General features: G+C 39.3%; 2 protein-coding genes and 3 long non-coding RNA genes across 5 annotated transcripts; 3 read left to right on the top strand and 2 right to left on the bottom strand.

Moving 5' to 3' along the window:
- Positions 1-6,893: 6,893 nt before the first annotated feature.
- On the bottom strand, positions 6,894-8,366 carry LOC141362816 (uncharacterized). The gene is made up of 2 exons (XR_012368399.1): positions 7,980-8,366; positions 6,894-6,995 (listed from the first exon to the last, which is right to left on the bottom strand). It is a non-coding gene; the product is annotated as an uncharacterized lncRNA (long non-coding RNA).
- A 4,383-nt stretch (positions 8,367-12,749) lies between these two features.
- LOC141362768 (uncharacterized) lies at positions 12,750-15,692 on the top strand. The gene is made up of 3 exons (XR_012368346.1): positions 12,750-12,850; positions 14,826-14,854; positions 14,967-15,692. It is a non-coding gene; the product is annotated as an uncharacterized lncRNA (long non-coding RNA).
- A 7,644-nt stretch (positions 15,693-23,336) lies between these two features.
- On the top strand, positions 23,337-27,128 carry LOC129426139 (junctional adhesion molecule-like). Its single transcript, XM_073864952.1, has 3 exons — positions 23,337-23,552; positions 26,288-26,632; positions 26,728-27,128. Exons 1-3 carry the CDS (start codon positions 23,495-23,497, stop codon positions 27,126-27,128), a joined length of 804 nt encoding a protein of 267 aa, XP_073721053.1. The 5' UTR covers positions 23,337-23,494.
- A 641-nt stretch (positions 27,129-27,769) lies between these two features.
- LOC129436720 (uncharacterized) lies at positions 27,770-59,994 on the top strand. Its single transcript, XM_073865137.1, has 12 exons — positions 27,770-27,872; positions 46,304-46,390; positions 46,608-46,700; positions 47,353-47,424; positions 54,045-54,158; positions 54,714-54,848; positions 55,460-55,543; positions 55,780-55,878; positions 56,029-56,112; positions 57,079-57,174; positions 58,412-58,510; positions 59,833-59,994. Exons 2-12 carry the CDS (start codon positions 46,324-46,326, stop codon positions 59,901-59,903), a joined length of 1,014 nt encoding a protein of 337 aa, XP_073721238.1. The 5' UTR covers positions 27,770-27,872; positions 46,304-46,323; the 3' UTR covers positions 59,904-59,994.
- Positions 35,598-36,854, bottom strand: LOC141362821 (uncharacterized). The gene is made up of 3 exons (XR_012368407.1): positions 36,819-36,854; positions 36,603-36,741; positions 35,598-36,525 (listed from the first exon to the last, which is right to left on the bottom strand). It is a non-coding gene; the product is annotated as an uncharacterized lncRNA (long non-coding RNA).
- Positions 59,995-72,089: the final 12,095 nt, after the last annotated feature.

The raw sequence follows: 72,089 nt of genomic DNA, 5'->3' as shown, positions 1-72,089 counted from the left end.
TTTCTTGAAAATAATTTTTTGCAGTGTATAATTACAAATACCACCCATCTTTGCACGCCTTTAAATATGTATAGCAATAGAAACTCCAATTCCATAAAAGCACTTAACCCAATTAATAGCAGGTAGAAAAGAGTGAGAGTTGACACAACAAACACTTCTAGAACATGTTATTTGTTAGTTTAGTTTAGTTTAGTTTAGTTTAGTTTAGTTTAGTTTAGTTTAGTTTAGTTTAGTTTAGTTTAGTTTAGTTTAGTTTAGTTTAGTAATCCACACTTATGAATCCTAAAACAAGCTTCATGCAATTGGCAAGATTTGCCATTGAATTGCCGACTTATTACAAAATACAAGTGCTGCTTACAGTAATATTGCAAACTGATTATTACTTGCAGTAGTACTTACAGGAAAGTATTTGTTTGTAACGGCCCTACGGGGAGGAAAACGTGGGCGAGCCGGGAGCTAGCATTGAAGGCGAAGTATGTTTGATGCCAGTCTGTATGTCTAATTAGTGTTGTGAGTTTTCTCAATCGAGTGACCGGCCCCACTGGACGAGCGCAGGGTGGGCGCGCCGAGCGAGGCGTATTTGGCACGGTGAAGAGGTCCCACGACCACTACTACGACCCTTTCCTTTTTGGTGCTGGAGATAGCATCCAACGAATCCCCCTCCAAGAGACTTGGGCCGAGTTGGGCATCTCTTTGTGTCACGTAAATGTGTGAAGATTGCTGTGGGTGAGTCCTGAACTTTACTTTGTGAGTGTGTGCACTAAAACTTGCAGTGTGTGCTGTGTTGGTAAAAATAGGTGCCGCCCTCAGTCCAGAGTATCCGTGGGAGGTTACCAGCGCGTTGTGGTCAGACCAGCGAAAGGAGAGGTAACCATCAAAGTGGGACCCCCGGTGTGTCAGCGGCCGCCCATACCGATCCCGAGCGAGGGCAGTGGGGGATTACTCCTGGGAGACTGTGTGAGTAGAAGTGCTCCACACTTATTGTGTGGCCTCGTGGTCATTATTTAGTGCAGTTGCCTGCACATCCACCATTTTTATACGGAGCCTCGTCAAGAGTTCGCCCCTGTTCAGTACCCCCAGTACCAGAGAGGAGGGGGGAACTAGGGAAGCGTTCAGGCCCGTACGCATCATACTCGGCGTCCCCTGTGTGCAGCAGGCGCCCTGAAAATCCACTGCCCCCCGGGAAACGTGTTGGGTGAGACGACCATTAAACCTCTTACCTCTGTCTGAAATAACTTACCGGTGTGGTGTAACTTACCTCTGTCCCCAGCACATTTTGAAAAGGAACGTAAAGTCCCAGTGTATACAAACCTCTTACCTCTGTCTGAAATATCCTACATGTGTGTTGTAACTTAACTCCGTCCCTAGCACGCCCTGGAGAGGAACTTAAGCTCAGTTTATGAGAATACCTTACCTGTGTGGTGTAACTTACCTCTGTCCCCAGCACGCTTTGAAGAGGAATGTGAAGTCCCAGTGTATACAAACCTCTTACCTCTGTCTGAAATACCTTACCTGTGTGGTGTAACTTACCTCTGTCCCCAGCACACTTTGAAGAGGAACGTGAAGTCCCAGTGTATACAAACCTCTTACCTCTGTCTGAAATATCTTACCTGTGTGGTGTAACTTACCTCTGTCCCTAGCACGCCCTGGAGAGGAACTTAAGCTCAGTTTATGAAAAAGCCTCTTACCTGTGTGGTGTAACCCGCCTCTGTCCCCAGCACGCTTTGAAGAGGAACGTGGAGTCCCAGTGTATACAAACCTCTTACCTCTGTCTGAAATACCTTGCCTGTGTGGTGTAACTTACCTCTGTCCCCAGCCCGCTTTGAAGAGGAACGTGAAGTCCCAGTGTACACAAACCTCTTACCTCTGTCTGAAATACCTTACCTGTGTGGTGTAACTTACCTCTGTCCCCAGCACGCCCTGAAGAGGAACGTAAAAGCCCCAGATCATGCAACCCTTTACCTCTGTCTGGACTACCTTACCTGTGGACGTAACCCACCTTTGCTCTCAGTACGGCCCGAAGAGGAGTGCCAAGTTCCAGCTGGTAAAGTACCTACCTTTGTGTGAAGTTCTCACCCGCATTGTATATCCCACTTCTGCTTTTAGTTCCGGCCGGGAGGAGGCCCGAGGAGTTCGTCAGTGACCTTGAAGGCGAGAGAAGGAGTACATATCTTAGACCATTGACAATAACAGGTACTGAAGAAATTATCAACCAAGCACTAAATTGTCTTTCCTGTTCTGCCTCCAGGAGAAGCGGAGGGCGCCACGGATAGTAGAGACCCTTCAGGAAAGGAGTCCTAGCCCCCGCTCTACTCGGAGCTGTCCTGGAGATCAGAAGAAGAGACTGCTTTTAACTGCCATTCCCCTTTTCCCTTACCCGCCTGAGGCGTCCATGGGGTTCCAGCCTCCATTATTTCCTTCTCAAGAGCCCGATGCGGCGGTTCCGTCTGCGCTAGCCTTCGTCCAACGTTGCAAACGCACCTGGAGAAGGGCTAGAAATATTCTCTCGTCCTTGCAGACTTCCAGCCGTCACTCAGTCTTCACAGTTCTACAAACTGTCACCTCATGAACTAGATCGTCTTCGCTGTGGAGAGATTGGATTACTTCGAGTCTCAGTTTATAGTTCATCTGCTGCACACAGCTGAATTGTTTCTCTATCACTGTGCTGTTACCACCATCACCATAGCTCTGTCACTGATCATCTCCAGCGAACTGAACAGTTTGTTGCGCTTATAGCGCTGACATTTTTTTACCATCACTAACTTTGTCTCTCCTCTATATCACAGCTCTGGACTGTTGCAGTTGATGAGCTATCCCTTTTGGGTTGTGCCGTGGTCCGGTTCGCCGTCTAATTCCACAGAGAATTAATTCCCCCTGTCTTCACTCTGTGCCGTCATTGCCAGAGAATATCTTCGTGCTCTGTTTCCCTGCCCTGGATGCCATTAAGTGACTTTGGTGACTGAGAGACTTGTTGTGATATTTAATAAATACACCTCTGCTCTGGAATCTGTTGTCTGTGTTCTTAACAGTTCTTCAGCTTGTAACAATAACAGACCCCTTTTCGGTTCTATATAGAACCTTGCCTTAAAAAGTGCTATATAGAACTTCTATGGTGCTATAAAGAACCTTTAATTTATCAGCAGTCAGGAGGGTTATTTCTGTTATATATACACTTTTTATTTGCAGCACTTGTTTAACAGTTTTTAAACAGAACAGCAAGACATCAGATAAGTACTTTTATTTTTGAGAAGTCATACAATAAAAAATATGTGTATAACAATCACATTATCACAAGTTAAAAATATACATCAAAATAAATATAGAGTATGAATAAATCACTACTTAAATGAGATATGGATGTTAAATAACTGCTTTAATATTGAATACACTAACAATAAAATTTAGCAAAGACAATAAACGGACATCAATTAAATGAAATCATTAAAATCATGACATATGCCACATCAAAACATGCTAATGACAAAAAATACTGAATATTAACACATTGTTTATGGGGTAAATATATAACATTAATTTCTAATTTATTTTTATAGCACCTTTCACAATTTAGCATTTTTGCAGTGCAGTATTACAGACACTACATTACAGTACAATACATTACAAAACAGAGAGACAGCATAGAATAAGAATGAAAGGATGTTAGTTGTACATGACTAACTATAAAAATAAAAGTCAATATGATTGGGTCAATGTCTATAGGAGCTTGTTGCTGGATCATTGTGATACTCCATCTAATGTTCTTTGTTGAACATTATGGCAATGATGCTGAACATTTAGTCAGATAAGAGTAAGATAAGAGATGGTCTGTTATTGTCATGTTGATCTTGAAACACAGGCTGTGATTATCACAGATTCCCATCACTTTGCAGTGGTCATCATTTGGTGGACTGGACAAGGTTGAGCATCAGACTGAACAAGATTTGGGTCTGTTGGTCATTGGTGAAAGAATAAGACATGGAGACAAAACAAGTTAATATTAGACTAGATTTCTGGACGAGTTACCTGTTTTGTCAGTGAATGCTAGGTGATAGATTTATTCATAAATTGCCATGACGTCTCTCTCAAGCCAATGGCTGACCTGTGGCTATCCATCTTTTTAGAGCTTCAAGGTCTTTACACACCGGGACGTTTTTCGTGCGCGTTTATCGTCGACGTTTAACGTCACGTTTTTCTGCTTTCACACCCAAACGAATTTTACTGGCGCTGAGCCGAGTGAGGTGCAATTTCACTCCCTGGACATTAGATGGCGCCTAGTAACAAAACAGATATATGCCGGTACACGGGGCGGCGCTGCGAGACGTTATGCGTCTGTTCTAACACTCACTTGTCACACAGAAGAAGAGAGACAGTTACACCTGCGTGTAGTCAATAACCATTCATATACGATTTTTGGTTAACTAGCAAACAAACAAACATGGCTCTTGAATATATTTAAGCAATATCGCTCGAGTAGGAGTGTGATATAGCTCTATATCATCACGGCTGTGATTAGGCCAGAGGCCAGCCGTGATGATATAGAGCTATATCACACGACTCCGAGAGCGATATTGCTTTTATACAACAGTTCGACGGCACACGTTTGAAAAACGAAAACTAGAAAACAACAACGGAGTTATTTTAAAAGCCTCTTTGTTTGAGAACTACTTCTTCCGCCACGGATTTGAGGGCGGCCAGAATGACAGGTAAAACTTTCGGCTGTTTTGAAGCTCATACCAACTCAATGGACGGAAAAGCCGTTTCTTTATATTACCGTTTCTTGGTCACAAAGTGTAGTTTTAAGATTAGTTCAGTCGAGAATGTATCTGTATTATATTTAAATCTGCAGTCGATTAGTAAAGATAGCGCCTGTTTGAACGTTTGCTTAGTGAGATTCGTTACAAATGAGAACCAAAGCATGAGCGGACATCAGTGTTCACTCGCCCCGCTGACCACCGCCCTCTCTGGGCTACATTTCTGAAAGGGATACCCTGGCTCTCCTGTTGGCCTTGTTTGTTTATGATCGTCAAAATGAGATCAAATCAGCAGTATTTGGTGTCATGATCAAACTTGTACTTGTTTTTTTATTCATATTTAGTGTCTTTTGTGTTGTTATTGTTTTGGCGCGAGGTAAAAGTTAATAAGACTATACTTGTGAAACGTTACTATTGCTTTCTCATTTATTCTTAACGCGATACGAGCACTCGATTATTATTATTAAACTTTGTTCTTGTCAGTACTATACAAAACGGTTTTTTATAAGTGTCAGAGAGATGTTTTTGCATGCTGCTTATAAATATACCAGTGGCGATATCTCATAACATGTTTTAATAGTCACGTCACGATAAAGTAAATGATCAATGTCCACATTTAAAAGCTGCGGGGCTTACCTGCAGTTCCACGGTGTTTTCGCGTTCTGATAAGAGATATAGCTCCAGAAAAAGTGTGTTTATATTCCTCTTTCCAAGTGTTAATCGTCCACACGATATGACAAGACATGTCTCCCATTAACTTTAACGTAACATCCAAAAGCGCTGATCTTTGAAGGAATAATAACTTCTGATTGGGGATTCACAGACTGATTTATGAGCTAGTAAACTAATGAGACACACACACGGAGAGTGATTCACACAGCGCGTCTGTGTTTTTCCATTCAGAGATGAGCCTGCTTAGGACCTCCATTCACTAGGTGGCGGAATAATACGAAAGGTGAAGCGGTTACAGTGCCGTTATCAGTACAATATCGTATAGCTCTTAGCCAATCAGATTCGAGAACCAGAAAGAACTGTTGTATAAATATATATAATCTTTGTACAAACAATATCTCTGTGAACTTGAATACATTTTTAAATGAAATCTATTTGATTCGATTCTTTTATCATTAGTTAATACATCAGCATCTCCACATAAAAGTAACTATTTTTGATAGAACTCGTTATATCAAAATTAAAACTCTTTCACAAAATATAAGGTAATGGGTGATCCGATGTGTGTACTTTTAACAAATCTTTTACAAGCACTTTCTCTGTTAACAATTTTATCAAATTTCCTGCCAAATGTATTGTATTTTGTGATTTGGCTAAAGATTTAAGTTCTCATTTTTACCAATATACTCGTTTTATAGAGGTTGGGTGGGTAGAACAAGGAACCACCATTTTGGTTGTGCCCAAAAATTTTAATACTCCTGCAAATTGGTAAGTGTTGCCTATAAATATAATGATGCAATAATTAGGTATGTAAGTTAGTTATTACAAAAAGAGGTCAACAATACTGATGTACAAATATATGCATAGTGCCAAAATGTCATTTACTTATTTATTTACAATTAGTTTTTTTAATCAAACATTACATTTTGTGAATGAACTGCAGTTTGCAATAACAATCAGAGACATGACAGTAAAATCAAATAAAACAGGATTCAGAAATGTTGGTCCACTCCAGAAAAGTCACAATGACTGTAGTGCAACTGAACGATAGTGCAAATCAACATTTAGAAATTAGACATTTTCAAATGTATTTCTTAAATGTATAAACACTTAAAATACATAAGTAAAATGGTATATAATAAACATTAATTTGTGTGAACAAGAACTGGCAGAGCTGTAGAGCAAATAAGTCACAATGATAGAAGTCTAAGTGAACTGTAGTGCAAATAAACATATCTATGAAATCTACATGTTTAACTGTATTTCTTGAATGTATAAACATTAAAAAAAATAACTAAATATAATGGTATATAATAAACATCTATAGGTGTGACCCAAAACTGGCAGAGCGCTACTTCTGTGCTCTTCTTTCTCTCTTCTGTGCTTCGCTTTCAATTTTTTCCCTTTAGCATCTTTTGATAAGAGGTACATCTCCAGAGGTTCGTCTCGGACTGTTTTCTTTTGTTTAGATTGGACCTTGTCACGGCTGGTGCTGGATGATCCTGAAGACGTGCTTGCTGGGGCCTCCTCACTTTTGCTCACATCATTTTAGCAGAAATATTGCTGTGAACACTGTAAAGATAAATTTAGTTTTCATCAGAAACAATCTTTCACACTGAGGGCCATGCTACGATATCCATGAGGTCAATATTTGATTACAAATGTAATTTAGATTCATGGTATTTTATCTGGCTGAACAAATGCAGCAGATGTTACCTATACACAGAACACAAATTAACCTCCTAAAACCCCACCTTTGGTTTGGCTTGCATTTTAGATTTCTCCAACCTATTTGGGGTTAGGAAAAAGCAATGAATATAATAACCAAATATTTTTCTTTGAACATGAAGCAGTGTAATTGTCCACTTTTGTGTACAACAGGTTCCAGTTACACACAATGAAATACTATGGTGCAAACAACAAAACATGTGATATCACGGTGTACAGGGAACATGCCATGGTATGAAGTGTTCAATGTCAGTGCATTACATATCGTAATGTAATGCACCAATAATAATTTTTTCTTACTTGCACAGTTATAATGTAGATTTGCACTACTGGTCTGTTCAATACACTACTGGACTGTCTATTTCATACTCCCTGTTCATTTGCACTGCTGGACTACTTGAATTGCATCGTTTGCACCCCTGTGTACTGAATATTAGAATAACTATTCACAATAACTTAAGCCATTGCCCTCTTAACTGACTAGTTACAATCCAAATTCATTCATGCACTACTTAAAAAATAATTTCACTACTGTTCTGTTTAGTTTATTGTGTACACATACACATCAATTTGTACATTACTGTAGATTATGTTCATAGTATTATGTTCATAGTACCACCCATAGTAAGTTGTTACATCGTATTACATAATCCTGCACCTAGATGCAATTATTATTGATATCCTGCACTTTTTATACTGCTTTTGCACTTCTGGTTAGACCTAAACTGCATTCCGTTGCCTTGTACTTGTGTAATGACAATAACATTTAATCTAATAATATAGCCCACACAGCTATGTATTGTAATGTTCTAATATATATCACGTTACCTTCGAAATTCAGTCGATGATGTGAGGAACTCCGACACCTTCATTAACCTCCACAGCCTCGATGCATCTTCTTTGTGTGTTTACCTGTTCCACGTGCTCCGCAAGACCATTTTGTGCTTGAGCGCCACCAAGTCGTGTTTTACTGGAACTTCAGCAGCGCCAGGCACGTGAACAAAAGCGCCAATCTCATTGGTCGGCCAACTTTTAACGCGCCGCGTCAAACCAAAAAAACGCGTCCGAGGCGTTTTTCTGAAAATGACGCTTTTGCGCGTTGCGCTTTTCGCGTGGGTGTGCGCACTCACATTGGCGCTCGTTCTTGAGTCACGAGACGTTAAACGTCGACGATAAACGCGCACGAAAAACGTCCCGGTGTGTAAAGACCTTTACTCTTGCACCTATAAGAAAGACAAAATATTAAGCAAGTATGCTTATGTAAATGTGCCCCAATAACACACACGGGGCCCTATCTTGCACCCAGTGCAATTGACTTTGTCAGTGACGCATGTATCATTTCGTATTTTGCACTGGCGCACAGTCACAGAAACTAGGGACACAAGTCGGCAGCGCAAGTTTCGAGATAATGAGCAACAAAGTGTTTATTTTCAAAATTTGTGATTTTCGTTTTATTGCAGAATCTGTTAGTTGAGATCACGAAGAAGCCTTTCCATGTTTGAGATAGCAGTTTTTGTATATTTAAAAGCGTAAATTTTGCGGTTGAAATAGGCTTGTTTTTCCGGAGATTCTAGCGTGCAGCGAGGGGCGTCATTGTCTGTGTGTATTTACATACTGTATAAGCAGCTTGGTTTTCGCTCCCACCCGCAAAGGGAACAGCGTGACTACTAAATAAAGATAGTTTGCCCAAAAATTAAAATAATGTAAGTAATGACTTACCCTTATGTCGTTCTAAATTCAAAAGACCTCCGTTCATCTTCGGAACACAGTTTAGGATGTTTTAACGTGATTTAGTCCGAGAGCTTTATGTCTCCTCCATTTAAAATCTATGTACGGTTTCCATGTCCAGAAAGGTAATAAAAACATCATCAAAGTAGTCCATGTGACATCAGTGGGTCAGTAAGTATGTGTTAAAGCATCGAGAATACAGTTTGGTCCAAAATAGCAAGAATTACAACTTTATTCATTGTCTTCTCTTTCGGCTCGAGCGTGAAGTCACGTGACTGACTGTAGTTCCGTGTCACTGACTTTATGCGGCGCCGCAGTCGGATGACGTCAAAGTACTGCGAGAGCTCTTTAAGAAATCTTATGGAGTAGTTTAATTCGACTCGCTCTCGCGGTACTTTGACGTCAGTTCTTGCATCACAACATGAAGACTAACACATACACAAAAAATCACACAGACATTGTTGAATACGTTATATAATTGGCTACATGTTTTGTCTATCAATATTTTCAATGAAGTCATTGGCTGCTGGAGGAACGAGCGAGCGATTGGTTTCATTAAAGTGTAATATCATATACAGTGCTACATTTTGCTGTTGAAAACGGGTTGTTTTTCCTGAGGTTCTCGTGTGCAGCGGGGGGGGGGGGGGGTGTTGGCGTCATTGTCTGTGTTTATTTACATGCATCGGCTTTTGATACTTTAGTTATGGACCCGCCCTCGAAGGGAACAGCGTGGCTACTTAAAGCGTAACTAAACCCCTGGTCAGAGCCTGACTCCACCCACTGGCAATATTTGAAAAATCCAAGAAAAGTGGGCAGATCCCAACAGAGATAGAGGGGACGAACTAAGCTCGTACCAAGTATGTGGTGAGATCGTAACAAGGGCGTGGTAAGCTTGAATCTGCTTACCTCACGAGTCATTTTTTGGACCCAACATCCAATAGGAAAATTCAACTGCAGTAGCCACCGTTCAACCTGAAGAGGGCAGCACTCAGACGTTTTTACACCATATATTGTAGTATTGAAACACTTTATATCCAAATGTCAAAAAACTTACTAAAATCAATGAACAGCACTAATAAACCATCATTCTTACAGATCTGTAACTAAAAAAAGTTGGATTAGGGTTTAGTTACTCTTTAAGCAGCACTCTGACAGGCTCAATCTGATATCATTGATTTCACGGTGCAAACTTCGGAAATGATAACATCCACAAAGACACCGACAAAGAGAGGTAACAACTTATTTCATTGGAGGGAACAAGATCTGCAAGAACAGTTTTCTGTTTCTTATGGGGTGAGTTTCCATAAACATTAAAGTTTGTTGTTTTTTGTTCATTGTAAGAACACGTACACGTAGACCTCCCCATTTAGTGCAATTGTTATTAGCTAGCTCAGGTTTCGATTGCCTAAACCCCCATTGTTATTAGATAGCTCAGCGCTGTGGTTTCGATTGCCAAAACCCGAAGTTATTGTTAGGTCAGGACTTGGTTTTGATTGCCCTCATTACTATAATGAGCTTTTAGATGGCAATATGAGCATCTGCTATTAATTTGAATAATGCCTGAATTGACTGATGTTAATGACTTAGCTCACGTATGAAGTATGTGTAGCCGTTAAATGCGCAAAAACTTAAGATATTTTTACGTTTTTTTTTAATCAGACCTAAACCAGGTCTAACCACAAACTTTTACAGTGAATTAAAAGTAAAAGGTATTGGTCAAAATTTACATGGGGGATCTTTACAGAGGGTATGGCTTATCTCAATGAGATGTAAATGAGCCCTATTGTCCCTCCCAGCAGCTCGAGAGGGGTGAAAAGGCACAAACTTTAAAATCAGTTTTCTCAGCATTAAGAATTTTGGAGTGCCTACCTTCAAATGGCCACAACTTCTCCAAATCTTATCAGATTTCCATGTGTTACACATCGTTGGAAAGCTTAGAATCTGCACTTTCAGGATCTGTAATTAACTCAAAATGTCCCAGATCCGACTTGTGTCCCTACTTTCCGTGACTGGTCACAAATTTCAAATACTTATATCACTGACAACAGTGGTCTGGCCAGGATATTGTCATTTAAAAAGTGGAGTTGCAGCCCTCAACTGATGTTTATGTTGTCATTTTGTGTATTGGCCACCAGTTGGGTGATTGCAGTACCAGTTTTAGCCACAAGTTTTGTTATTGCAATACCAGTTTTGGCCACATTCCTACATAGTGTTCCTTTAAAAACAGGATGTGTGTCTCATACCAAGCAGTCACATAGGCACTGCTTAAAATACCTAGCATAAGCAAGATTACCTCCAAAAACTCTTAAATATTAATAAAAAAACAATAAACACATGTTGTACCACATTCTTTTGATAATTAAGTAGTTTCTAAACCAGTGTTGCCTAATGGACAATATATATGTATTTACATAATGGGGTGGTTTCCCGGACAGAGATTAGCTTAAAACAGGACTAGGCCTTATCTTAATTATGATATATAACTAGTTTTAACAAACATGCCTTACTAAAAACATTACTTGTGTGCATTTTGAGGCAGAACAAAGGGCACTGATGTATTTTAAGATATGTCAGTGCAAGTTGTTTTCAGTTTGGACACCTCTTACATTTATTTTAGTCTAGGACCAGTCTAATCCCTGTCCGGGAAACCGCCCCAATGATCTAGGAAAAATAATCCAACCTTTATAAATAGTGTATTCATGCTAAAGTTTTAGACACTTGTGTTAAACAATAACGCAATTTATATTTAAACCTATATTCATCAATTACTTTCATACAACATACTCATATTGAAGACACTGTATATAGAGATCTATTGTGGGCCTGTGTCTTGTATCAATCTCATTCACTCCTTCTCTCTTGTCAGCTGTATAATTGTTATTTTATATAAATATTTGACTCTTTTAATTCAAAGATCCTTTCGGACGGGCCTGTGCGATGTTGTTTCTGCAGATACTCTGGGCACTTGTGAGATTCTTAGATCCGTCTGTTTATGCCTTTGATCTGGATACAGTATTGATTTATCTTCTTTTAACATCTTCTCTGTGTGATTCTGTGTTTGTCTACTTTAATCTTTATCAGTTTGTCTTCATGTGCAGTGATTGACTTAAGTACATTATAATATGAATCAACACAGAGCAGTGTTATTATACAGAGATCTTATGTCTTTAGAAAAGGCACGGCTTTCAGGAAGAAATCCATCAATAATTCACACTATTATGCAGTAAAATGGAAAAAATAATAGTACATTTAATGTACTGTACTTTAGACGGGTTGAAATCAATCATACATCACACAGATTACATATAAAAAATATAAGAAACTACAAATTACAAAGAGTCAGAAATTATTTTTACATGTAATGTTGTACATTTATATATTAGTTGTGTACATAAAAATATATATTCGTTTATATAAATGTAAATTATATTACTGAAAAAGCACTACATGTTAATTTGTGCAGTAATTTTCTCTTTTTGTTTGTTTGAGCTTCATTCACAGCATTTAAACTTTGACTTTCATTACAGATTTTGATCGTTATATCTCTGTGTATGTGTTTGGATCAGTTGGTGTTGTTTTAATCAGCGCTGCTGCTCTGATAACTGAACTGATACTGAAAACAGGCGAGTAAACACAACACTAATATCAGATTTTTGGTCATAATAAGATTCAGTTTATTACTACGTCATGAATATAGAAATATTTTTATGTTTTATCTCAAATTTATTCTGAGCTAAATTTTTATCTAAGGCAGCTGTACAACAGTAAACATATAAATGATGATTTCTCATCTGATGCTATTAGGATTCAATTTATTTGATGTTTGTATTCATGATAAGAAATACAATTGTATTTTCTCTGTTTCTTTTTAGTTAATGGTGAACGTGCACTGATGGATCTGAGATTCATTGTATTTCCATCTGAATGTTTATTCATCTTGTCTGTGATGATTTTAGGACCAGTTGGATCCAGTGAGTACAAACTGAAAACCATCAGTTGACATTACATAAACTGAAAAAACAGCTAAAGTCGTATTTTTGTGATTTACTGTTTTCCAAATAAAATCAATCTGCAAATGTAATGAACATCATGACAAAGATTGAAATCAATGAGTGAAATCAAGGTTTGATGCTCCTAATCTCATTTTTAAATTTGAGACTTTAGCCTGAATTTCACAGACAGAGTTACATATGGGTTTTTGTTTTTCATGTTTAATTTCAGGTTCACACAGGAAGATTTTATAAAGATTCCTTATTAATATAACTGGATATGAATGTTGACACAAATCTACGAGCTACTTAACGAACATTCGTTGTTCATTTATGTGCGTTTCCCAAAGATGCACGTGAAACGATCGCTCGCAGCTGGGTTTTAACTGCTACTTACGAGTCGCTATCAGTTTGTCAAGTGCTGAAATGTCACCTATGGAATGACTCGAATTTGTAGCAGAAGCTTGTTTAGGCTAATGATCTTTAGCCGATGTGCACTAATATTTTTTATAATATTTTTTATTATTGTTCAATGACTTTTTAAATGTTTTAAAATTGTTCATAATGAAATATTCTTTTCCGTATTTAGTTAGGACTTGTCCCACTGCAAAATGCTTTCTGCATTTTATATTATAGTTTAGATTAATATTATTATTTGTTGTTTATTATCTATGTTTATTGATTATTATGGAGTATTGCATTGTACCGTAAATATTTATTTGGTTTCTTTAATCAGATGCCAACCCTTCAAAAAAAATGTTTTTTTACTGTAGCCAGATGAATTATAGCAGAAATTGGTAGGAACAATTATCAATTTGCTAGTACCAACTTTTACCAAAATTGTACCAAATACATGTTCCTTCTTTGTTCATTTATGTTTAGTCATATAAATTTAATGTTTTATTTGAATTTTAAATATATTATATTAAAGTAATTTAAACAAATAAGCAAAGAAAACCCCAATAAATAAATATAGCCTACATTTAAAACATTACATTATCATCATTGCAGGAGTGCAATTTGCTGGTTGTCCTGCAGGTGACCTTGTAACTTTGTTGTCTTACGATGCACTTATGAATTAACGATTACTCCAGACCACTCGTAGATCTACGATGATTTTTAAGTGCAACTTAGGCTACGAAGCTTTTGGGAAACGGCCCGTAATTCTAAGAGGATTCGTACGATCGTTTTTACGATCTACTTAGCCTTACGATGCTTTTGGGAAATCCGGCCCTGGACAGAACAACTCAGTTAACCTAATAAATTCTGTAAACCTCCTTTAAGTGGATAAACGTTTGCACGCTGCCTTTCATTTAATCTTCTTCAGTGCACTTAGAGGATTTTGCTGGAAAAGCTTTAAGTGGATTCTTCAAAGCTGTATTTCTGAATGGCCTGAGGCCGGGTTTAAGCGGATTTAATTTGCCAAGAGTATCTCATACATGAACTGCGTTTGTATGTTGTTGATTTGTTAAAAAGCTTGTGTTTGATTGACAGTGAGTTAACAGATGCTGTTAGACTCTGTTTAAGAGATCTTCTTTCATCTCATTTTACAAAAATCAGTTATGAACTTTCTTAAGTTGTCAACATCTATAAACAGAATCTGTGATGTCAGCAGTAAAATATGTAGTAATTTTTACTCTGAATCCTCCCAATATCCAATAGTAATTATATTAATACTAATTAAAGGACAATGATTATGAGTATTATGTCAGTGTGGGTTATAGTGTAGTCATACTTTAAGGCATATATGGTGTTAATGTTTATCACAGAGTGTTACACACACACACACACAGGCACGCACGAACACACACACACACACACACACACACACACACACACACACACACACACACACACACACACACGCACACACACACACAGTACCTGTTAGAGACACCTGAAATATTACTGAGTCTCTCTCCAGATCTTACTAAATATCTTTTTTCTGATCTTACAGAGATTAAAACACGTCTGCAGTCGTGTCAGGTTAGTATCATTTATAAAGCTTCATTGATCTGAAACTTTTAACTTCATATTAAGTGATTCTACAAATGATATACATATAAAAATATAATGACATGTTTTCCTCTTCAAACAGAAAACAATGAGATCTAAACTAAATTCATGCAGGAGATCACAGCAGAACCAAGATTCACCGGAGGGAATCTTATAAATTGTGTTGGTTTTACAGTTGATCTCCAATGTAAGGAAATGATTTATATTATGTTAAATAAAACACATAGATTTAGTAACATTGTTTAAAACTTTCTGAACTCATGAGAATACACTGACAGTCAAGCTACTGGATCAAAACTGAACCATGACATGAACTCAAGCATCTGAAGATCAGAGAACTGTTAGGAGTGAAGTTATAGAAGAAACTTCAGACTCGTTTGATCCAATCATCTCACATAATGAACAATTAGAGAAGATCAACACGTTACAAATGCTCCTGTTTAGCTCAGTGGTAGAGCATTGTGTTAGCAGCGCAAAAGGCAACCCAGTCACAGAGTTGAGTATAAATAGCACGAAGTGTGAAAATCGTGCAATATATACGCCAAATTCCACTTTGGCATGCTATGCCAGTCCTTCCAATTCACTTAAACGGCGCATCTTTTTTGTCATCTTATTTATTCGTTTCTCCAATTTGTTGCTTTTTTACCATTTTCACTTGGCTTTAGGGTATATATAACTTTTTGTTATATAAAAATGACATCCTAACCCAAACCCCAATTCTAACCTCAACCCTAAGCAACCATGGCTTAAATATAGACAAAAACTCAAATCTTACCCTAATCCCAAGCAAAAATTGTTTAAAAAACAGAAAAAAATGGAGAAACTAATAAATAAAATGACAAAAAAGATGGGATGTTTAAGTGAATGGGAAGGACTGGCGTATCATATGCACGCATTGCATGATTTTCACACTTTGTGCTATTTATACGCATCTACATGAGACTGGGTAGCAAAAGGTCATGGGTTCAAACAGGAAACACAGATACCTATAAAGTGTATACTATAATGTATACTTTGTAAATCACTGTAAGTTGCTTTGGATAAAACCGTCAGCCAAATGCATAATTGTAAATATATAAACAGTGTGACTGTCTGATCAAACGCTCATGAGATCTAACAGACTAACCCCTGGTTTCACAGACGGTGCTTAAAGGGGGTTGCACACCGGCCGCGCAGTCGCATCTAGGACAATTCGGAGGTATCGTACACTGGAAATGCACATTAAATAGCTTGAGCTTAGTCAGATACTTCTACTTCAAAATGCAAAATATACGTTAGCAGCCAATGTTAATCATTAATGATTTGGGACAAATATGATGTTATTTAATGTTAAACTATGTGAGTGGTGCTCTGTGGTGCGACAGGGATTTGAGCAACTTCCTGAATTGTAGCTGGGCACCGCGGACAGGCACCACCTGTTGGCGCCGGTGTGCGTATACTCATAGAAAACAATGTGTTCGATTTTTTTTTAGCACGGTGCTGCACCTAGACTAAAACACATGTTTGAGCTGTCTTAACTGAAAATAACTTCCATTGACAGATCTTAAAATTGCCATTGATCTGCCAGTGCCATTAAATTTTCTCGATACACACCAGTAACATTGTTTTCTAAGGCAGTGGTTCCCAAACTTTTTCAGCGTGCGGCCCCCCTTGTGTACAGTGCATTTTTTTGCGGCCCCCCGAAAGAAAATTTATGACAAAAACAGTTTTAAAATGTAATATTTTAACTAAACAAAACACATAAAATTATACCTAGTAGTGATGTTGGTTTGTTGGCTTATTATTTATTAGGTTTAATTACACACAATTCATGATAAATGAATGTATTTTATAAAATGTCATAAAACTGGGGCCCCCCTGGCACCATCTTGCGGCCCCCCTAGGGGCCCCGGCCCCCAGTTTAAAAACCACTGTTCTAAGGCATGTTTATAAAAGATGCTTAAACATCTTAATTTAAATAAGGCCTATAGTCCTGGATTTAGCTAAGCATTGTCTGTGAAACCAGGCCTATGAGTTTAGAGTTTATTTGATTCATAATGTAAATAGTTTTGTATAGTTAGTACTAGTTTTTTTTAACTAGTTAAGTATTAATGTTTTCACCCATGTTGAAGTAGCTGCATAGATGAAGGATGTTCAGTTGTCAGAACACACTTCATTGTCACGGTGTAATCCGTGTCATGTCTTGTCTCTGTTCCGATTGTTATCACCTGGACATTCATTGATTAATTACCTGCCTCATCACACCTGTTTGTCATTTAGTCTGTGTGTATATATACCCCTGTCTTCTGTTTGCTCACTGCTGGATCATTGTCATTACTACCCTGTCTGTTCCCTGTGTCACATTTTGGATGTTCCTGTGTTTGCTACCTGTTCGTCATTTTACTCCTCGTGTTTTTGGTTTCCTATTTTATCATTAAATGTTATTTATTTTGTGAACTCTGCGTATGCGTCCTACTTCCCTACCCTGTCGTGACATTCATGCTTTGTATTTATGTGGTGTTATTTAATATAATAAATCCATATACACACAAATATAACTGAAGTCAAATGTGTTTGTTTACTATGCATTGCAAATAACAGATCAAATATATTTTATTTATGTTAAGGTGACCAAATTTGTAAAATAAAGAGTGGGGACATTTCCTACAGTAGTTCAATGGTCAAAAATATAATTGAAATCTTAATGTTATTATCTATGAATTAAAAAAATGGGGTTTTTATCTTTTAATTGTTGTTGACAGAACACCAAAAAACAGGACTGATCCCGAAGAAATCTGGTCACCTTAATTTAAATTCATGTTATGTTTAGGTTCAGCTGTACAGTGTTGAGGTCATGTGCGTTAATAACAGGTGCATGTGTGATGCTCACATCCACTGATGAAAATGAAGTTGCTATATGGTGCCCTAGAAGGATCGTTTTTGAATGTGTGGTTCCATAAAGAAACTGCTTTCTGTTTCATAAAAGGTTCTTTGTAGTGAACAAAGCTTTAATGAACTATAATATTTAAATACTATGAAAGGATAATAAATGGTTATTTTTAAGAACATTTGACTGAATGATTCTTTGGGGATTCTTCTCTGGCATCACTGTGGGTAGCACCTTTTTTTAGTGCACTGCACAACAACGCCTCTACAGGACACCATGCTGCATATAATACAGTGAACTTACACTGCATAAGAAACTATATTATATATTACAACCCCAAAACAGAAAAAGTTGGGACACAGTAGAAATTGTGAGTAAAAAAGGAATGGAATAATTTACAAATCTCATAAACTTATATTTTATTCACAGTAGAATATAGATAACATATCAAATGTTGAAAGTAAGATATTTTGAAATGACATGCCAAATATTGGCTCATTTTGGATTTCATGAGAGCTACACATTCCAAAAAAAGTTGGGACAGGTAGCAATAAGAGGCCAGAAAATTTAAATGTACACATAAGGAACAGTTGAAAGACCAATTTGCAACTTATTAGGTCAATTTGCAACATTATTGGATATAAAAAGAGCCTCTCAGAGTGGCAGTGTCTGTCAGAAGTCAAGATGGGCAGAGAATCACCAGTTCCCCCAATGCTGCAGCGAAAAATAGTTTTCTGAGTTTCTCAGAGAAAAATTGCAAAGAGATTGAAGTTATCCACATCTACAGTGCATAAAATCATTCAAAGATTTAGAGAATCTGGAACAATCTCTGTGCGTAAGGGTCAAGACCGGAAAACCATACTTGATGCCCGTGATCTTCGGGCTCTCAGACGGCACTGCATCACATACAGGAATGCTACTGTAATGGAAATCATAACATGGGCTCAGGAATACTTCCAGAAAATATTGTCAGTGAACACAATCCACCGTGTCATTCGCTGTTGCCAGCTAAAACTCTATAGGTCAAAAAAGAAGCCATATCTAAACATGATCCAGAAGCACAGGCGTTTTCCCTGGGCAAGGCTCATTTAAAATGGACTTTGGCAAAGTGGAAAAGTGTTCTGTGGTCCCACGAATCAAAATTTGAAGTTCTTTTTGAAAAACTGGGATGCCATTTCATCCGGACTAAAGAGGACAATGACAACCCAAGTTGTTATTAGCGCTCTTTTCAGAAGCCTGCATCTCTGATGGTTTGGGGCTGTATGAATGTGTGTGTCATGGGCAGCTTACACATCTGGAAAGACACCATCAATGCTGAAAGGTTTATCCAAGTTCTAGATACATATGATCCCATTCAGACGTCGTCTCTTTCAGGGAGGACCTTGCATTTTCCAACAAGACAATGCCAGACCACATACTGCATCAATTACAACATCAAGACTGAATAGAAGAAGGATCTGAGTACTGAAATGGCCAGCCTGCAGTCCAGATCTTTCACCCATAGAAAAGATTTGGTGCATCATAAAGAGGAAGATACGACAAAGAAGACCTAAGACAGTTGAGCAACTAGAAGTCTGTATTAGACAAGAATAGGACAACATTCCTATTCCTAAACATTGGCCCTCTTCCAGCTGTTCCTTATATGTACATTTAATTTTTCTGGCCTCTTATTGCTACCTGTCCCAACTTTTTTTGGAATGTGTAGCTCTCATGAAATCCAAAATGAGCCAATATTTGGCATGACATTTCAAAATATCTTACTTTCAACATTTGATATGTTATCTATATTCTACTGTGAATAAAATATAAGTTTATGAGATTTGTAAATTATTCCATTTCTTTTTTACTCACAATTTCTACAGTGTCCCAACTTTTTCTGTTTTGGGGTTGTATTTGTATAAAGTTCAAGGGTTGTATTCATTTCATATTCATGTTAATGACAGCAAAACACCTCATGAATTGTTGTTTCTCTTTCTTCCTTATTTCATGCTTTAGTTGACTTCAACAGTAGCATTTTCAGTATTGTAGCAGTAATGATATTCCTCCTTATAAACGGCTATTTACAGACCTGCATTACTACAGTAAAAGTTGAATTTCAAGTTTGTATGGCAACCCCCACTGCGCAAAGTGACGTCAGAATGACGTCTTTTTCATGGAATTTTTGGACGTCCGAATTCGGTACATAAAAGGGGTTGTTTTGTAACGCCAGGCGACGTCTTTTTTGCGACGTCTTCTGCACGTCTAAATGTTTACATCCGTAGGACCTCCGTGTAAGGAAAAAAGACATGAAAAAAGGGAAAAGAAATGATTGTCTCTGCACTTCACCCATCCATTGGGACACCGAACGCTTCAGTCATTTCCTGCCGGCCGCGGGTTTCGAACCACCGATCTCTGGATTACAAGCCAATCTCGCTAACCACTCAGCCACAAGGCCATATGTTAATTTTGTATATAAGGCACACTTATTGCATTCATAACACGAACGCAACATTATGAGAACAGGTGAGAATATTTTCATGTTAAATTGTTAGTATGATCATATATTGTAATAACGAACTACGCATTTAATTGCAGATTTTTAATTGTACATTTAGATGAATTTGTATATAAATAAAGAAAGCAGAAAACACAGTACTGTATAAAATAATATAGACTATTCGTAAGTATTAATCATGTTGGTACAATAATGCTGATATTTGTAAATAAAAAAATTTTTATAGGCCTAATCATGTAATACAGACATAGGCCTTTCATAGACGTCCAAATGACCTCCAAAGAATTACCCAGTTCAAACGTCAAATGTTGCCCGTAAATATGACGTCAAAATGACGTCCAAAAAATTACCCAGTTTAAACGTCAAATGTTGCCCATAAATATGACGTCCAAATGACGTCCAAAAAATTACCCAGTTTAAACGTCAAATGTTGCCCGTAAATATGACGTCCAAGTAGGGTCATGGTTGGACGTCCAAATAGTGGACCTAGTTTGGACGTCGAATAGATGTCCAGAATTGGTCATGGACCGACGGACCCAATATAGACACGATCTGCACGTCTATTCGACGTCCTGTGTTTAGTGGCCCCCCCCCCCCCCAAAAAAATTTTAGCACCAGCCGCCACTGCTTCCTAGTGAGAAATCTAATTTCATCTTTAGGACATTTAGGCCTGGTTTTACAGACAAGGCTTAGCTAAAGCCAGGACTAGGGCCTAGTTAAATAAAGATGTTTGAACATCTTTTAGAAACATGTCTTAGAAAAATATGATACTGTGTATTTTAAGACAAATTAATGGTGCTGGCATATTTTAAGATCTGTCAGTGCAAGTTATTTTCAGAGATAGCTCAAACATTTGTCTAAAGCCTTGTCTGTGAAACAGAGGGTAAATGTCTCATATGTAGTTTAATGAAGAGAGAGAGAGAGAGAGAGAGATGATATTGAAATACACTTTAGACTCAAAGATTCTTTTCTATTTTATAAAGAGGATCAAATCTTCATGTGAATATTTTGTTCATTTAATGTTAAGAATTTAGTTGGATATTTGAGAATCACTTCTTTACCTCTAAGAATCTAACTGCTATACTGAATGTCTCGTGATTGTACAAATATATCACAGTGTCTACTATAACTTTTAACTTTTATATTTCATGCTGATGATTTTTGATGTTATAATGACATTTATTTCAACATTGTTTAATGCATTCTTAAATCCAGAATGCACCTAAATCATTTGAGTTGTGATGCTTTTAGTTTAATCAAATAATGTGATCACATTTGGAGATATGTTTGGAGGGGGATATCACCTACATAGTACAACCCATGCTGCGCGCTGCCGTGGCAGAATGCGGAATGTGTGTAATGTTATTTAAGAGAAGATAGATTCACATATGTGACAAATGTAAAAAACAAAAACCTTGATTGGCCCAAAAGTGAAGCGGCCCACCAAGAATTCTCCCCGTTCTCCCGATTAGCCACCCCGGGCCTGCCTGCACCTGTTTTTAAGATGGCTACCACCATACCTGCCACTGTTATTAAGAGGGCTGTCACCACAACTGCACCTGTTCTCAACAGGGTCATCGCCATACCTGCACCTGTTCTCAAGATGGCTGCCACATCCGAGCCTGTACACAACATGGCCGCCACACCTGAGTCAGTTTTAAAAATGGTCGCCGTATCTGAACCAGTGCACAAGAAGGCTGCCTCTACTCTGAAAGTGAACGTTATGACAAGATGTCTCATTTTGAGTCTGGCGTATACACCATTAGTGTCAGTGCGGGCAGCAGTGTTCCTACTTGGAAAGATTTCTTTGCCTGTTTGTTTTTTGATAAGAAATTTCCAGCACATGTATTCCACTCGCTCGCTCACTCGCTCACTCGCTCGCTCACTCACTTGCTCACTCACTTGCTCTCTCTTTTTCAGTAGTGCTCATTACAACCGTAAGCATACTTGAGTGTCTTTAGGTTTGATTTTCAGGGCTTCAACTCATTATGAAATAATTGTGGAAATAGTGTGGTTTATTTAAAACATCCTTGATGTGATTGATCACACACACATAAACATGCTTAATGCATTTATTATGTTAAAATGTGTATTTGGGTGGAAATGTATTGAACTTCATTGTGTGTCACACGTGTAGTAATCAGGCCTTATCTGTGTCTAAAGGTATGTTGAAAAATTATAATATGATTTGAGTGAATGTGACCTCTCTATTTTGTAGCCTTTATGAATGTATGCAGTACTCAAGGGTTCACTCATAACAAGGTGAGTCAGCATTTAGCTATGATGCCTCTCGTAGCTCGATTCAGGTTTCAGAAGAGATCAGATGAGATTTAATTTTAAATCTAGATTACATTTACATTTAGTCATTTAGCAGACGCTTTTGTCCAAAGCGACTTACAAATAAGGTAAACAATAGAAGCAATTATAGCAACACAAGAACAGCAATACAGAAGTGCACTGGAAATATTCTCATCAAGTCCAACACAGTATAAATAGCCAAGGATGGGTTAATATTTTTTTAATTTCTGTGTAAAGCACTTTGAGTTACCTCTGTTTATGAAATGTGCTTCACACTAGTCAACATTTGAAGTAGATCAAAACCTTTGGAAAATGATTCGTTCTTGTCTTAGAACAACTTTGATGAACATTTTTATCCACTTCAAACATTGACTATAATAAAAACTTGCCTTGCCTAAAAAGATAACAAAGAAATGGTACTTAAATCATCTTTGACTGAGTGGTTCTTTGAGGAACCAAAATGCTTCTTCTGTGGCACTGCTTTCATATCACCTTATTTTTTTTTTTAAAGTGTCTGCCAAATGTTTTTTTTTTATATAAAGTGTAAGCCTTTTAAGTGTAAGTTTTATTGCACATACTAGGACCGGACTGAATTTTTCATTTGTCCTATGTAAAAATTACAAAAGCCTGTAAACATAGTTGTCCAGATACTGTAAATCCTGATTTTTCCAGTGTTGTATAATGAGAATCTGCATTACCAAGTTGTCTTTTTTTATCTGCAATAGGCTTGTTTTGCTTTCAGTTTCATCCTGATTCAGATGCTGAGTCACATATGAAAGTGTTTAGAGCAGAATGGTCACCGTCACTTGGACAAATATTATACACATTATATAGCAGAAGGTTTTGGGTTGTATTTTCATTTGTAAAAAGGAAAATACAGGAGAAACAGACACTGGAGCTGACCCCAGAAGATCACCTCAGAGGAGACTTACAGGGCACAAAATCATATAAGATGAAGATTCTTCTGTGTTTCTTCATGTCAGTACATGTGATCACTGCTAACTCAAATGGTATGTATATTACAATCAGAGTTTTATGTAATTGATTTATTACTTGTCACTTAAATTGGAGATATTTGTGTATTATAATTTTTTTGTAATCTGAATTGTTAGTATATTGCACCTGAAAAAAAAAACAGTTTGCTTCTTGCCACTTAACTTAACCCAATGCTAGGTGCTGTAAAACTGGCTGGTGTTTTGTATTATTTTGATTTAAATATCATGATATATGGTTAAATAATTTTTATTTTTTTACTTATACAATTACAAGATTAATGGGGAATTTATTTGCACAAGACAATAAGTTGCGTTAACCGCTAAAATAGAAAAACATTATAGGCTATGGGTGGATGTGTTCAACTTGATTTGGCGCTGCACAGACTGCAGGTGGCTGACTTAAAGGAGTGCATGCTGCTTAGAAATTTTGTTGAGCTGGGGCCGACAGCATGTGACTGTGATGCATGGCATTAAAGTATCATGAGAGCAAAAAACAGCAGGCGGGCTTGCATCTTACCCTATAGTTACATTAGCTTTAATAGACAGAGACAGAGTGACAGGCTACCATTCATTTTCAATGGAAGTGGCTGTTTGCCAGCGATGAGCTCACCACGGCAGACAAGAAGGCTAATTTAGGCAAATGCTGAGCGATGTTACAAAGCGACTGCCAATCAGAGTGAAGGGGCAACATGACGTAGGTCAGTGACTCGAGTCGAAGAGAATAATTCAAGATGGCGGATGATACATATTTCTGTATATATCTGATAAGTTTGCCATTTTATACATTTTGTTACTTCTATCTATTTTGTTACTTCTATCGAGAAAAAAATACTTTTTACCTCTGAAGTGACTTTTGATACCGGTTTTAGATACTAGCCAATACCAATACAGAAGCCAAGCAACCAGGAGTAGGCACGCCCAGGAACGTCCATCAAGAGAGTGCGTGTTGCTCACTTTTGTAGCTAATGTGACTCTGGGGCAAGGTTGTCCAAAGTCGGTTCTGGAGGGCCGGTGTCCTGCAGAGTTTAGCTAAAACTTCCCTCAACACACCTTCCTCAAAGTTTTAAGAGTGCGTTCCACTCCAGTTTTAGACACGCAATCACAAACTTCCCTAAACACTTCCCCTAAGGGGAATTCCTGTCGCCATTTTGAAGTGCGTTCCACTTTGTCAAGTGGACGAGGGTAGTTTGTATGGACAGACCCTCGCTCCCTCGATTTTGACTCTACTTCGTATGTACACTTCAGGCAGCTCCATATCCCACAATGCATCACGAATGTGACGTCACTTCAGCAACTCGCGCTTTGCACATGTAGGGGGCGGTCTCCACTTTCCATATGATCAAGGGCTTAGGGCGATCCATTTGAACCCACTTCAAGTGTTTCAGCAGTAGTGGGCACTCGTACAACGTAAGCAATGACGTACATCCGAGTGAACAAGACTGAGGGAAGTTAGCGAGGGAAGTTCATAAAAAAACGAACTGGAACGCAGGGCTAGTAAGACCTTGATTAGCTGGATCAGGTGTGTTTGATTAGGGTTGGAATTAAACTCTGCAGAGACACCAGCCCTCCAGGAGCAGGATTGGACACCCCTGCTCTACGGTTAGGCTTGTTTGAGATGCAGCTCGCTTCACCTGAAATTTAGATGAGAACAGGTTTTGAATTTGGAGGAGGAGTGAAAAAAGAGCTTTTAAGTCAGACACTTCACCAATCCCGCAGTCCAGTTGACCACAAATGTCAGCAGAGGCAGAGATCACATTCCCACATTTTATGGCAGATTAGATGCAACTGAAATACCAATAAATGCATTTACATGAAGATGCTAATAAGGAGAATCAATGAAGGTGAACTGTTCGTTACTGGAAAAGACTACCTCGTAAATGTTGGGATGTATAAATCAAAGTCTATGGTAATACATTTTTTTTCTGTTGTGTGAAATATAAACAGCTCACATTACAAATAATTTAGCACCAATACAAAAGTTATTGAAATATAAATGTCATAAGTCAATATCAAGTTGAAGAAATATAAAAACTGCTAAAGGCAGTGAAGTTTTAAGAAGTCATCAGCTGACATCCTGGGCCAATGAGCATTAAGCTGTGTCGTCAGTAAGTCTTTTCGTCAAAACAGTCAGTGGAGAGCAACTGCGGCAGACTGTAGAATCCGACAAGCCCGCCTCTCCATTGCAAGTTTTTTGGCTCACGTCAGCACGACATCAAAGCAAGTCACAAGTAACTTGGACAGTTTTCGAACTGGCATGCATCTTGCAGCGATCACCGGTGATCGATTATGCACAGAATTTGCTCATCTCAAATAGCCTCTTCTTTTGCCTTTGTGATAACTAACCCCATACCTGCATTTGAAAACTTCAATACTAATGTATCAAGAAATGCAAGTAAAAGTGAAAATATACATTAATTCACAATTTAATTTAGCCTCCAAAGGCAGCATTTTAGAGCTTTCGGACACAGCCTATATGTACCTATTGTCTGTATTCATGGTCTTTGCTCGTCTTTGCAACATCTTTGTTATGTGTATTTAATACTATTTACTCATTATCTGTGGAATCTAGATAAATTATATATTTATTGTTTCCTGTCATCTTCCTCGTCCTTCCTACACATTCTGTGACCTCAGTGATATACACACCACCAGTTCACAAAGTGAATATATACAGAGAACCTAATATAATCTTTAGATTTGTTTAATATAACTTTATTTTATGAATACATTCTTGTTTATTCTTTGTTTAGGGTTAACATTAAAAGGTCGCTTTAGTCCTCTGGTTGTTCCTCTGGGAAGTTCAGTGGTTCTTCCCTGTTTTGTTGACACACCCTTACCACTGGAGGATCTGGAGGTGGATTGGAAAAGACTGGACACACAGACTCTCATTCATCTGTATCAAGATGAAGATATCAGACCAGAGGCTCAACATCAGGATTATCATGATAGAGCTCATTTTTTCACTGAAGACATTAAACATGGAAACTTCTCCCTCCTGTTGAACAATCTGACAGCTGAAGATGAGGGACAATACACATGTAAAGTTTACACTGGACAAGAGTCTGGAGAAACTGTGGTGGAAATTAAACATGTTGGTGAGTTTGATTACATACATTTTTGGTTCATATTTAATAGATTTTAGAAATAAAATGTAATATTAATTTATTTGCTCTGATATTTAAACTTATAGAGCGTTTGATAGTGTCAGGATCAAGTCGCTCCTTTTCTGCATCTGTGGGTTATGATGTCACTTTGAACTGCTCTGTGGACTCTCACATCAAACATGAAGAGATTGAAGAGGTTTCATGGAAGAAAACAAATAAAGGCGAACCCATCACAGTTCTTCTTTATCAATACAATGAAACTTTACCAGAATCATCAGATGAGCGATACAGAGACAGAGTTGAGTTCTTCACTGATGAAATCCACAGAGGAAACTTCTCTCTCAGACTGAAGAGAGTCAGAACTGAAGATAAAGGCGTTTACATCTGTCAAGTGTTTACTGGACGACTTTCAGCAAACATAACTGTAATACTGGAGACAATGGGTGAGTCAATAAAAAAAGGAAAAACTACACATGCAGCAGCCTAAACTAATACATGTTTAATTTTGTTATTCAGTCGCATTCAGTTTTACAAGTTGATTTTAGATTAATGATTTTATTTATTTATTAATTTCAGTCATTGATGTTATTGCCATATATTGTTATGAACCACTCATAGATATGTACACTAGATGTCGCCTTGGCTACCGCAGTTCACTGGACCGAATGCGTCAAACAGAGCCGCCATCTTGAAACAGGGGAGCCCCGCATCAGCGTAGGCAATGGTGTAACAGAAATAAAATCGTCATGAACGTGATTTTCTTGGTTTTCTTTTGGTTCGATTCAACAGTCAGACATGTATTTAGCATTTAGTACAGGAAAAAATAAAAGTTTTGATTTTATGAAAATTTACTTTTTCTAACTGTATTACATTGTGCTAGTAGCCCTAACATCCATACGCAGCACAAAAGTCCGCTATCGTCCATGAATTCGAAGTACAGGCGGAGATAGCAGCTTTACCTAGATACTTTCTATGACAAGACCCCTGTTCTAAGATGGCGGCGGTTTTGACGCATGCTCAGAGCCCCAAGGCAAAATCTAGTGTATATATCTATGATGAACCACTATAGTTGTCTATATATGTAAATAAATATATACAAATATATATAATTCATTTTTATATGTTACAGGTTTTTCTACTTAACATATAATAGTGTTGATTCTCTGTATTACTGCATATGGATCTGCAGTTATAATCTACTGTCTTATCTACTGTAGATCACACAAAGAAGGTATGTTACTCAAGTATAATATACTTCCTGTAAGTTTATTTGGAATTTGGATGTAAAAAGTTGGATCTATGTTAAAAAAAAATTACGTTAATTAGTTTTTAAACTTACATTTCCCACTTAAAGTGAGAAAATTTAAAGGTGGTGTGTGTACATTTTTGGAGCATCTGGTAGAGATAGCAAATTGCAACCAACAACTCAATTTGAAGATGCTTAAGCCGAAGGTATATTAGGGACGTACAGGTATGCGTGCCGTCCACATGACGTCACTTTAGTTATCAGGAGGGTCCGCAGTCGTCCACGCGGAACGTCCGCGTGCTGCCCAAAATTTGAGACCATGCGGACAGTGCACGTACAGTCCCCGTACAACAGGGCATGTGCGTGAAAATATTTAGACAGGACACTCCACTATGTGGCGAAGTGGCTCTACTGCTATCAATGCAAGTTCACCTACTTGCAGGGGAATTTGACTACGCCACCTGGGAACTACCCAGGAAACAAAAATGACCCCTAGGTCACACAGGTTCACTTCTCATATATAAGTAAAGGCAGGCAGAGAACATGAGTATCAAAAATACAAAATTTATTAATCAGTAATAAAAAAATAGAACAGTTAATTTTTCTTTAAAAGGAGTATGTTACACCTCCAATCAGTTCAAATGTCGAGACAAGATGGATCGCATCACTTCAGATCTCAACAATATTCTTACTGCAAATGATGCGGTAAGTGGCAGCTGGATACAGAATAAATCAAAACAAATATAACAAACAGGGCTGAGGTTACCCACAGGAGTGATCACCGGCGCACGTTGTCAAAGAGCACACTTCATATACACACCACACCGTGAACTTAGATTACAAATCATACACTCCAAAAAGGTGTAACACAGCAAATGTTGGGATAGTACAACCACCACCACCAGATCCTTCACCCGTGGGGACCTCAGCTCCTGAAAAGAAAATTAAACACAAAATAAATATCAAAAATAATATTGGTCAGACATACACAACATAAATCACAAAAATCACAACACACTCCATTACACAAATATTTAAACAAGAACAAAATAAAGAAATACAATTTAAACTAACTAATAACGAATGCAAAAATCCACATACAATTATTCAGAAAAAAAAGAAAAGAAAACAAAAGTTAAGCAGCAGCAGTAAGGCTACAATTGAGACCGACAAACACAGACGCTTAGCTCGAGTATGCTACGCGATTCTCCGCTCAGCAGGACGTTTCCATATAACTGAACACTTCACAGAAACCAGACAGCAGCAACAGTTCCCAGCAAAATACTGTGCAATTTAGCAAAGTTTATGCAGCACACAGCGGCGGTAGAAAATGAAACTAAAGCTGAAATGTATAATCAGCCAAAGTGAAAGGGAGAATCCTACAAAATATAAACAAACATAGCCTGTATCATTGCAGATCCCAGATTACAATTAAAATTCCCCACTAATACCCTTACCTCGACTTACCACAAGCGGATAGATACAAAGTTTTAGGTAGGCTTCAGTATCAAGCCACGGCCAAGCATGCACAGCATTCAGATCACCCACGGTTACGCTGGAATACAGGGACTACACATTACCAAAACCCACCCTTTAATCATCCAGCCATTTTTAAAATAAACCTGACCTTGTGATACAAAAACAGCGCTCACTTACCGGAAAGGGCATTCAACAGCTCCTCGCTAAAGCAACCGTAAAACTACATCAAGAACAGGAGGGCTAGATTGTAGGAACAAAACCACTGCACGGATGGAAAGCCAAGCTGCAATATAGCGCGCAAATCGTTAGTGTTATATGTACAGTGAAGAGTTAGCAGCATGCTACGTAACAACAACAACACATACCGTAAGCCACCATCAACACAGCGAAAAGGGGGAGGGTCCGGACGTGACGCATACCAAGCTAAAGCCAACCAGCTCTAATATAGCCAATACTCACTGCTGATTGGTCATCACGGGTGTCACTCACCACCACTTACCTCATTCATGCTGTTACAATCCACCCCTAGCTTCTGCATCGTCGCCCCGACGATGAGTTACGCAAAAACCTACCCCCTAACCCTTCAATCCCATGGACGAAACAGAGCCCCAACTGCACTATTCACGATACTAGACACAGTACCTTCCCCCACTGACCGTGGGAGGTGGTGTACATTAGGGTGCTGCCCGGCAGTACGTCTTCCAGTCCTCCTCACCACACTTTCCCTTACTACCACAGAACTTACAGGAGGATCCCCAGAACTTAACAGGGGATTCAATACTGGCTGCATGGTTACCCCTGTCCCAGAAATTCCTTCTACTTCCGTAGCTACACCAGACTCTTGAGGGGCAGGCTGGACCGTACCTGGCGGTGCTGAACCACTAGTACCCAGAGCAGTTTCAGACACCAAAACGAATAAATCACCCTCATCCAAGTCGTCCTCCCGTAGCCGCACAGGTTCCACTAATGGCACATCCTGCGGGACAGGGAAATGGCTCCTACAAATCTGTGGCTTTAATAAAGATCGGTGCACATGCTTCAATTTATCTAAATCTGTAGTGGGGGCAATGGTGTACACCACACCTCCCTCTGTGGGTGCCTTGATGACCTGATGCAACACAGAGCTCCACTGGTCATGGATTTTGTTTCGACCTCTCACGCTGTAATCGCGGAGATATACCAACTGACCCTCCTTCAGTACAGATTCTCGTACCTGTAGATCATGGCGTGCTTTTCGGCGATTGGCTGCAACCCCCAACCGCTCACGAGCACCCTCAAAAGCCACCTGCAACCGATCCTGGTGCTCCAGGACCCACCGATGGACACTACCAGCCAGCGGTTCCTCAACCCTACCAAGCAGGAAGTCAACCGGAAGTCTAGGCTCCTGCCCGAACATCAAGTAGTAAGGGCATTCTCCTGTGGTTTGGTGAGGGGTAGTATTATACGCAAACAAAACCTGAGGGAGACAAGATGGCCAATCCCTTTTTTTCGCCACTGGTAAAGTGCACAACAAATCGTGCAACGTCCTATTAAAACGTTCACACTGGCCGTTACCAGCCGGGTGGTATGGTGTAGTGCGCGATTTTTCCACTCCGTATAAACCACAAAGCTGCTGAATGAGAGCCGACTCGAAGTTACGGCCCTGGTCTGAATGGATGCGACTCGGTACGCCTAACCTGCAAAACCATTCATTTACCAAAACCTGCGCCACCGTCTCCGCTCGTTGGTCCCTGGTGGGTACAGCCAAGGTATATTTAGTAAAAATGTCGGTCATGACCAACACATTCTCCAGACCAGAGCTCGAGGGCTCTAACACTGTGAAATCCAATGCTAGGATCTCATTTGGCCGTGCGGCCAACAGATGCCCCATGAAGGCAGCGGGGGCATGCTGAACCCCTTTGGCACACTGGCACCGCTCGCACTCCTGACACCACTGAGCAATATCCACCGACATCCTGGGCCAGTAGCACCGTTGCCACACCAACTGCGTGGTGCGCTCCACCCCCTGGTGCCCATGCAGCTGGTGCAGCTGCGTCAACACCTCAGGCTTCATGGCCGCCGGTAATAGCACCTGCAGGACCTCTTCCCCACCATCTGGGCGATACACCCGACGATAAAGCACACCCTCAATCTCCACCAGGCGGCTCCACTGCCGCAACAAGATCACCGTAGCCCTAGACAGTTTCCTACGTTCTTCAGAACTAGGTGGCAATTTACGCCTCCAGAACACCAGAATCTCTCCAATAACCAAATCGGCCTGCTGCTTAATGGACATATCACTAGTGGAATTACCGGGAAATGATACAATTTGATTTACCTGAGTCACCAATCCCTCTTGGCCACCTTGACGCAAGGCAGCTGGAACAGCAGCACCCAGGTACCAATCCTGAATTTCTGCTACACCAGGGGGGGTTTGACGGGACAGAGCGTCAGCATTGCGATTGCTCTTGCCTGACCTATATTTCAGCTCGAAGTCAAAAGCAGCCAACTGGGCAGCCCAACGCTGTTCCATGGCACCCAACTTGGCTGAGGTCAGGTAGCTAAGGGGGTTATTGTCAGTGTAGACTATACACTTCTGTCCTAATAGATATTCACGAAATTTTTCGGTCATGGCCCACTTGAGCGCAAGAAATTCCAGTTTCATAGAACTGTAATTAGAAGTATTGCGCTCAGTGGGCCTCAAACCTCGACTACCATAAGCGATGGGACGCACCTTACCTTGTTGTTCTTGTGAAAGAACTGCCCCCAACCCTCCATGGCTGGCATCTACCTCCAAAATAAAAGGGAGTGTAAAGTCAGCATAGGCAAGTACAGGGGCTGTTGTCAGTCTACACTTTAACTCCTCAAAGCTACTCTGGCACTCAGTAGACCACGCCTCCGCAAACTCCTGAGACTCACGCTTTGTCCGCTTTGGAGTTGCCAGCTCAGCCACCAATCTGTGAAGGGGGGCGGCCAACTTCGCAAACCCCTCCACAAATCAGCGGTAATAGCTAGCAAACCCCAAAAATGACCGCAACCCTGACACACTAGTCGGCAGCGGCCACTGAGAAACTGCCTCAATCTTACCTGGGTCTGTGGAGACCCCTTCTGACGAGATCACATGACCCAAGTACTGCACCTCTCGTCTGAAAAAGGCACACTTTGACAATTTGGCCTTCAACCTTCCCTACACAACCGATGTAAAACTACCTCCATTCGAGCTAAATGTTGGTCAACTGAGGAGGAAAACACAACAATATCATCAAGGTACAAAAGGAGGGACTGGCACTGTTGGTCCCCAAACAACCGTTCCATCAATCTCTGGAAGGTGCTGGGGGCATTGCACAGCCCGAATGGCATCCGATTCCATTCAAAAAGCCCGAACGGAGTGCAGAAAGCTGTCTTTGGGCGGTCTACCTCACTTACCGGGACCTGATTGTACCCGCTGGCAAGGTCCATGGTGGAGAACCAACAGGCCCCTGCCAGCGAGTCCAACGTCTCCTCAATACGGGGCAGGGGGAAGGCATCCTTCCGTGTCTTTGAATTTAAATGACGGTAGTCCACGCACATGCGTAGACTACCGTCCTTTTTCTTAACCAACACGATAGGTGAAGCGTAAGGACTACAGCTTTCTCGAATTATGCGAGCTTCCAACAACTGGTTAATGTGTGCCTTTACTACCTCGTACTCAGAGGGAGGAATACGCCTGTATCGCTGCCGCACAGGGACCTCATCAAACAAAGGGATCTCGTGTGAAATAAGATTGGTACATCCTAAATCCCCATCATGCAAGGAAAACACAGACGAGTACTTATGCAATAGGGTCCTTACCTTGGATTGCTCCTCCACTGACAGCACAGATAAATCGATTTCACTAATCTGCTCCTGCACCGAAGGGGACGCCTCCACTAATTGAGAACTCACCCTAGCCGAAACCTCCTGAACCTCAGTGACCCCTGGGGGTAAACTAACCACGTAAACGTGATTAATAGTGCCTATAACTGTACTAGCATACATCATTACATCCATTGTGCCTACATTGACCACAGGCACATAGGCTGTACCCCGGTCCACTTGTACCAAAGCAGGAGATGCCAACAAACCGGCTGGAAGACCAGTATCTGGTGGCTCAAAAAGTACCGTACCGCTTGAGTATTGCGCAGAGCATGTTACGGCAACCAATTTCATGGTGCCCCCTGGGATGCGACACGTCCGATGTCCCCGCACCTTAACTCGACCCCCCTGATTTGGACTTGATCGAATTTCAACGTGATGGCAATACTGTAGTGCCTGAAAAACCGAAGTGGGGGCCTGTGACACACCGGGTAAATCAAAAAGACTTGGGCCATGCTGGCCAAAGAGCTCCCGGTAGCAGCGGCTCAGGACATTCATTCCAAGAACCCCAGGAACCTGAGCACACAAACTACCTGGAGGATCTTTGACAACCAGCACTCCGCAACCCAAAATTACCCGCCCACAAAGCTGTACGTCAAGTTCCAAATAACCAATGTAAGGAATTGAGAGACCGTTGGCGGCCCGAAGCTGTAACCAATGGCACGATCTAAGTTGTTCTTGACCCCTCGACCCAAAATTTGTAACGAAACAACTCTCCGTAATGGTGGACACCATAGAGCCAGTGTCCACCAGGCAAGGTACACTCACCCCACCCATACACACGTCGAGTTGCGGACACTTTGACATGAGACGAGACATAAAATCTAAATTACCAAAAACACCCGAGCCTGTCCTTTCCCCGACCAAGCTGTGGCTCTGCAGCTCAGCGGGAACTAGTTTTCCGACGGTTGCCTGGACTGTGACTGCCCACCCCTAATTGATGCTGTATCTACACGCGAGGCGGGAAAATGGGAAGGCCTCCGTTCCCGATCGCAATCTCTGGCAAAATGACCAGGCTGCTGGCACCTTCTACAAATAATCTGACTCAGCCTAGATGCTTGCGACCGTACAGGGGGATTTTGAATCTGAGCCACACTTTGAGTTAATTGATTTAGTTGTTGCTGCTGCTTTTTCAGCATTTCACGCAATTCACTCAATTCAGAAGTTGACGAGATATTACTATGGGTATGCTGATGTCCCTGTACCCCATACTGAATGCCATACGCAGATGGAACATATTGACTCCGACCACGTGACCCCCCAGGCATTCCCTCACGTTCCCAACGCATAGCTTCACTGCAAACATCCAGTAATTTAATAGTGGGTTGGCGACGGACTAATTGTTTCAGCTCCCGTCGTAAAGCACCATCACTCACATGTTCCACAAATTGATCCCGCAATAAAATGTCTGCATTTGGCATACCATGGGGTGATTGAGATTTCACCTTTTCCAGGAGATTCAACAGGGCCAGGGAGAACTCTAACAAGGTCTCCCCATCCTGTTGTTTCCTGGAAAAAAAGGACTCCTGAAGAGCCACATAAGAACTCGTGCAACCATACAACTCACGCAATGCTTGAATAATTTTGTTTGGATCCTCCCTCTCATCCCTAGGCCGATAACGAATCTCCTCCCTCGCCTCACCCTCCAAATGATCAGCCAAAAAAAATGCCTGATCAGTTGTAGAGAGATGGCGAAGTCGCATACAGGCCTCAGCCTCTTCTACCCATTCATCGATCGTAATGCCTGACCTACCATTAAATTTTGGGCACTTACGATCCCGAGGGACAAAGACAAATCGATCTGTCGCTGATGCACCTGCACCAGTGAGTGGGGGATCTCCGGTGGCTGGAATTGGTACATTAGAGGGGCCAGGCAGAGCACTCGCCACTGGTTCCTGTCGCAATCTTTCATTATCTGCCCTTAACTGGGCTACCAATTCTCTCAACTCACGCAATTCATCATCCATATTGGTAAAACTCACAAGCACTCACCACTAACGATGAAAAGACAAGACACAGTGGGGATGCTCCTCACATTAACTCACAAAATAGAATACTGCTGCCTGGTTTCTGCAAAAAAAGAAAGAGAAAACAAAAACAGACACACAAAATACCAACACTAACCACAAAATGATACTCACGTCTCTGCACTACACAATAGAGACCCTGCCGACTACGCCAGAATGTGGCATGACGAGGGGGTGAAAGTTTAGCTTCATAACGAAAGAAAGACTTTACATAAAGTTCCGACTACGCCACCCTGGGACTTACACCCAGGGAAATATTCCTTACACCCAAAAGGGTGGAAAGGCACACAAGTTCGTTCCTCTTTAAATAGAGTGAGCAAGAGACATGGGCATAGTACGAAAATAAATTTTATTTAGACAGAATCCTTTAAAATGAGCACTCCCAACATACATCAGTCACTCCACTTCAAAATGCATCACAATCACACACACTCAAAATTAAGGTTAAATGGAAACAAAACAAAACATACAAACCAGCAGGGCTGAGGTTCCCAACAGGAGAAATTACTTTATCACGACTCGTGTTTACAAAAGGCACACACACACACCCCACTGTGCACTCAGACTACACAACCACACACGTCAAGTGTTACACAGCACGCCCTGAGGAGGAAGCACCACCACCGGAAAAGCTCCATCACCCGTGGGACCCCAGCTCCTGCAACAAACCAAAATAATATAAATAATTTATTCACACAAAACAAAATGGTGACGATCAGCCGTATTTCACAAGGCCAACGACCACCACAGACAATAGAAGAAAATAAACAAATAATTTGATAATTAGTTAAATTAATTATACCAGTCCAAACCACCTGTATGTAACAGGAAGCAAGTATATAATATAAACATGTACCATTAACAAGGAGTCAATTATAGTCAGAACACAGTTCTCAGGAACCAACTACATGAACAATCCTATATACTAGCATCATTGGGTCATCTGAGCGAATTTTCACAGACACAGGGGTTGTTCGTCACCAATAAGGGGAAATAAACAAAAAGAAACACAATGACGATGATGCATTAAAAAACAGCCACTGGAGAGGTACTCGTTCTCACACAGAGCACACCACGGCTCTGTGATGGTCACATTAAAAGTGGAGCGTTAGTTCCAGCCGCTCAGCAGAACCAGACAAGGTACAGTTCCGCGTGTAGCAGTGCAGCTAATGACGTTGTTAGCAACGGTGCAACACCGTAGTGCGAGAAGCAAAGACACACCGCAAGGGGAGACACGGCATAGAACGAAAGGGAGGATCCTAAATTAAACAAATAATATTAAAACTACACACAACATCATACCCTCAAACATTAAAACTTCGTGCTAGACACTTACCGAAAAGTGGCATCACCCCAGACAATTTACTGTTTTGAGGCACAGGTTAACCAACAGCAGGAAAACCAATAGCCAACTGAGGGTACACCATCACGTACACCACGGACAGCACAAGGGCACCAGCACGACAGACAACACACTAAAACCAACACAACATTACTTTTAAATGACAAACAGATTAAAACTGCTAACCATAGCATGTTAGCGAGAACTCACCTGCCGCTAACGTTGCAAACCCCCAGGGGGGAAGTCTATGGGGGTAATATGATGCCAATATTATTGAAAATGGACAGACTAAAAGTCACAAATAGATATTACAACTTGTAAACACAAAACCCGATCTACAAATAAATTAAAAATCCACACACACGTTCCTCGTGATCCACAAATGTAAAACAAGATCTACGAATTGTCTTTGTGATCCACAAATATAAAGCATGATTTACAAAAAGAAATCAGTGACTTGTACTTGAAAACCAGAATTTGAATGAATGTAAAGTGACTTTTTTGCAGACGAAGATCATTTTCTATTTGTAGATTGCGTCACATTTGTTTTCAGAATTCTGACACTATTGTTTCGCTTTTGTGACAAAATAATGCCATAATCGTTGAAAATGAAGAGACTACAATTTGTAAACACGAAACAAATCTGTAAATGGGTTCTAAATCTGCAAACAAACTCCTCATGATCCGCAAATGTAAAACGAGATCTACAAATAAAAATCCACGAACAGACTCTTCATGACATACAAATATAAAATGCGATTTACAAATAGATTTAAAATCCGCAAACCAACTCTTTATGATTCACAAATAGAAATCATCGACTTGTACTTGACAACCAGAATTTAAATGAATGCAAAGTGATTTGTCTGCGCATGAGGGTCATTATTTGTTTGTAGATTGTGTTGCATTTGTTTTCAGAATTTTGGCACAACCGTTTCGCTGTTTTCCATTAAAAAAATCTACAAATGCCATCCTCACAAATTTGCAAACAAACACAGTCTAAGTTGTATTTTCCAACCATTGTAAAAAGGCATTCTTACACATTCTGTGCAAAGTTCAGAATGAAAGTGTTGAATCTGTGTTTGCAGATCACAGGGCATTCACGGATCCTTTTGCACACGTTTACAGATCTTTTTGGCACTATCTTTCCGCAGAGTTTGTCACTACGATCCACGCGTGTCGTCAGCCAATCAGGAGTATTGCTTCAAATTGATGCCACGCCCCCTCAATAAGCTCTTTTCAAAATAAAAGCTGGGCTCGCTGCCATTTACCGTTGCCGGTGTCACAGCGCTGAAAGGCGGCCAGACCGGGTTATCGATATTATATTAATGATATTAAAGCATTTAGTATAGCATGGCAAATATGTAGCAGTAACGTAAACTAGAACAAGCCCTCGTTTAAGTAATTATCAGTGCCTGACAATTCAGCTGGTTAACTGTATGCAAGTCTATTATATTTCCATGAAATTGCTTTTGTGAACAACAAATCCGTGTTGGAAATAACATAGCTAGCAAGCGGCGTGCAGCTAATGTAGTGTGTGTTTACAACTAAGCGTTACCTCCGGTTGGTGCTCAGTGTTTTTAGTTTAGGAGGTTTCTACCGGGAGACGAATTAACACCGAGGTCATGTCCAAAACATACGGACCTGGCCATTAAATCGTTAAAAACACTGCATGAAGCGGTTTTATTCTTAAAACATCTGTGTCTCTTCAACGAACATTTGCCGAGCGTCAGCGAGCCACCAGCTGGATGGAGTGGAGCTGCTAAGGGGACGCAGCTAAAATAAAGCAAACGGGTGCACCGATAATGTTGGATGTAACTTGCAGTAATTAACAAAAACATGAGCCTTATTTGACAGCTGCACTAATTGAACTATTTGACCATATGCATTTGATATACAGACCGTGGCCGGAATGCACTCACAAATCGCGCTGTTATTAGAAACATTTAACTGTTCCGAGCATGGACACAAACAAGCACAAGAACGTTTATAAAAGCAGCTGCCTTAGCGTGTACGGAATGAAGTCAAAACGGTCTCGGTTTTTAGACCGGCGGTCTGCCTGTGCCATTCCACCCTAATCCTGACTGCAAATGACATGTTAATATTATATCCACCATTTACAATCCTTCCTTTCAGGTCTGTTCTGCTTTTAACAGCTCAAAGCTATTACTCTCTGTAGCTTTTGAGTCCGTAGGCTACAGGTAAATTTTGCAGTTGTTTTATTTAACTTTGCAGTGCATTTTATTGTCGGAAATGGTCCTGGGCCGGGTTTCCCAAAAGCATCGTAAGGCTAAGTAGATCGTAAAAACGATCGTACGAATCATCTTAGAATTACGGGCTGATTCCCAAAAGCTTCGTAACTTAAGTTGCACTTGCAAATCATCGTAGATCTACGAGTGCTCTGGAGTTATCGTTCATTCATAAGTGCATCGTAAGACAACAGAGTTACAAGGTCACCTGCAGGACAACCAGCGAATTGCACTCCTGCAATGACGATAATGTAATGTTTTAAATGTTTATTTATTTATTGGGTTCTTCTTTGTTTATTTTATATTAATATATAATATAATATATTTAAAATTCAAATGAGAAATCACATTTAAATGACTAAACATAAATTAATAAAGAAGGAAAACGTATTTTGTACAAGTTGGTAAAAGTTTTTTGTATTTTGGTAAAAGTTGGTATAGCAAATTGATAAATGGTTTATACCGATTGCTGCTATAATTCATCTAAACATTGTTTTGAAGGGAAATGGCATCTAATTAAAGAAACCAAATACATATTTACGGTACAATGCAATAATCCATAATAATAAATAAACATAGATAATAAACAACAAATAATAATAATAATCTATATTATAATAGAAACGCAGAAGGCATTTCGCAGTGGGACGAGTCCTAACTAAATACGGAAAATAATATTTAATAAATTATTAAAACATTTAAAAAGTCATTGAACAATAATGAAAATATATTATTGAAAATATTAGTGCACATCGGCTGAAGATCATTAGCCTAAACAAGCTTCTGCTACAAATTCGAGTCATTCTATTGGTAACATTTCAGCACTTGACAAATGGATAGCGACTCGTAAGTAGCACTTTAAACCCAGCTGCGAGCGATCGTTTCACGTGCATCTTTGGGAAACGCACGTAAATGAACAACGAATGTTCGTTAAGTAGCTTGTAGAAAGCGCTCTAAAGTGCTAAGTTCAATCGTTATCGGGAAACCCAGCCCTTAACTGAAGGCTTCTGTTAGACCGTTTCTCGTTTGTCGTACGGTTTTTGTACATTAAAGCTGTAGAGTTTCTCCCGCGGACTGTCCCCCCTCGCGCTCGGGCACGCTGTCTGCACGCACGCTGTATATGAACTTGAACGCACCACCTAAAGTCGAGGTGGCAGGGCGCACACTCGCGCACATCTCCAGTCAGGACATATTAGCCAGTTTTGTATATCAGGAGGTTCCAAACTATTGCAACCCAATACGTATTTACAAGACCTACATTTTTTTTATAGAAATATAGGGGAAAACACATTTGTTCCCTTTTAGTAGTTTTTTTTAACAAGTTTACTTAAATAATATTAAAATATAGGGCATAAACAATCCGCTTTCGGTTTAAAATTGTTTTTAAATTAAAGATTTTTAAAAATTACATTTAGCTTATGTTCCCCATGATTAATCTTCTCATCGCAAGGTAGAGAGGCGTGTCGCATATGTTCTACACGTTCCTTGTTGTTCTGCATTTGCCAATAAATAAACATATTTGCTAGATAATAATAGCAAAAAAACTTATTTATTTATCACTAAAGGAAAGTTCCTTCAACGCCACAGCCATAATTTTGGTTAAATTCAGAATATGCCTGCCTATTCTACTTTTTGTAAAATGCAAAAGGGATTAACTGAAAACAATTAATCAATACTTGATACATGGCTAATGAGTCCTGACTAGAGCTGTGTGCCAGGCACATTTCAAACGAACAGGGCAGGGCCGGGTTTCCCAAAAGCATCGTAACTTAAGTAGCACTTGAAAATCATCGTAGATCTACGAGTGCTCTGGAGTAATCGTTCATTCATAAGTGCATCGTAAGACAACAGAGTTACAATTTCACCCGCAGGACAACCAGCAAATTGCACTCCTGCAATGACGATAATGTAATGTTTTAAATGTCTATTTATTTATTGGGTTCTTCTTTGTTTATTTGTTTAAATTATTTTAATATAATATATTTAAAATTAAAATGAGAAATTTAAATTACTAAACATAAATTAATAAAGAAGGATAACATATTTGGTAAATGTTGGTAAAAGTTGGTACTAGCAAATTGATAAATGGTTCCTACAAATTGCTTCTATAATTAATCTACAGTAAAAATAATTGTTTTGAAGTGAAATGGCATCTGATTAAGGAAACCAAATAAATATGTACGGTACAATGCAATAATCCCTTATAATAAATAAACATAGATAATAAAAAACAAATAATAATACTAATCTAAACTATTACATAAAATACAGAAGGCATTTCGCAGTGGGACGAGTCCTATACATACGGAAAAGAATATTTCATTATGCACAAATTATTAAAACATTTAAATAATTTTAAACAAATAATTGTTTAATGACTAAATTTTATAATATTTATTCATTAAACAATAATGAAAAATATTATAAAAAAGACATTAGTGCACATCAGCTGAAGATCATTAGCCTAAACAAGCTTCTGCTACAAATTCGAGTCATTCTAGGTGACATTTCAGCACTTGACAAACGGATAGCGACTCGTTAGTAGCACTTAAAACCCAGCTGCGAGCGATCGTTTTAAGTAGCTCGTAGAAAGCGCTCTTAAGAGCTAAGTTCAATCGTTATAGGAAAACCCAGCCCAGGACCATTTCCGACAATAAAATGCGCTGCAAAGTTAACTAAAACAACTGCAAAATTTACCTGTAGCCTACGGACTCAAAAGCTACAGAGAGTAATAGCTTTGAGCTGTTAAAAGCAGAACAGACCTGAAAGGAAGGATTGTAAATGGTGGATATAATATTAACATGTCATTTGCAGTCAGGATTAGGGTGGAATGGCACAGGCAGACCGCCGGTCTAAAAACCGAGACCGTTTTGACTTCATTCCGTACACGCTAAGGCAGCTGCTTTTTTAAACGGTCTTGTGCTTGTTTGTGTCCATGCTCAGTCTGGAACAGTTAAATGTTTCTAATAACAGCGCGATTTGTGAGTGCATTCCGGCCACGGTGTGTATATCAAATGCATATGGTCAAATAGTTAAATTAGTGCAGCTGTCAAATAAGGCTCATGTTTTTGTTAATTACTGCAAGTTACATCCAACATTATCGGTGCACCCGCTTGCTTTATTTTAGCTGCGTCCCCTTAGCAGCTCCACTCCATCCAGCTGGTGGCTCGCTGACGCTCGGCAAATGTTCGTTGAAGAGACACAGATGTTTTAAGAATAAAACCGCTTCATGCAGTGTTTTTAACGATTTAATGGCCAGGTCCGTATGTTTTGGACATGACCTCGGTGTTAATTCGTCTCCCGGTAGAAACCTCCTAAACTAAAAACACTGAGCACCAACCGGAGGTAACGCTTAGTTGTAAACACACACTACATTAGCTGCACGCCGCTTGCTAGCTATGTTATTTCCAACACGGATTTGTTGTTCACAAAAGCAATTTCATGGAAATATAATAGACTTGCATACAGTTAACCAGCTGAATTGTCAGGCACTGATAATTACTTAAACGAGGGCTTGTTCTAGTTTACGTTACTGCTACATATTTGCCATGCTATACTAAATGCTTTAATATCATTAATATAATATCGATAACCCGGTCTGGCCGCCTTTCAGCGCTGTGACACCGGCAACGGTAAATGGCAGCGAGCCCAGCTTTTATTTTGAAAAGAGCTTATTGAGGGGGCGTGGCATCAATTTGAAGCAATACTCCTGATTGGCTGACGACACGCGTGGATCGTAGTGACAAACTCTGCGGAAAGATAGTGCCAAAAAGATCTGTAAACGTGTGCAAAAGGATCCGTGAATGCCCTGTGATCTGCAAACACAGATTCAACACTTTCATTCTGAACTTTGCACAGAATGTGTAAGAATGTCTTTTTACAATGGTTGGAAAATACAGCTTAGACTGTGTTTGTTTGCAAATTTGTGAGGAGGGCATTTGTAGATTTTTTTAATGGAAAACAGCGAAACGGTTTTGCCAAAATTCTGAAAACAAATGCAACACAATCTACAAACAAATAATGACCCTCATGCGCAGACAAATCACTTTGCATTCATTTAAATTCTGGTTGTCAAGTACAAGTCGATGATTTCTATTTGTGAATCATAAAGAGTTGGTTTGCGGATTTTAAATCTATTTGTAAATCGCATTTTATATTTGTATGTCATGAAGAGTCTGTTCGTGGATTTTTATATATTTGTAGATCTCGTTTTACATTTGCGGATCATGAGGAGTTTGTTTGCAGATTTAGAACCCATTTACAGATTTGTTTCGTGTTTACAAATTGTAGTCTCTTCATTTTCAACGATTATGGCATTATTTTGTCACAAAAGCGAAACAATAGTGTCAGAATTCTGAAAACAAATGTGACGCAATCTACAAATAGAAAATGATTTTCGTCTGCAAAAAAGTCACTTTACATTCATTCAAATTCTGGTTTTCAAGTACAAGTCACTGATTTCTTTTTGTAAATCATGCTTTATATTTGTGGATCACAAAGACAATTCGTAGATCTTGTTTTACATTTGTGGATCACGAGGAATGTGTGTGTGGATTTTTAATTTATTTGTAGATTGGGTTTTGTGTTTACAAGTTGTAATATCTATTTGTGACTTTTAGTCTGTCCATTTTCAATAATATTGGCATCATATTACCCCCATAGAAGTCGGACATGACGCATTCAGAGCAGCAGCCAATCACCGCTTAAAAGGGGACTGCCACTCTCTGATAGGCGATACCAGCTGTCAGTCACAGCTCACCTAATCCTGCTACAATCACAAACAATTATACAAAGGAAATAGACAGCATTTGCACACATACACTATCGTTTATCTTCTTTCATTTTTACTTCTTTCAAGAACAGAAAGTTGTGGAGCATGTTCGTTACCATATATTTAATTTCTGTTTTTTGTTGTTTTGTTGTTTGTTCTAAACTGTGTTTGCAATGGTGGACCGGCTACTTTTCTTCACCTATCCTAATGTTTTAATGTACTGTAAATGTCGCCAAATCAGTGGTGCCCTGACGGCCTGTTAGACTAATAATTTGAATAAGAAATCATTTGTATTGCGTATAGTGTCGAACGTGGCCATTCGCACCCTAACCTTGGCATATGACGACACTTATTTAACAGCTGCGGCATCTTGAAAACATCCTTAACGTTAATACAGTGATTAAAAGCACTTGAATTGTGAACCTAATGGCTGTCGATAGAAACGCGCTCTGTAGTACAGTTTGTCTGTTTAGGGCTACTACGGAAACATGAAGGCGACTTCCATGTAAGTGGACCAGCAATGTTTGTAGATAAAATCGTCTCATTCTAAAGTTATTTATACAATACGGTTCATTTAGTAAGGTCTTTATACTCCACTGATAATATAGTTCCCTTTTTGTCGTCCACTTGATGTAGTGTCGATGACGACAGTAGAGGTGTGCTCTTGAGAGCCAATCTGGTTTGACATGAATATGAAACGGCAATGAAATTGCACAAATTGCATTTGTATGCTAGTTTCCACCTTGCCTGCATGTATAAGACAGCATGCCCCATTCGTTCGCTCTTGTTCTCAGAGCTTGCTGGTTTGGTTTCTCTTTCCAGTAAATACGAAGAAGTTTACTGTTGGCATGACAGCGCAGCAGTGGATTCGTTTTTTTTACATCCCCTGGGCACTTCAGCAGAGTAATTTCCACTCTGAACAAAGTCCTTTATTTCTGTGGTGTTGGAGTGATAGATTTCTCCCCGCTGACGGTTACAATCACTGTCTTGGTTGTCTGGGACACCAGTATGATGAGGCTGCATTTAGCGAAAGGATAAGCCCTCATTGCAAGGGTGTGTCTAGTTTCCACGCTGGGAATTCATCTTTTAATTCAACGTCTGTCAGTCTGACAAACGGCGCAAGCGATATGATTACTGCGAGTGATTCGCTGGCAGATAAAACCTTCAACCCTGTTCACCCCACCACGCTTGTTTTCAGTCACGGCCATTTCTGCTTCCTATGCTGCGAATTCATCTTTAAATTCAGAGTCTGTCAGTCTAGAAAACGGTGCAAGTAATATGATTAGTGTGAGCGATTCGTTGCTGGATAAAACCTTCAACCCCGTTCGCAATATATAGAGGCCCCCTTTTGAGCTCTTAGGAATGCTGATCTTCCTCATCTTACGATGAAGACCACTCTCTTGGTTGGGCTTGCATCTATTAAGACTGTGGAGGACCTGCAACCACTCTCTAGCTTCTCTAAGTGCCTGGAGTTGGGACGGGTGTCTCTTAAGTCGACCTTGACCCAGCTACATTCCCAAGGTTACCACTATTTCCTTTAGGATCAGGTGGTAAACTTTTGGTGTGCTGCACCCTACTGGAAAAACACACTCGAAGTATTAAAACTTCCGACCAGTTCTTTGTCTGTGTTGGAGGACAGCAGAGAAGGAGCTGTCTCCAGACAGACAGAGGTTGGCGCACTGGATCGCATATCCTTGGCGTACCGGTATCAAAATCTGTTGTGTCATTTGGAGTGACTGCTCATTCTAATGGAGGCGTGCCTCCTCTTGGGTGCTGACACAGGACGCCACCCTAGCAGACATCTGTAGAGCTGCTGGTTGGACAACCCTTAATACTTTAGAGCATCCCACTTGGCTTAATACCCTTTCCCATGCTCCCAGCATTCCCTTCTTGGAAGAATGGATTGGTAACTTTCCATCGTTAGGCTTTTCTGGTGGTAACTTAGCGGAGCAGTTTTTATCTGTCCATATCTTGAGTAATCTCATCTGTACTATGCCAGTACTGTGACTAATGTCCAGTATTTTTTTCCACTCTCCTAGTTGGGATTAGCTGGCACTTCCCAGTATTCCCAGCCGATATTATCTGCTAAACCTGCCCCACTGTTGCTACTGGTAGGGGTGTACTCCACCTCCTCTTGTGCAAGGACCCCCTTACACTGGAAGGTTTGGATGTCACTTAGTTTTCAGTTTGGCACTTGTTGACCTGCCTGTGCCTGCTTTATGGACGTCAAGATGGGGAGCAGCGCTGTGGCCCTTCATATAGGCACCCCTACTGTCTTCATCGATACAACGTTGAGTGGACGACAGAAAGGAAACGTCTTGGTTACGACTGTAACCATGGTTCCCTCAGGGCACAACACTGCCCCACTCCGCTGACTCAAGCCATATCGAGCTCCTCAGACACAAGCAAATAAATGGGGCACGCTGTCTCCTTTTATACACATATGTTTGGGCAGAGACTGGCATGCAAAATCATTGCCGTTTCATATTCATGTCAGACCAGATTGGCTCTCAAGATCACACTCCTGCTGTCATCGACACAATGTCTCGTTCCCTTCATCAGGGAACCACAGTTACAGTTGTAACCAAAATGTTATGTATATTATATTGCATTTCTGGCAAGAGTTACACAATGCAAAAAATCGTAAATACATAAACATGTTTGTTTCTCTTTAGACACAATTCATCGTCTTCAAATGGTTCTGGTCTTCTGTCCAAATCTCATTATGTTCTTTGCTTTTATCTTCTGGGGTCTTTCTGAAGGTCTGTGTTTATGAAAATTCTCACTATATCTGTCAATTTTGTGTGAGAAATCCTGCTGAAACATTGTGCTGACATTTTTTTATCATTTACATGTCAGTTATTTAAATTATGTGATTATATCAAAGCACTGTCAAATGTCATGTGATCTGATTTGATGAATCAATTCTCCCGCTTATACATTGTGTATTGTCATTAATAAATTGTGTTTGTGTTTCAGGATCTGTGAATGAGACGATCTGCTGCTGTGCTCTTTATTTTCTCAGACCTCTCATGTTACTTTTTGTTGCCCCATATTTCAATGAGTTTACAGGTATGATTCACCTCTGATTATTGTTATTTTATCAGACAAGATAATCGCATACATGTGCAGTGTTTATAAAAGTCAGATGTTCACGTCTCTGTCAGTTATTTCCTCAACGAAAACAAAACAAATAATCCCAGGAATGAGGATAGGGTCGGTTTCCCAGACAGGGATTAGCTTAAACCAGGACTAGGCCTTAGTTTAATTAGGAAATATAACTAGTTTTAACAAACATGCAATACTAAAAACATTACTTGTGTGCATTTTTAGGCAAACAAAGAGCACTGGTGTATTTCAATATATGATATGTCAATGCAAGTTGTTTTTATAGTCTGGACAGCTCTTACATTTATTTTTAGTCTAGTCTATTTATTTTAATTCTTCATGCATTTTATTTGATTTCAAATAAAATGCATGATGAAGAATTTTAATTGCATGCCTCCAAAACACTCTTTCTTTAATATGCACACATCAAAACTTTTTACAAATTAACAGCAGATCATCTTCTGACAATAAGAGAAAAAGGGGCGAAAGCACAGATTACTGGACACTGTCTTTCTATGTAAAAGATCTGTGTAACAATTAACCCCGCATTAGTTTGAGCCCCGCTCACCCCTACATGATATTTCTGTGTAATCATGTCATCTTTTCTGGTTTACAGGAACAGCTGAAGCACTTGTGAATTGGAGTTTTGAAATAGACTATATTTCTCTCACCACTATTGTTTATTCAGGTAAGCAAAGAAAATGCTAATTTTGCTGTACCTTAAAGGTTCTCTAAGCGAATTCACGCGTTTTAGACCATAAAACATTTTTTGTTACAAACAGCAAACATCTCCTCACTATCTGCTTCCTACCTGACCGCTGATCAAACTGTAAAAAAACGCGATCTCTGTAGACAGCTCAGGCTCCACAAACGGCAATAACAACACAGTGGCCAAACGAAACATAACAAAGTGTACCAGCCAATAAACGACAAGAAGGATTTGGGGGTGGGGGCTGGGCACGTTCATGAAAGCACAGACGGGAGAGGGAGGGGGAGGTGTTAGATACGCTCCGTTTGTTTGAAAACAGTTCAAACATCAACAAGAAGTGACGTAGCACATTATTCGCTTAGAGAGCATTTAAACTTCTCACCAACGCAATAAACTCCTTAATGGCTAACAAACCATGTCTTTACTGTAATATATTTACTTATATCATGTATTTCTGCTGATGTCACAATTATGCCAGTAGCGACTGAATTAACTGACTTGAAAATGGGATCTCAGGGTAACACCTGCTTGATAAAATGACGACAGTATAATTTTACAAATTCTAGTCAAAGGCAGACTACACTGCAGATAATAAAATATAACAGTTTTGGATGTTTTAAGTCACAATATAATTCCTTTACAATTTTGTTACTCGTTTTTGTTATTTGTAATTGGAATGCATGATCGAAAAACAAGATAAAAAAACGGAGTTCTCTCATTTTGAAACCATACTCTTCATTATAGATAGATGGATGGATGGATAGAAGGATAGACGGATGGATGGATGATGGATGGATGGATGGATGGATGGATGCATGGATGGATGGATGGATGGATGGATGGATGGATGGATGGATGGATGCATGGATGGATGGATGGATGTGTCACGGCCGGGGCGGACCCAAGATAACTAAAGGGTCACGCCCCTACCTAGTTTCCACCTCGAGGAGGTTCCCAAGACCACCCCAATGACCAGACAGACAAGTATACTACGTTTAAAATACAACTTTATTTAAATAGTTAAAAAAACGGGGAAAGGGAAAAAGGGGAAGGACACTTTAAAACACTTTGCTTCTCTCTCTGGTTCCAGACGGGTCCCTATCTGGGGGTTTCCCTGTTGTCCGTGGCGCCCTCCGCTGTCCTGGAGGCAGAACACAAGAGACACAATGAATAAAGGGCTAGATGGTTCCCCGGCTCAGGAACCTTGGCTTCTCCTCGCGGCCTTGCTGTACGCAGAGGTCGGTTGTCCTCAATAGCATGCGTTACTCACAGACTGGAGCTTTGGAACCTCTCTGCACAGGTTGGTTGGGAGCAAAGGTAAGTTAGCATTCGTAGAAGTGCGTGACTCACAGACTGGGCTTTCTGGTTTCTCCACAGGTTCACTGAGGACAGAGGTAAGTGGTCGTTTAATAACACACGTTACTCACAACTTAGGGCTCTGGATCGTTCTACACAGGATTTCTAGGAGCAGAGGTCAGTTAGCATTCATAGAAGTGCGTGACTCACAGACTGGGCTTTCTGGTTTCTCCACCGGTTCACTGAGGACAGAGGTAGATGATCATCACATAACATACATTACTCACAACTTGAGGTTTAGGACCGTTCTGCACAGGGTTGCTAAGAGCAGAGGTAAGTTAGCATTCATAGAAGTGCGTGACCCACAGACTGGGGCTTTCTGGTTTCTCCACAGGTTCACTGAGGACAGAGGTAAGTGGTCATTTAGTAACACACGTTACTCACAACTTAGGGCTCTGGATCGTTCTACACAGGATTTCTAGGAGCAGAGGTCAGTTAGCATTCATAGAAGTGCGTGACTCACAGACTGGGCTTTCTGGTTTCTCCACAGGTTCACTGAGGACAGAGGTAGATGATCATCACATAGCATACACTACTCACAACTTGGGGTTTAGGACCGTTCCGCACAGGGTTGCTAAGAGCAGAGGTAAGTTAGCATTCATAGAAGTGCGTAACTCACAGACTGGGGCTTTCTGGTTTCTCCACAGGTTCACTGAGGACAGAGGTAAGTGGTCATTTAATAACACACGTTACTCACTACTTAGGGCTCTGGATCGTTCTACACAGGATTTCTAGGAGCAGAGGTCAGTTAGCATTCATAGAAGTGCGTAACTCACAGACTGGGGCTTTCTGGTTTCTCCACAGGTTCACTGAGGACAGAGGTAAGTGGTCATTTAGTAACACACGTTACTCACAACTTAGGGCTCTGGATCGTTCTACACAGGATTTCTAGGGCAGAGGTCAGTTAGCATTCATAGAAGTGCATGACTCACAGACTGGGCTTTCTGGTTTCTCCACAGGTTCACTGAGGACAGAGGTAGATGATCATCACATAGCATACACTACTCACAACTTGGGGTTTAGGACCGTTCCGCACAGGGTTGCTAAGAGCAGAGGTAAGTTAGCATTCGTAGAAGTGCGTGACTCACAGACTGGGGCTTTCTGGTTTCTCCACAGGTTCACTGAGGACAGAGGTAAGTGGTCATTTAATAACACACGTTACTCACGACTTAGGGCTCTGGATCGTTCTACACAGGATTTCTAGGAGCAGAGGTCAATTAGCATTCATAGAAGTGCGTAACTCACAGACTGGGGCTTTCTGGTTTCTCCACAGGTTCACTGAGGACAGAGGTAAGTGGTCATTTAATAACACACGTTACTCACAACTTAGGGCTCTGGATCGTTCTACACAGGATTTCTAGGAGCAGAGGTCAGTTAGCATTCATAGAAGTGCGTGACTCACAGACTGGGGCTTTCTGGTTTCTCCACAGGTTCACTGAGGACAGAGGTAAGTGGTCGTTTAATAACACACGTTACTCACAACTTCGGGCTCTGGATCGTTCTACACAGGATTTCTAGGAGCAGAGGTCAGTTAGCATTCATAGAAGTGCGTGACTCACAGACTGGGCTTTCTGGTTTCTCCACAGGTTCACTGAAGACAGAGGTAGATGATCATCACATAGCATACATTACTCACAACTTGGGGTTAAGGACCGTTCTGCACAGGGTTGCTAAGAGCAGAGGTAAGTAAGCATTCATAGGAGTGCGTGACTCACAGACTGGGGCTTTCTGGTTTCTCCACAAATCACACTAGTGTTATAGGCAAGTAGTTCCTATCCACTGCGCTGGTCAATTCGACACATTGTTATTTTCACACGGAGCCTCTGAGATGAAACAGTCTTAATCTCCAAAAGAAAAGCACAGCACTACACTGCAAGCTTCAGTGAAAACACACAAATTGAAAATCGGGACTCACCCACAGCATCACACGCACACACTCGTTGTGAGGTAAGGACATAGACAGAAAATCTCAGGTTCCTCCTGTGGCTCGTCGGCCGAAATTTCCAACACACAGGAAAGGTGGAAAGCGATTACTTTTGGATTTGTTCTTCGTATACACTAGACGTCCATCAGCTCACCCACGCTTATTCCTCCGGTGGGGCCGGAACTATAAATAGACACTCCAAACACGCACAATAATTTCACCTCTGCAACGTATTTACAACATCCCAGCTGTACTCACATGTCAACCCGTCTCATGTTGCTTTCTTCACCCAGTTATCCTCGTATAAATTCCTCCTCACGGTAAACATCCACCTCTTCCTATTTCTTTCTTCCCCAAGGGAACTAGATCGTCGCTCTCCAGCCTCCAACACAGCCAACAGTACACCAACACCGGCACCACAGAGAAGCACAACCAAGAAGCACCCCGATTGTGATTTCAAACCTCCTTATATCTGCGGCTCTTCCTCCTCGGTGTCCTATCAGCGATCGCTTCAATTATTACCCCCACCTGCACCTAATACAGGCTGATTTGGGCTTCGGGACAAACCCGGAAGTTCCGATGTTTTTCTTCCTTCCGGGCGGAACTCATCCTTCTTACCTCCGGTTCCGCCCTTCAAAACGTCACCATGTGACAGATGGATGGATGGATGGATGGATGGATGGATAGATGCCTCATTAGAAGCTGTCCAAGGCCAGGGCCGGAGTGGGGCCACTTTTCAGCCCGGGAGTTTCAGGCCCAAGACCGGCCCACTTTTTCCATAGTGTTATTCCAAATTAGCACTTTTTTCAAATTGGATAAATAAAGCAACAGTTCACCTCTTACTATAGTTTTTATTAATATCATGGTTCAACAAATAAAGTAAAAGTTAAATAATATTTCACTTAAGATGAGAAGTTAACAAAAATATTCCTCTACACTCTAAAAAAGGCTGGGTTATTTTTAACCCATAATGGGTAAATCTTGGACAGAACAAATGCTGGGTTAAAAATAACCCAACGTTGGGTTGTTGTTATGCAACCATGGATTATAATAATCCAACAGTTGGGTTAAAACAACCCAGCATTGGGTCAATTTTAACCCAGCAGCGTGTTCTGTCCAATATTTACACATTATGGGTCAAAAATAACCCAGCCCTTTATAGAGTCTATTCCACAAGGAAAGGTCGCAAGGTTGATAAATTATTAGCATTGCTAATGCTATGAGGCATATGATTAATCAGGTGCAAATATAAATATAAAACCCATTCCTAATTAAAAAAGAAAACAGTTTGACAAAAAATATTGAATCCAATATTGGGTAAAAATATAGCATAAAAAGTGATTTATAAGCTTTTTTTAGGCTGCTCATTTTTGACTGGGAACACAAAAGGGGTTATAGGGTTCTGAACACAACCTGAGGGTTAAATAACTTTAATTCATATTGTTTACTCATTGCCTCCTCGTTTTCAGCGGGGAACTGGCTTATCTGCTGCTCAGAAGCTGCTTGCATAATATTTGCAAAGTCTATGAATCGCATGTATACACAAAAATATACATGCTAATATTTTAACTAAAAAAAAGTTGGCTTGTAAATAGTTTGAAAATGGTATTAGCCGAATAATTACATTGCTAATGCTAACAATTACTAGGCTTATTTCTCTTTAAGTTACCTGTTGTCACTTTTGTTTGTCCTCTTGAAAATAAATCTGTAAGTTTGGCACATTTGGCAGCATCCATGGCTTTTCTCTTCAACCTGTTTTTTTACGCCCTCCTCCTCTCAGACGCGTATTGTTACGGTAGGGCCGGTGTTGTGTCGAAGTCTGTTCCCCCTATGTTCCCCCTATTTTTCCCTTCAGTGTAGTGTTTTAATGGCGTTTTTATCACGTTATATGTTTTATTATTTATATATTTAAAGTTTTAATGGCTACTGAGATGGATATGTGTGCATTTCTGTAATGTATCTGTATTGTTCTTAATGGTAAGTCAATTATTTTTACAGTATGAATCATATTATATGTATAATATTTATTTAATTATGTATGCAAACATTACATTTTTAAAACAACCAGTAAAGGGGAAAAAAAAAGAAAAAGACAGGCTATATTTTAAAAGAAATATAGAAAACTGTCAAATGTATGAAATATTTAATTAATTGTATTATAAAATACATGATATTATGCCTTTTTAGTATAACCAATTCAAATCTTTAATCTTTCTAAATGTAACGTGATGAAAACGCTATAAAAGCACTACACTAAAGGGAAACATAGGGCGAACTGAGTTCGACACAACACCGGCCCAGCCTACCGGAGAAAAGTTTGGGAAAAGACGTGCTATGGACCGAACCAACTCTATGGGAGGGGAGGGGGAAACTCCTTCACATGGTACAACCCATGCAGAGGCTGTGCGCTGCAGTGTCAATGCGAAACGCGTGAAGTGTCATTTAAAAGAAGATAGACTCACTAACGTGACAAATGCAAAAAAAAAAAACTCGACCGGCCCAAAAGTGAAGCGGCCCACCGGGAATTCTCCCGGTTCTCCCGATTACCCACTCCGGGCCTGTCCAAGGCAGTAAGTAAATGAGTGTTGCCAAGTTTGCGGTCTTACCTTGGAATGTGATGACTTTGAAACTGTTGACAAATTATTTTTTCCACAGGTTAAATATGGAAGGATTTTCCGTTGTCAACATAAAGATAATTATTATTTTGTTTATAATAATAAAGTACTGGTATTTGGGAAAGGGAAAGATTTGATTGTTACGCTCATCTTGTGACCCTGCAAGCCAGTGCATGAACCCTCAAGAGCGAGGAAACTTTGCGGCCAAATTTATGTTACTTTAACTTAAAGAATTAAGGTAAAAAAATTCAACTTGATTTTATAAGTTATGTCAACTTTTTACAAGCTAAAACTTAAAATAGTATGTTGAATTGACTTGCAAAACCAAGTTGTTTTAACTCCATGCTGCAATTTTTTTACATTGTGTATGATCTTTAAATGTTTCGTGATAGACCCAAACTTTATAACTGCTTATAGAATACACAAAGATGAAAGCGATAGCTAACAAATTTTAAATACTGTATTTTGAAAACCAGTAAAAAAAACACATTTGTACCATTTATTCAGGAAAAAAAATCTCTGCAGGATTTAGAACCAGAGGCTGTGCAATGTATAATGTAAAAACTGAGTGATATCTGCATTCAGACCCTTCCAAAATGGCGGACACGTCTACATATATGGAGTGGTCAAATGAGGCATCTATGTACTGAATATATATATACAGTATATCTATGGTGCTGAAGATTTTTCTCTTTCTTTTTCAGTTTATTTCAAAACTGCCTGGGAGAAAAGTTTGAATTATAGTGCTGATGATAGACATATGATATTGGTCCTCTTTGGAATGGTGTTTCTGTTATGCATTATCTGTATCACTATGTGTAAGTATTTTTGTGATATTTTTATCAGACTGACACAACTTTACACAATATTCATTGTTTTAAATAAGCATGACAGTAAAAGACATCATGGAAATGTTAAATTGACCTTGGATGATTGGCTGTAGTGATACTGCTAATTGTAATATAGTTTAAGTTTTGACCGCAAGGTTTTGTCCTAAACGTCAATGTCATGAAGGTCAATGCTGTCAGTCAACTCGCTTTTATTACTGGAAGAAAATGATCCTACTGCTAGACTTAATCTTACTGTATTACCAACTGAAAACATGCAATCAACTGAAGCTAAAAATATATAAAATTTCTAAAGAAATCTTTATGACTTAGGTTTGTAACTGATAAGTGATTTGATTGAATACAATCATCATGAATTTTACACACTCTAAAAATGTCTGGATTATTTTTTATCCATAATGGGTAAATATTGGACAGAACACCCCACTGGGTTAAAATTTATCCAATGCTGGGTTGTTTTAACCAAACTGTTGAGTTTTTAAGTAAACATTTTTGACAATCAATTGTTGTTTTTTCCTGATACAGTGCTGTCTCAAATCATTAGGAAATTAAGTGATCCGATAATCGCTATATTGTATGTTCTGGCTAATGTAATCTTTTATCTGCAACCTTCATTACAATTCGTCCTTCTGTTCTACACGTTTGGATCAGTCAGAGGAGGTAAGATCATTTTATGTCATTCATGAGAAAACTGTATTGATATTTCAAATCAAATAACTGAGAAAACTAACGCAGTTGATGTTGTAGACATTCACTGATAGTTGAATTACAACAGTTTTTAAGATGTTATTACTGTATCTGATTTATATATTCAGTAAGAACAAAGGAATATATGTATATTATACTGAAATATACCTCATTTATATTGTTGGATAAGTTTAGGTCAATTATATAAATTAAGGTTCTGGAAGAGCTTTATAATGTGTTTAAAATCCTGTTAGTCATCACAATACAAGACTGCAGTATATGAAAGATGCCAACTTACTATTTCACCATCTCAACTATATCTATTTGTACTGTAAATAGTCAATGGGGTTCACTCTATGAAATGTTGGGTTAATTCCAACCCATGGTTTGGTCAAAAATGCACAAATCCAACTGCTAAGTTACAGCAGTGAGACTCGGTGATGCTATACTGTATTATTTGTATGATATGTTGTCAATTTGTTGTTGTAATATGTGGCTGCCAGTAAAGTCCAGCATCAATATTCTGTTAATCCATAAAAATTGTTTTATATTATATTAATATGAATGTACTCTGCTGCTTTTAGGTTTCATAATTGTTGTAGTTTTACCTTTGATAACAACAATGACCAGATACAATTGGAATGATGTATGTGGGAAACAGATTGGCTGTAAGTGTTTGAATTATGATCTCTGTTATAAATACATTAAAATTTATATATGAATCTTTGTCATAATTAGAAATTATCAGTTTCTTACAGTATCCTTTATGATTTTAATTGTTGTGTTAAATATGAGTAGAAATATCTCTAGTTGTTTTTTGTCAATTGCTGTAGACATTTCTGAGATGCTGATTTAAAATGACTCTTTGTATTTAGTTTTAAAGCAAATGTTTTTTTTATTTCAGGTTCACCTTTGTTAAGTAGATTGGTGTGGTTCATTTCAATGTTATTAGCGGATGCAGTACTGATCTCTTTCTATATCGTAGCACTGGAAAATGAAAAAGGTAAGATTATTTTAGAAGTAATGTAACACTACCGTATAGTGAAGATAAAACAATACCATGCACGCTTCTCTTGTGATATGGATTTTTTAAAAACTTAAAGCACAGATTTTTGCTGTCATAGTAAAGTTGTTGTTCTTTCTTCATGTACAGATCGTGATGGATGGGCCTTTGTGATCGGATTTCTACAAGTATTATGGACAATTTGGATTTGTATAGTATCATTTCAGGATTGGGGTACAGTACTGATCGTCTGCTTTGATCATCATCCCTGTATAATGTTTGATTCACTATCAGCTTCAGTATATATATATTTTAAACCTTCTTGTTCAATTATTCATTATTTAGAATTTAATAAAACTTAACATGTTTCTGACCTGCTTTTCCTGGTCCATATCTCTTATTTTAAAGATCTGTTAACCATGGTTGTAGTTATTTTTTTAATTTGTCCTTGTGCTGATTTTTTTCCCAGGTGTTTCTTATCTTGTTTACACATGAGTATATAGCCCTGCTGCGTCCGAAATCACATACTGCCTGTTTCTGAACTGTTACACTCGATCACTAGCTTTCTTGCCCAATCATCTTTTCAAAACACATCAATTACAACTACGAAAATAACGCTCCTCCTTCATTCTGCAAACTCTGTCACGTGAAAAAAGTAAAAAAAATTACTTTTTGGTTTATAATTTTTTATATTATTTTCAGTTTCATAGTCCCAATTTAAGGACTGACTCTTTGGAAAGTAATATTGGTTCCACACTATGCAAACAATTTGGCTACTGTTCGACATGGACACCCAACTCATAAAGCAGCTAATTAATGTCTAACCAAACTTCCAGGCAGGTGTGCTGAGGCAAGTTTGAGCTGAACTCTGCCCCCTAAGTTACTTGGAACCTGCTCCGAAAAAGACACACGCCTAACATGAGACATTGGTTAAATCTTTCTCCGCTATTAACAAGTATTTCTGGCTTTCCGCAATACTGCTATTATCCACCAGGTGGCCCTTTTCATCAACTTATAAAACATGGAAGTATCGCTCTAGGGCAAACAGGTGTATGTCCGGCTCATTATAGTTGGGCGTAGGTCCTACGGCGTAACCGCGATGGCGTAGGTACCGCGTCAGTTTTCATTTATACTTTTGCATTGTCGTCCGAACGTGATTTGATCCTTTTACTGATGATTTTAAAATGTTTTAATTTACAGGTTACCCCCGCGTCACTGCTGTATATGTATTTGGATCAGTTGGTGTTGTTTTACTCAACTCAGTTTCTCTGATGATTGAACTGATACTGAAAACAGGTGAGTAATCACAACACATTTATCAAGTTAAAGGCGGTGTGCACAATCCGTGTGTCTCAATTCGTTCCCTAGCTCCCGAGGTCGTGAATCAGTATATCGTGTACACAGGTTCGGGCACTGGTAAGGACCCTAGCTCACTTCACATTGGGACAATGTTCACTTATTTTTCTGTCACGTGGCTGCTTAAGCACGTTGTAATCACTCACAGCTGTTACTCATCAACAACCGGCAAAACCAACATCTCTCTGACTTAATTTTAAAAACAGTACATTGTGAAAAATGCTGCCATTATTCTCTTACATATCTGTGCATAAAATTGGAGGCATATAATTACATTTTAAATGTAATAAATATATTTACAATTTTAATTAAATATAATTGTTTTAAATATTGAGTAGATTGTGGTCCCTTACTGTGTAGCAATGTGTGTTTATATTTACAACTAAAACAAATGTTTGTCTTTATAGAAGTTCTGTAACATTTCATAAAGTTTATTAAGTTGGATCACAGAAAAGGTCACGTGATTTCCGGTTAGGGAACATAGGGACCATCGATGCTCACTGGTTTTTGCGTTGCATTGTGGGAATTTTTAGGGAACGAACGTTCCAGTGCACTGAACGGATTTTGCGATTGAGACAGCCCTTAAAAGGGCCGACTCCCTGATCAGTGCCCTGACTACTGAACAAGGGAGCTGATTGAGACACACGGAATGTTTGAAAAACGCTTTGGAAAAGGAGACGGGCCGACTACCAAAACACACTTGTAGCCAATCAGCAGTAAGGAACGTGTCTACTAACCGACATCCTTGTCGGGTTGCGTATGTGTGGGGCGGGTCTTTTAAAAGAAGGTCCAGATTCTATTGGGGTAGGGGCGTGTTTGTTTAGGTGATTTCAAATATCAACATTGACTTTCAAACATTGTGCACTCTGCCTTTAAATTGGGAAATAAAATATGAGGTCCATGGTAAAACTATATTTGACACTGGACCACAAAACGAGTCATAAGGGTAATTTTTAAAAGCTTTCCATTTATGTATGGTTTGTTAGGATAGGACAATATTTGACCAAGATACAGCAATTTAAAAATCGTTTGAAAGATTAGGTCTCATCTTTATTTGTAACCAAGTTATTCAGATCAAATTTTTGGACAGTTAGAATTCAAATGTGTAAGACAGTGGTAAAGATCTTGTATTGAATAGGAATGGTCTAGACTAATATATTTTCATTGTTATTCTCAGGTAATGGCGAAGGTTTATTTGGGGATCTGAGAATCATTGTATTTTCCTCTGAAAGTCTCTTTGCTGCATCTGTGCTGATGTTACCGCTGTGCTCACCCTGTAAGTCAGGGGTGTCAAACATACGGCCCGCGTGATGATTTATTAAATATGAAATACATATTTTAAAAACCCTTTCAGGCGGGTGTCTAGTTCGTTTTTAATATGAGAGACTTGCGGAAAGCAGCAAAACGCGGAACATAGACTAAACACGGTGCCCAAAAATCTTGCTGTTGTATTACTGCTCCGCTAAAGATCCACTTATTCCGGTGATCCACTTCGTGTTTTCCCGACCGCTCCGCAGCATCTCTGTGTCCACTCTCTGCCTGGAGTGCGAAGACGACAGTTTCCGAAGTTCATTGCATTAACAGGTAGATTAATTACATTAAATCAGTTGTTAAACAACATAATTAGTAATTTGGAAGTTTGTTTATGTATTTCTTCCGGTAATGATTTGCTGTCGGTGTTTTAAAAGTGCTAACAAGTGCTAGCAAGCAAACAACAACAAAATAGCCACATTCTTATTAACGTTACAATACATGTCTAATCGATTTAATGTTCCCGATCAGATCTAAGTTAATATAAACACTAAATTTGCTGTTGTTGGCACACTTTGTAGACAAAAAATACAAAAAACACCAATGCCTTCACAAAATAACGACAGAGAACGGAAAGAGAGGCTGCTAAAGGCAGTTCAACATTGCAAACATGGATTCAAAGCTCCATCAAGCCAGCAGGTAAATCATATTGAATATTTAGCAGAGTGTCACACTTGAATTCTTGTTATTATATTTCCCATTATAATCACATGCTAGTAATATAACACATCATAATATTTTATTAAAACCATAATAATAGTACCAACCCCTTTAGTGCCATTTTTGGTTTGGGCCACTGCCCCATCTAGCATTTTCATTTTCTAAATGACTGTTCTCATTACAAATATATTCCAAAGAAAAGTGAATGGTTTATAAATAATTTTGGCATTAAGGAATAATGCAAAAGAAGTTAAATGAAGGCTTTTCAACCTAAGGCCAGTGGATTTTGTACAGATGTAAATTTGTGTGTATAGTATGTACAGTATGAGTGTGACCTTATGAAATGTAGTTTTCACAGAGCTGTGTGTTTCTCTAGTTTTCTTGCTGAACAAACAAATTAATTGGTTTGTTTAGTTAATATTAACACAATTATCAGCACACTAAAGTTTAAAAAAAATATCCGGCCCTCACATCATGGCGTTATTTACCATCCGGCCCTCAGCCTAAAATGAGTTTGACACCCCTGCTGTAAGTACAAACCAAACTTATTTTAAAGACATTCAGCTTAATTTCTGATCTTCACAATATTTGGTTTCTCATATGTCTGTTTTTGGTTCCACTCCATAGTGTGTTTTCTACATCACATGAACGTCACTTCATTACATTTATTCAGAGAGAACAAGATTTCTAGAGATTAATGGTCTGCGTGTGAATATGTAATGTTAATCTCCTGATGATCTTTTCCTTCACGCCTCTAAACACACAGGGATCAGAAATGATCTGCAGTGTTGTCAGGTCAGTGACATAATATAAATCTCATTGACTTACAGTTAAATTAATAATTGGATTGGTTTTATTTACATTGGCTGATACGACAATGTTCTTAGGTTTAAAGGAATGGTTTGTTTGAAAATGAATACTATACCATATTTTTTTAGCCTTTTGCTATCACCGGTGTACACAGTATCAAATCATGTATTTAATTACTCAAAATTAGAATTAAATACTGAATTGAATAAGAGCTCTTCTTGCTTATTAATGAAATATTCCACGTTCTTAAAAAAAGTCCCGATAAATTACTCACCCCCGTGTCATCCAAAATATTTATGTCTTTCTTTGTTCAGTCAAGAATTTTTTTTTCTCAATTTTAAGGTCCCATATCATAAAAATGTGTTATAAAAGTGTTGTAATTGGGTCCCCAATGCCTCTATTAACCTAGGAAATGTGACAAAGATCAACCCAGTAACTTAGTTTTGGTAAACCATTCTCTGCAAGCATGTGAAAAAATAGTCATTGAAAATTTGCTCCCCTCATAGTCATATGATGTCAATAATAATAATAATAATAATAATAATACGGCCCCTTAATCTTAGTGCAGAGAGAAAAAGAAAGAAATAATAATTGACAGCACATTTGAGTTTCAATTTCAACAAACCACCATTATTGTGATCAATGTTGGCATTTCATCAGCTCATTTGCATTTAAAAGGACACACCAAAAAACTACAAATTTTTGCTCAAACTTTCAAAGTGGAAATTATAATAAATTATCTGTGGGGTATTTTGAGCTAAAACTTCACAAATGTACTCTAGGGAGACCATTTTTTTTTAAGTCTTGTGACATGGCACCTTTAATAGACTTTATTGGACCTAGTTTAAATGCAGTGAAACAATCATCATTTTCGGGCAAGAAATATAAAAATATGCACTTCTCATCTTGCACCAGCCATGTGATGCGCCAGCATGACCTTACGCATTACATAATCACATGTAAAGGTCATGCATGACGTATGCGAAACTACGGCCCAAGTGTTTACAAGTGTGGAGAAAGAGGAGCCTTCAGATGTTGTTGTATGTGATTGATAACTAATTTTTGTCTTTGTGTCAGTTTATTGTTTAAAATGGTCTGCAAATGTGCGTTTCACATATGTAACATGTGACCTTTTCATGTGATTATGCAATATGTAAGGTCGCGCTGGCGCGTCACACAGCTAGTGCAAGACAAGAAGTTTTGGTTTAAAAGTGCATAGTTTTTGTTTGTTTTTTTCTTGCCAAAAATGACTATCGTTATATAAGACCCTTATGCCTTGTTTGGGATCTTTAGGAGCCATTTGAAGCTGCATTGAAACTGCAATTTTAAACTGCATTGAAACTGTAAACTGTTAATGGCATGTAGGGACTTGTATGCTGTAGCACACTATAAATCCCTTATACTACTAAAAACTGTTGCTACAAACACATTTAACATTTTCATTATTTAAAAAAACTCAAGATACCAATTTTAATATATGAAGGCCACCATTATTGTTCTGGGTCAATGACGTGATATGGTTGCTTCCAATTCAAGAGAAACAATGGAAGTGATTACTGTAGTTTTTTTGTGTGTGTGGGGACAAACTCTGGTTCACACTCCAACACAGTAGGTGGACAAAATACACTTTATCGTTGGTGCTAAAAAACCCCTTAAACAAAGAAGAAGATGTTACTCTTCACAGATTTCCAAATGATAAGAGGAAGAGAATTGAATGGGAACAACAAGTCTGCAACTGTTTTCTTGCCACTTTTCTACAGATGCAGTCAAGTTACATAACAAATAGGTGCTGGTAGTTTTAAAGGTGGTGTGTTTTAAAACCAAATGCCATGCCTACAGATTTCTCTCACAGTAGATAAAACACCTTCGGACAGCAAATGAGAGCCAACCTACAGTAGGAAATGCCAAAAACTGGAGAAAGTAACTGATCTCACGGTACCCAATTTCCATGTTTTCCACAGTATCTCTGTATACACTCACCTAAAGGATTATTAGGAACACCATACTAATACTGTGTTTGACCCCCTTTCGCCAACAGAACTGCTTTAATTCTATGTGGCATTGATTCAACAAGGTGCTGAAAGCATTCTTTAGAAACGTTGGCCTATATTGATAGCATCTTGCAGTTGATGGAGATTTGTGGGATGAACATCCAGAGCACAAAGCTCCTGTTCCACCACATCCCAAAGATGCTCTATTGGGTTGAGATCTGGTGACTGTGGGGGCCCTTTTAGTACAGTGAACTCATTGTCATGTTCAAGAAACTAATTTGAAATTATTTGAGCTTTGTGACATGTTGCATTATTATTACATGGTGGTCATAAAGGGATGGACATGGTCAGAAACAATGCTCAGGTAGGCTGTGGCATTTAAACGATGCCCAATTGGCATTAAGGGGACTAAAGTGTGCCAAGAAAACATCCCCCACACCATTACACCACCACCACCAGCCTGCACAGTGGTAACAGGGCATGATGGATCCATGTTCTCATTCTGTTTACACCAAATTCTGACTCTACCATCTGAATGTCTCAACAGAAATCGAGACTCATCAAACCAGGCAACATTTTTCCAGTCTTCAACTGTCCAATGTTGGTGAGCTCTTCCAAATTGTAGCCTCTTTTTCCTATTTGTAGTGGAGATGAGTGGTACCCGGTGGGGTCTTCTGCTGTTGTAGCCAATCCGCCTCAAGGTTGTGCGTGTTGTGGCTTCAGAAATGCTTTGCTGCATACCTCAGTTGTAACAAGTGGTTATTTCAGTCAAAGTTGCTCTTTTATCAGCTTGAATCAGTCGGCTCATTCTCCTCTGACCTCTAGCATCAACAAGGCATTTTCGCCCACAGGACTAACGCATACTGGATGTTTTTCCCTTTTCACACCATTCTTTGTAAACCCTAGAAATGGTTGTGCATGAAAATCCCAGTAACTGAGCAGATTGTGAAATACTTAGACGGCCTGTCTGGCACCAACAATGTCACGGTCAAATTTGTTTAAATCACCATTCTTTCCCATTCTGACATTCAGTTTGGAATTCAGGAGATTGTCTTGACCAGGACCACACCCCTAAATGCATTGAAGCAACTGCCATGTGATTGGTTGATTAGATACTTGCATTAATGAGAAATTGAACAGGTGTTCCTAATAATCCTTTAGGTGAGTGTATGTCTCACTATATATGCAATGATGTCAGAGTCTCCAACCTTTTCGTGAGCAAGGGTTTCCACAATGGATAAACTTTTTTTTGATATTGTAAGGTACCACCCACAAGCCCAACGACAGATACAAGTGGAGTGGGTGAAGGGGACTCGTGTTCGTTCCTTCCTCAGCGCTTCTAGAAGAATAATTCCATATCATGATTAAATTAATGTCTTTGATCTCTGTGTTTAAATTATAATCTGACTCCAATTTAATATACTAAGAATTTAGTGCATTATTCCAATTATCTGTTGATCATAATTTAGATGTTTGATTATTTATTAATTCCCATAGTCTTAGTTATTCGTTCATTAGGGACCCGGTATCGCACAGAGCATACGCCGGCCGTTTGCGTACATCTCACGGACACAAAATTGTCAGTCTGATCTTAGTCAGAGGTTACCGGGTAAACTAATATTTTTATGTCTGGCCCCTCCATGCTTGCTCCGATCATAAAAATAGTTACTTTAGTTTAGCGCTCATGCAACTTGCTAAGGCAGGTGATAAACATAAATCTGAGAGTTTTAATGAATGTGCCCCATGCTCCATTCGACCATCAAAACCTCAGTGTGATAATATCCTGACAGGATAATCTTGCGGTAATACCAGACTCCTTCTAATCTACTGGTCATAACAATTTCTGAAAGAATTAAAATAAATCAATACAATTTCTGAAGAATTCAGATGAATCAAATGTAACAATTTATTATACCAGGCAGGTTTCAGCTTCAAACATAAATTAAACAATATCATACAGAATTTGATTCAATTCCAATTAATTAAAATGATCAACAGTTGCAAAAGTTACAAAGTCATACCTGGCAATAGACACTCTGGCTACAGAGTACTTCCATCATGAATATAATATACCCAAAATGGTTTAGAAAGATTCTTGTTAAAGAATACTTCCATAATGTCTGAATACACACACCCAAAGTGTGGGGAAGATTCTTACTAAAGAATACTTCCCAGAGTCTCTTGCCAAGCCACCTTATATACACAGAATGAGACAAAGAATAATAAAATCTCAAAACAGGATTTGGTTGGTCGGTTCTCGTGACCTGAAGGAGCACCAAATGGGACTGTTAACCATCTGTAATCTAGATCTCCTCATGAGTTGACACCCATCACAGGAGTACAGATTATGTCTTAAGTTTTAAACTTTGATATACTTTCTCTTAGCATTATAGAAATTAGACCTTTTTAACCATCGCACCATGACCTTTAAAACAACACCAAACATGAAGATGAAACCTTTGTAGCATCACAACATATGATATATCCAATGTTACATGTGTTTAGTATATTTCCAGTAACCAAAACCTTAAAGGAGAAGAGAGAGGGGGTGAAATACAGATCAGTTCCTGTGTATCCGTGACCCCTGTGGAGAGAGACAACACGTCTCTCAAAAATAGACACAGAATGTGTTTTTTATTGTTTTATGGTCCAGCTCCAAAACCAAAACTTGTCCACCTGTCCTACAATATAGTCTACTCAAAATGTATTGTTTTACTTGTTGATTTGATTTGATTTTACTTGCTGATTCATTGTTTAAAATTCAAACACACAAAAAATCAAACTAATATAAAATATGTAATAAATAAATATTAAAATTGAGGTTATGTGCTTTGTGATAACAAAAATCATATTTTACTGGTTATTTGATCTCATCATGCTGACCACAATGAGGGCAGGCTGTCCCTTATGTGAAAAATTAACCAGCTTTGTCTTATTCAACATTTATCAGCATGCATGATTTTAATTCTCCCTATTTAGTTTATTAGGTTAATGAAAAAACATCACTTAGTGCATCTTTACAGAACTTTACAAAAGGTCTTATGTGTAAATATTGTTTAACATGTATGTTTTGCCATTTACACAGAATACAGTAAAGTCTAAACAACCTGCACCTCCCGGATCAGTGCAGAATCAGTGTTCACAGGTTAGTATGTAACGTTACACACAATATCAAAACCATATTTTCATAATTGAACAATAATTCTTCAAATTCAGAATACATTTTAGTGCTGGCCCTGAATACCCACACTGCACAACACTATGGATGTCTCTTTAACTTGAAATAAAACAATTGAGAACATGAACCAATGTGGTTTTTATGCAGCATGATTTTTTATTTGATTTGATTTGGTTCACGAACATCCCGGATACTGCTTACAGTACCTACATCGTGGGTAGTCGTGGCCTAGTTGTTATTAAGTCATGCTTGTAACTTAAAGCTCGGTTTGAGTCTCACATCCGACAGGTTGTGGCGGTGTGTGTTGTTCACTACTCACAGAGACGCGTTAAATGCAGAGGCCACATTTTCAGTATGGGCTATAGCAGTGTTTCCCAATCCTGGTCCTCGGGCACCCCCTCCCAGAAAGTTTTAGATGTCTCCTTATTTAAAACACCTGATTTGACTCATCCTCCTCCTTCCAAAATGGTAAACATGTCTCCCTAACAAGCTGATGAGTTAAATCAGGTGTGTTAAATAAGGAGACATCTAAAACTTTCTGGGAGGGGGTGCCCGAGGACCAGGGTTGGGAAACACTGGGCTATAGGGTTACCATACTTGACAATCTTGTCACTTTATACTGTATACATTAATATGCAAAAGTCAGTAAATGAGTTGGATATCTGCAGTATTCATGACACAACAGGGTTACAGACTTGGGCTGCATGGCATCAGGAGAATCAAAGATTCTAAACACAAAGCACATAATAGTGCAGTAACTGGATCTGATAAACTGAACCATCATCACCAGACAACCCTTTGATCTCTTGTTATTAAACCTCTAAGTGAATCAAGTGTTTTAAATAATCTGTTGTGTGCAGTGCTGGAAACTAAAGGTGCATGACTGATATGATGCTGTATGTGTCTTGTCCTCATCGCAGAATGTAGGCGGGTCCGATGAAACACCACTGGATCAAATCAGAACATAGCAGAATCTCCACTGAATACAAAAAACAAGAAGAAGAGATGAAAATCAATCTGATTCAGTGAGATCACAATCATAATGAACAACAGGGCCGGTTCTTCCCCACTATAGAAGGGTGGGCTGGCAGATCTCCTGGGTGTGCAATTATTTATGCATATAATGAGATTCATGTATTTGCACAAACATACATTTAAAACAGTGTTTTTGCACGGCATATTAACAAGCTGAAAAAGTTTATGAATTATTATATAACTGCTTCGTGCATTAATAAAAAAAGATTATTCATACTGGGAATAATATAAAGAAACTGACCAAACAACACTGTTAAGTGGTCAATTGCTCACTTCTGTAATCTCTCAGAACCTCTTGTTATACTAATAAGTCTGACTTCACTGAACAATGAATCTCTTATTTGCATCTGCATGCTGTTATTTATGATAAAATCACTGAAGGCACGTCACACTAAATTACAAAAGCAAATTTAAACGCCACTGATTTGCCATTAGATTCATCAACTTAACAAGGACAACTGATTGGTTGTAATGCTCACTGCTGCAAGTATAACGCACAAGTAATCTGATGTAACATGAACAGGGCTGCGTTCTCCGAAACTACCTTAACGCTACGTCGTTCTTAAGTTGTACCTTAAGCTGTACCTTATTGCTAATACGTGTTTTCCGAAACGTTCTTAGTTACGTATTACTTCTGTAAGTCGTTCTTTCGTAAGGTTGGTCTGGAGCACTCTTAGCTATACCTTATCCCACATGATCTCCACTAGGGGCCATCACTTTCATAAAAGCTTTCATTGTAGTCTATATAACTAAATATTTGTCAAAAAAAAAATGCAATACACTCCGTGTTTAATTAGGCAAATATTTTTATATTTAAATAATAAAACATTTACATAATTAGACATTATTACATTGATGGTTGTTAGATTTTTAATTATGTTTTCCAAAGGGACATCAACTGCGAACTATTAAATGCTACAGGATTAAGAAACTATTTAAAAAAGATATTTTGGGTGATGGAGTTGGTGAAACTGGCAGCTATACAGCGAATCCTACTATTTCATTTGTGCATTTCATATCCGTTAAATCTTAGTCTAACGGCTAGTATTTTAGCTGCATAAATAAATCGGGTAAAATTACAAAAAATAATTATGATTTTTAATGTTAATGCGACTTTGCATCAAAGTTTTTAAATGTTTTATAACTTTGAGGCAACTGCGTGCCATATTCTTTATAAACATTCAAAATAAACTGTGCACTTGATTACTGCTTGTATAGTATAAGGTCAACAAAATTTCAAATCAAAAATCAAAGCTAAAATCTAAAGCAATCATACTATATATTTATATAGGCTATTATATAATATTTGATATGTTATATTTAGACAGACAGGCTCCAGAAATGCGTCCATTAAGCTTTATCCGCATTGTTAACGCGCTGCTTGTGCATACAGTGTCCAAGCACAATAAACGCGCGAACTAATGAACAACAGCAGTTTGTTTTTATATATTTTAAGTGTAATGCACAGCCAAGTACTTGCACAACCCACTTTATTCCCCTGTGCAACGCACTTATTGGGAACCCCTAATATAAATGATCCTTTCAAGGCATAGCGGATGAATTGGAGCAGTTTAAACATGATACGTTTGGAAATAAAGTTGCGGGTTTTGCACGGGTTTGATATAAAATATAGAAGGTTGAATTTAGTTGTTTGCAATTTGAAATATTTTTTACCAGATATTCCTAATAAATTGAACTTGAACTATTTCTAAAATGTTTCTTTAATAAAGAACACCGCTATCTCATAACGCAGCGAAACCTATTACATAAAGTGAATAATTGATTGTCGAGCAATCGATATCAACCTATTCAGCACCTCCACCATGGACAGCACCTGCTAAGGTCGAACTTAAGAAGGTTTACCTTAAGCAACATCCTAAGGTATAGTTCGGAGAACACACGTAGGAAAGGTATACCTGTAGTTAAGGTTTAACTTAAGAGTCTTCGTAGCGCGCTAAGAGACAACGTTATCAGAGAACGCACCCCAGATCTAAATCTAATGCTGTCATGGATACTTGTGTTCATTCATTTTCACATTTACAATGACTCATGTAAAGGGTCATGTTTGCCCCCTTGTCTTGAATTTAGGGAGCATTTTTTATTAATCTTGGATGCATTTTTTGACCAAAGCACTCAGCAATTTCCAACCTTGAGAAGCAGACCGAACGTCCAGCATTAAATGACTGCAAAATGTACTCAAATGTGACTTATTGCCTATTGACGTCGCATTTAAATTCAGTTAGTAAGATTGTTCGATTCAGACAGAAACTGCCCCGTGAGTCGTGACTTTTGGGAGAAGAGTGACATTGCTTTCAGCCAATAAAGATAAAAAATGGAAATTTTCTGGTGTTATATTTGATTGGTTGGTACAGTCTACAGCCCCTCCTGAAACATCTCAACGTAGCCCACCTTAGATTGTTTAAAACTAATGATTAAATTTGATGTCTTGGACTAAATTCTGATAGATGTTTTTGTGGGCTTAGCCCACCCCTGCTCGTGCCTATAGCCTGCCCTGATGAATAATGAGAGAAGATCATTTTAGATTAAGCAAAAACACTCTGTTTAAATCTCACGTGATGATGAACTGAGAGTTCTCTGTGCTTTATTTATACTTAATGGGCCGTTTCCTGGACAGGCTTTAGGTTAATTCAGGACTAGGCCCAGGCCCGGATTGGCCATAGGGAGGACCTACGGCCTCGTGCCTCTGGCCTAATCACAGCCGTGATGATATAGAGCTATATCACACTCCTACTCGAGCGATATTGCTTAATTAATAAATACAATCTTATTGTAAAGTGTTACCTAATGTATGTATCTCATATATGAATTGTGTTGTGTATCTGTGTTTGTTAATTTGTTGTAAAGCTTGTGTTTGATTGACAGTGACTTAAACAGATCTCATAAAACTCATTGATTTGAATCTCATATTATTTGAATCCTCCCAATATCCAATAGTAATTATCTTACTAATACTAAAACTAATACTAATTAAAGGGCAATGATGATTATCTTGCACACACACTACCTGTTAGAGACACCTGACGTATTGCTGAGTTTCCCTCCCTTCCCTTTTACTAAAAATCTTTTTATGATCCAGATTAAAAATTGTCTCAAGTCTTGTCAGATTAGTATAATTTATAAAGCTTCATCTAGACTTTTAGGATCATATTAACTTATTCTACAAAATATATACAAATAAATAATCATGTTTTGCTCTTCAAATAGAAGACAAAAGGATATTAACTAAATTCAGCCAGAAGATCACAGCAGAACCAGAATTCACATGTGACTATCTTATAAGATTGAATTGGTTTCACAGCTGACCTGCAATGTAAAGAAATGATTTATATTATGCACTCCGAAAATGGTGCTAAATAGCACTAAAAGTGGTTCACTGGCTCTTAATAGGGGAACCATTTAAGTGCTAAACATAACCATATAAACTGTGTGGAACTATATTGTGCTATGTTAACTCAAAAGTGGTGCTATAGTCATGATTTAGAACTGCTTTTAGTTCTACTAAAGTGCTATATATATAGGTACTCGGTGGCACTAAAATGGTTCCCCTATGATGACGAGCTTTACAAACTCAAACTTAAATTTAGTTTATTGAATTAAGTTTACATTTTTTACTGCACTGGCAGATATTTTTACTTTTTTTATAGAAACCCCTTGATTTTCATCATTTATCTCGATAAACAAGACTTAATATCTTATGCCATTTTGCTTATCAAGTAACTGTATCTCAATTTAAGAATTTTCACAAAAATACCAAGTAAGACAAAAATACCAAGTTAAAAGTTCATTTTTTTGCAGGGATGTCAAATTGCATTGAATGAAGTTTCAATAAAGATTATTTAAAGTGTTTTACTTTGTTTGTGTAATGCTGGTGCATTAAGCAGTCAAACGCAGAGGATCCAAGTGCAGTATATTTAATAAAAGTAAATTCAAACAAACAGGTACAAAACATAATCCAAAAACAGGCACGGGTGAACAGAGCGACCAGAGCATTACACTAACATATAGTAACAATCACCGACATCAGACAAGGCAAACACTGGGGTTAAATACAGAGGGAAATGAGAAACACCTGGGGGAACAATCAGCACACAGACCAATGAAACAAAAGAACTACAAAACATGGCAGACACAGACAGAACTTTAAAATAAGAGTCAACACAGGGGAAACACAGAACAGGATCATAACATAGCCCCCACCCTAAGAGCGGCTTCCAGACGCTCCCAGAGAGTCCACAATAAAGTCCAGGTGGATGGAGGTGGAACCGGGGGAGGGACGGTGGGCTAGGTCCATGAAACCAGCCAGGGCGGAGCCGCGGGCGGAGGTTGGAGCCAGGGCGGAGCCGCGGGCGGAGGCTGGAGCCAGGGCGGAGCCGCGGGCGGAGGCTGGAGCCAGGGCGGAGCCGCGGGCGGAGGCTGGAGCCAGGGCGGAGCCTGGAGCCAGGGCGGAGCCGCGGGCAGAGCAGGGAGCCAGGGCGGAGCCGCCGGCAGAGCAGGGAGCCAGGGCGGAGCCGGCAGAGCAGGGAGCCAGGACCAGGGAGGAGCCGCAACCCATGGTGGTGCGGGGGGAACTCGGGGCCTGCAAATAGAGACAGGGTAGAGAGAGGCTGGCAAAGCCAGAGAAACAGAACACAATGCGGACCAGATATCAGGCACCGACCAGTGGTGCCAGGCAGAGAGTTCATCAAGCTCAGGGACAGCCATCTTGAGACAGCCAGAGAGTTCAAAACTGCCCATTTCAGACGGGACAGACAGTTCAGAGTGAACCATGAGTGGGTGTTCAGGAGACTCACGCTTGTGAGTTTGAGTGATGACCTGTGGAGCAGATGTGCAAAAAACAGACCACACACAGCACAATGCCAGAGCAACCATAGATGATTCATAGAGTTCATCAAGTTCATTAAACGCAGAAGTCTTGGCTAGTTCAATTGGTACAGAAAGTCTGATTATTTCTGAGGTCTCAAACAGTTCCACAGAATCACTAATTATTAAAGAATCACTCAGAAATGCCTCACTTGAAAATGGCTCACACCAAGTAGATTCACTCGGCTCTGATGATTCACTCGGCTCTGATGATTCACTCGGCTCTGATGATTCACTCGGCTCTGATGATTCACTCGGCTCTGATGATTCACTCGGCTCTGATGATTCACTCGGCTCTGATGATTCACTCGGCTCTGATGATTCACTCGGCTCTGATGATTCACTCGGCTCTGATGATTCACTCGGCTCTGATGATTCACTCGGCTCTGATGATTCACTCGGCTCTGATGATTCACTCGGCTCTGATGATTCACTCGGCTCTGATGATTCACTCGGCTCTGATGATTCACTCGGCTCTGATGATTCACTCGGCTCTGATGATTCACTCGGCTCTGATGATTCACTCGGCTCTGATGATTCACTCGGCTCTGATGATTCACTCGGCTCTGATGATTCACTCGGCTCTGATGATTCACTCGGCTCTGATGATTCGTTCGAGGAAATGAGCGATCCAGAGATCCTGGCCGCTCGAACGGTCATCAGCGGGGTATCTGCCAAACTGGATATCAAGCAGCCAACCCGGGTCTTCACGGGATGAACCGGATCACCTGACAACTCGTGCACAGGCTCAAACACGGCGGAAGTCATCTCGTGGACTGGCTCGGGAGCAGGCATACTAACGACAGGACTGGACAGAGTTACAGCAGAGCATTCAGGCATCCGTGGCGGATCTGGATCCTCAGCCCACGGAGCCTGATGCCTACTGCCTCCCCCCAAAAAATATTTAGGAGCGGCGTCTACCTCTACCCTACTCACGGTGAGAGAGGACCCGCTCAACAGCAATGCCAAGTTTACAAACTCAGTGAAGG

The sequence above is a fragment of the Misgurnus anguillicaudatus genome, unplaced genomic scaffold, assembly GCF_027580225.2.
Source record: "Misgurnus anguillicaudatus unplaced genomic scaffold, ASM2758022v2 HiC_scaffold_29, whole genome shotgun sequence".
NCBI lineage: Eukaryota > Metazoa > Chordata > Actinopteri > Cypriniformes > Cobitidae > Misgurnus > Misgurnus anguillicaudatus.
The sequence above is the reverse complement of the archived record's forward strand: the minus strand, read 5'-3'. Positions and strand labels throughout refer to the sequence as shown.

What these genes read in the sequence shown, in the direction of transcription:
- LOC129426139 (XM_073864952.1), top strand. Translation starts at nt 23,495, where the DNA reads ATGAAGATTCTTCTGTGTTTCTTCATGTCAGTACATGTGATCACTGCT. An exon ending in GATCACTGCTAACTCAAATG is followed by an intron (nt 23,553 to 26,287) that starts GTATGTATATTA and finishes TTCTTTGTTTAG; the next exon opens with GGTTAACATTAAAAGGTCGC. An exon ending in GGTGGAAATTAAACATGTTG is followed by an intron (nt 26,633 to 26,727) that starts GTGAGTTTGATT and finishes TTAAACTTATAG; the next exon opens with AGCGTTTGATAGTGTCAGGA.
- LOC129436720 (XM_073865137.1), top strand. Translation starts at nt 46,324, where the DNA reads ATGGTTCTGGTCTTCTGTCCAAATCTCATTATGTTCTTTGCTTTTATC. An exon ending in ATGTGGGAAACAGATTGGCT is followed by an intron (nt 55,544 to 55,779) that starts GTAAGTGTTTGA and finishes TTTTTATTTCAG; the next exon opens with GTTCACCTTTGTTAAGTAGA. An exon ending in GTTACCGCTGTGCTCACCCT is followed by an intron (nt 58,511 to 59,832) that starts GTAAGTCAGGGG and finishes TCCACTCCATAG; the next exon opens with TGTGTTTTCTACATCACATG.